We start from the raw sequence: 72,089 nt of genomic DNA on the forward strand, positions 1-72,089 counted from the left end.
ACCATCCCTGTGTTAACTCTATGTAGAAAAATAAAAATTTTCGATTTTCGAAAAACTACGCCGGTGAAAAGTTTTCTTTCTCCAAGAGCTTTAAAACGAACCCCCACAAGTGGAAGATCAGAAAAGAATTGAAAAAGTTTGAGAGTCCGAATATCTGTCCTGAGGCGCATTCTACCTTAACCTGCAACATCCCAAGTCCTGTCAAGTTGAAGGAAATTCCACCGATTTTCAGGATGCCTTAAAGCTGGCATTCCAGATCACAGAGACATTTAATGATTTCACAATGATTTTACAGTGATTTCACAGTTTGACTATTATTGTGTAGACACTACTGCATTTCACTGATTGGATATCCAGTGATACATACTATGTAAAGATGGCTGTTTGCATGCTCAAACTATGTAAAGATGAGTATGATGTTACATGCTTCCATATGCATTATGCAAAGTTAGACTAAATTGTTTTGGGTCTTTCCTGCATTTTACTGACTTGGAAGGATAGCAGGTGACAGGGCTGGCAGTAACAGAGGTAAGGTAAACTAGACTACCTGTCTTACAACCGTGCCTTTTTGTGGACAGGGCATGATTTGCATACAGAAAACTTTCCACGATTTCATTGATACAGTACAACACACACACTTGACACATTTCAATATCATGTTTATTGATAATACAGACAAAGTTTCAAGCTATATGTCTTTCCATATAGACAACCATGTCAGAACTGAGCACTATGAGGCTGGGCACCTGATGGTTAATACATGCACTTATATCTGCAGTGAATCACCACAGTCACATATTTTTTCAAAGGTAACCTTCAGGACACTTTTCAATTTTGTAGCAAGTTCACATCCACCAGGTCAAGTTCAACCTAATGAACATCACCACGTTAAAGCTAACTTTCCAAACATAGCAAGTTCAGATTGTGACTCATAATGAAGATTATCTTGACAGCCTAAAACAAACATGTTGATTTGCCAAGTAGCCAGGCAATGCTCTAAGGTTCCCAATCAAGATGCTAACACAATCCTTTAACCATCACAGTGTGTGGCAAGGTTATCCAACCATCAGGGTACACTTTCAATGGAGGTAAAATGCTGTGTCCAAAGCCATATCAAAAGTCACAGTTCTAGCAAATTTGTGTACATGCGCATCCGAGTGCCAAACAATCGTTATACACACCTACATCACAATGCTACTAATGTTGAGATTGAACGCCGTGCAAGTTATGTTGATTGCATTCGACACAAATTCACATTTACCATGTAAGTTATCCGATACTGCGATACCTCACAAAAATATTACACAACTTTATCACGCATGCATCATGAATTGGGAGATCCTATCTCAAGATGTACAAATTTTTATACAATATCATGAGAACCACACCATGCATACATCCTACAAGCAGTTACCCCACAAAAGGAGCAAAAAATTGACCCTTTATTTGAAATCATCCATCGGTGCCCACATCTGCAAAAGAAAGACTGACAGGTCGCTGTAATCGAACTTGACATAAAACAAAATTTCACAAGACTGGAATATTAAAGATATATATACCACAAATATTACACGCAATGTAAATGCTTTTCTCTTCTTGAATTCAATAAATGCTATAAAATAATGTTATTTGCACATTTTCATAATTCACAATAAAAAAATCATTTCATGAAATTCTTTTATGTTTTTCTTGGCTTTCATACAAAAAGTATTAGCAGACTACCATATCAATGCAGAAAATAATATCAAATACTCATTCAGATTCTTAAATATATTAAATACTCATTCAAATTTTGAATTTCTGATATCAACAGATATTTTCCCCCTGGGCACCTTTAGAGCGGGCCAAAGAGTTTTTGGTTAATACAGAATGAGTAGCATATTTGGTACACGTAATCAAACATCTGAAGGTGATACAGTAAACTGGGGGAGGGGAGGGGTGAACATGTGTCAATGACTGAGAGTCTGTCAGGCAGGCAAACTCTAACACAGTGTAGTTGTAGGCAAACAAAACCCTTTTACCAAGTATAATAATATGATATGATATGCTGAGCATTTGAATAGATAGTTCAGGATGTTGTTAAACACAGGCCTATGTCCCAATTGCAGTTTTCAATCTTCACGGCATGTGCAATCACATTTGTGTTAAGGACTGAATCCATTTTGAAACACATAAACATCCAAGTTGGCTCAAGCAAAATGCTGGCACTGGTGACTTGACTGCAAAAGGACTATACGCACTGACATATTGAGAAATACAAAGATTGTAAAAAGCATGCACCGAAAAATAAGAGGTTAAATAAAACGCAAGCTTTTTTTTTTGCTGCAGAAAAGCTATAAAAAGAAAGAATGGCTTTTCCGACATCAAGTTCTCAATCAAAGCGTCAAAAACTTTGACTTTTCAAATACTTGAATTACAAAATGAACGTAGGCTTACCTAATAAGCATAAAATTGAACATAATAGTTTTCCCTTTGAGACAATACCATATTTTCTTTGGTTTTATGATTATCTGTAATGTTTTATGACCACTCCCATATAATTGTAATGCACTAAATGTATAAAAGTATGTTCAATTTCCGAATAACATGAGCCATAGATTAAGCACTATAATTAATATTTTTGGCGCATTATATGTTTCTCCTTTCAGTTCAGCAACAGCTGTTTCTTTGAATGAAAATTCACAAATCAAATTAGTGTGAAAACTAAACCTACTGCACTTTTTATTGGCTATCTTAAGAGGTATCAGGTGATATGATCACCCTTCAATACCGTAAACCCTTTCACCCCATATCCCAGTGTAGTAGTCCAGCTTTACCCTGAAGGACAATGGAATAGGGCTAAACCACAGAGGTCAAAGGGGCAAAATGTAAACAAAAAAAACAACTTTAATATTATCTTGAAAAAAAATATTTTGTAAACTTGTAGTCATCATACCTGGTCTCAGTGATGCAATGATTATGCTCTATAGTTTGAGACCAAAAAAAATTGTCCAGGAATTTTATGCAAACACGCCACATGGGCTAACACAAATGTAAAACACTGTATGCCATGCTTTTCAATTTTTTTCAGGCAAAAAGTTCACGGGAAATCTTCGATGATACTTTCAAATATCCATATTCTGAAAACATTTCAAGCACCATATATTTTTTCAGAGTATTGTAGCACATTCATGTATATTTTACATCACAGCAGAGACTGACATTTTGAAAGTGAGCTTATACAACTGTCTTTGAAATATTTGTACATCAGATAAATAGAAAAACCAGGTATCTTGGTTGCCTTTTCAGCAATTCAGGTTAAGTACATTTTACCAGAGTTAGGGCTGATAAGTTTTTCCTTTCAATTTTCAACTAGTGCCATCTTACAGGAAAACTGGCCACTCATTGGAATACTGTGAAAAAAAATCTATAACCACAGTTGACAGAAACCTGGTATGTGAAATGATTGCATGAAGTTCAGTTTTCAGTGTGATTTTCTTTAACAATGTATTTTTTCCTATACGGAAACCTGTCTATTCTGTATACATATAGGAATGACACAGGTGTTCTAAATATAGAGAGGTATTCAAGTTCTCAGTGGTACTGGGGAATTACATTAAAGACTGTCGACGAGCCACAGATTGTATCTATAGCAAACGCTGCAAAGTTAGATTTTGCACATTTTGTACAATCAATAGCTTTAATGCACAGTTCATTCAAACAGAATCATTGACAAAAAAACCTGGGATGACTGCACGGGTAAGATTCTTTGGTGGGTGATTGTAAAGGTTCATAGAAGTGGTAATTTATGTTGGTTTATCAGAGCGGTCTTCAAGCTTGATATGGCTGGGTGTGGAGAGAAGCACCCGCATGCTGGATGTGCTGCTATAACTGCCGTTGCTCTCTCGAGTACTGCCGTCGCTGCTCATGGGCGTGCCAGGGAGGTCAACGTCTAGTGTCATGTGAGGGGGGTTATCCATCAGGGAGGAGTTCTCGTCTTGGGGCTTCTCGTCGTAAACTATGCCGGCGCCGGGGTTGGTTGAAACGGAGTCAGTGTCATCACATCCATCTGGAAGGCAAACAGAGACACGGAAAAAGAGTGAGGATTGTGGAGAGTTACAAACGAGCAAACAAGAAGTGAGACATTTATGATGGAATACAAACATTGTACTGCCACATTTGTACTAAAACTCCACCCAGCCATACTACATCAATGCCTCCCACAGAGTGAAGCTGCAATGTACTGAGAAAATACACTGATGACTTTCATGAAAATCTATCTTGCTATCCCCTCCCCCTTTGCTGTATAGTGGTATGGGCAATTATCCTCTCTGGGAGGACCAGTCCATGATACAGGTAGGCAGGGGAGTGCAAAAGGGTGGTGGAGCTGAAAACAATGCTATGCCTTGATTTATCAAGGTGCTGTATCAAAGATGTCATTACCGTTACTTTTTACGAATAATGTATGACAGAACCATCAAGGGAGAATGTAATATTCTCTCACTTAGTATACAGAAAACTGAAAGCATTAACTGGATGAGGTTTCCTAGTTTTGCAACAATGCCACCTTTAAGTTTTTCAATGCATGAACTGAACAGGTCTGGGCATGATGGTGTTTTACGATCAACGACCTCCTTTGTGGGGGCAAAGTTGCTAACTTTGGAGACTTTCTTTTTGTCCACATTGTGCTGTTTGTAAAGTAATTTCGCTTGTTCAACATCATGAAATATGCCTTGAACCATTCTTATGGAGACTGGATATTGAATTCGATAACAATTTCTTGTATTCCGCTTCTCCATAAGTTAAAATAGCTAATGGCCAAATTGGCTGCTTAGCACAGAGCACAGTGAGAGGCAATTATTTGACACTTGTCATGTCATTCATGAATATTATTTCAGGCCATTGTTGATTTGCAATAGTATTTCATATTTCCTTTGACATGACGCATGCCCAAACGTATAGCAACTGTACCCCTAATACTTGAGAAATCTTACATTCACCCTTGATGACTTCACTGTTGTGAGAAATAAGCATGGAAAATAATAATGACAAAAAAATGAAAGGAAAACACAATTTGACACTAAAAATTTGCCGGCACACCACACAGCTATGGTTGATTTCTTTAACCACCACTTGGATGAAAGCTAAGCTGGTTTGGTGCGACACTAACAGTACATGTGGCAACACTACTGTTTTGATTTAAAATTCAGCGCTTCCTATTTTCAGCCTCTGCACCAACACAGTTCTAACACAGTTCTAACAGTTCTAACACAGTTCACTTTGCTAATTCTATCACAGTGAGATGAGGAAATCTGATTGTGTTATTTGGAATTAGCTCTCCTTAAAATTATTTTTCAAAATGTTACTTTCACACATCAAACAAATATTGAATTTGTTGTCTGAGAGGCAGCAATGGACTATGCTTGTAAATAGAATCATCGATGTTGTGTAAAACACACAAGCTGATCACTATGGGAGCTAACTTCACCCTTCGAGCGCCAAAGTCTATTTTTGTCGCATGTATAAAATATACCACAGTCAATTTTTTTCTGATTTTCGCAAAAATTTTGGTAAATCACTATAGCTGATGAAATGTGATATCCATTTGGTCCAAAATTATGAAAAAACCTACAGAAAAGTTCACAAAAATTGGTAAAATATTGCATTAAAATTTGGTGGGAAATATTACAGCAGTCAAGGGGTTGAAATTTGTTTACTTGCTTTTTTTAGCTCATTTGTCTAGCATTACACATCGAAAATTTGATTTCTATCGCAGAAGTTTTCAGAGTTTCTACCGGGGCAGCAAAAAGGGCAAACCATTCACTTTACACTGGAATATCGTCTATCCACTGATTAGGTGTCCCCAGTGGCTGCTGATGAAAGAAGTCTGCTGCAATGCTGGATGTTGTGACGCTTGCAGACAATATGATACAACATAAATATTTGAACTGTTTTTTCTGCAAAAGTTCATGACCCCACTTCTTTCCAGACAATGAGCCACTGTGTAGACGTTCAAATCTCTGATGCATGTGTGAGCCCATTTCTTGTAAAGGGTACACCATTAGATATACCTGGATGTTTGGTTTTAGAGGTTATTTTTTCTCAAGCAGTGTCTCTATAAAGTCAGGGTTATGATCATGTGACCAAATGTCTGGGTCCAGACATACCATATTTGTCAAAGCAACTTAGGAAAGGGTATGCCAAGAAACAACGTTATATGAAACAACATTGTGCCTTGAGGTTGTGCTGAAACTGAAATGAGAGGTCACTGTAATATAACACCAAAGGGTTACATATACACCGACCAATGAAACGAACTGTCACTCTGACATCATACTGCCCAAGAAATGAAACAGGATACCATTGGCTACTTGCTCCACCACACAACATTTTTTTTGTGTGTGTTCCTACCGACTGTGAAAAATTTTCTTTCATAGAAATTCAGTAATCTTTCCGTTTTCTCAATGTCTCTAACACCCCCTCCCCCTCCCCAACAATACTCAAATAGTCTATCATTTATAGTAAAAGGGTGACCTTTATAGTGAGAGGGTGACATGATTCGGAGCATACACATACACTGGCATCTTTGTGCAGATGAACAGCTCTTATTGGTTGTGATTCAAATACTGCCTACGCAGGGTTGTCTGAAGTCATGCTGTATACACCCAATTGAGATACAGATCACGCGAAACAGCTTTTCAACAAGACATCTTTTTCCAGTTTTTTTTCATTTCAACTACAGAGAATGGAACATTTTTGAAACCTTGATCACAGTTGTCCTAAAACTCTAGACATAAAATATAAACACAGAGTCCCATTCACTTCAGAGTCAAATTATACCTGTTTTGCTAAAAATTGGGTCTGGTGACATGAGTTTGGTGTTTTGCCAAGTTAGGTTAAACATTTACTGCAATGTACGAAACTTGTGGTCACATCCGCTCTACGAGAGGAAATATGATCATTTTATTACTACGCAAATTAAATGTAACATTGAATACAACATTCTGTAGAATTTAGATGAAAAACTTCTGCATTTTCGTGGGGCTAAGTCTACCTTATTGTCAGAAAGCAAGTCCCCAACGGGGTCATTGACCAGAAATTCAGATGACTTCCTGTCGATGTATGTGAGACAGCTGCAGAGGTCGATGACTGGGAAAATTCCATTCAGGCCTTTTTAGAAAAGAAACAACCGGACTAAACTCCGAAAAAACAGCCAAAGTACTCATTTTCATACAATTAATTGTTTTTGACTGTTTCTGTACCACTGATTATTCGTATTCTTCAATAGTTTATTGTGGGAAAGATGATGCATGCAGGTTTGCAGGTGAAAACTATAAACATTGACTTTCAGAAGTTGTGCGAGTGTCGGTATGTACATCTGGGAGCAGTGCAGATGAATAAATGACAATATAGAAAACGTGACATGCAATGTGAGAACAAATATGGCCACATACGTTTGGGAGTGCACGTGTACATGTGTATATTCACAAGAGTTCCTCCTATCCCAGTCCCCCCTACAAAGTAGAATGATCCAGTGTTTCTCTAAACATGGAACCGTTCCATTATCAGGGGGAGGGGTTTGGAAGCCCACTTGAAAAGCTAACTACTGAGGCTGTGTCTGATCCTACTGTCTCCGCTGAGGAAATGAAAACTGCGGCTGCCAATGTGAAATTGCGATGATTAGTGATTTAGCAAGAACAGAAGATGGCTTGCAAGTTTTAAAACATGGCAATGAACCTTAACAAGAAGACAGACACTCCAAGAGGTTCGCATTATTTTTGTTTTGAAAATTAAAGAACATACTCAAAGGAAAAGACAAAAGGCACTGTACAAACATAGCGATACAGAGACAAGAGAGATACAGGAGGAGTTGTTTTAAAAAGAGGGATATTAAAAATGACATGTCTTTCCACAAACATACCATGCTATGTGTAGTTCCAAGTCAGGTAAGCTAGCGTATAAGGAATCCGTTTCGTTGGCTGCATATATAAAAAGAATTATAGATAATTTTGCTTTTTATGTCTTTTTCTTTCGTAAGTTGTACTCCCTGACAAATCAGGGCTCATGTTTACAGCTCTGGTGACATGCAAATTGCCTGAATACACAAAAATTTTACCTTTGTACCTACCACCAAGCAGCTAAAAAAAATTGAATGCTTATAAAAACTGACCATTTTACAATTATTACCCAGTAAGTCAAATGTGGTTAACTTATTGTGTATACCATAGACCCTAAAAATCCAAAATAATATGTCAAGGGGTTAGAAATACCCTGTCGCATTTCAACTAACTATGTGTATACGTATGAAAATTAATTCACCAAACTAGATTTTGTTGTTCAAATTTTTAACCCCTCATTAAAAGTTTGGTTAACACTCTCTTTATGTCAAAAATGTGAATGATATCTGCTTCTTTTAAAATAAATTTGATGTCAGAAAAGCAAACTGTAGTTGCTATCTCTGCTAAGTCACAAAAGCGACAAATAAATGGAATGTTTTAGTATGAAAATGACCCAAAATCTGGAAATCTAGGGTTTAACTTAACAGCGGTGTATTAAAGCTGAAAGAGACTGCAGCAGTGTCATTGTTATTTATAAGCTCAGAGTCTGGCTATCAGACTACATATGGATGGCAAAACACTTGTGTCATTTAGTCAAATTTGGTCACAATTCAATCATACTTTGTAATCACAACACTACAAATTGAACTTTACCCACACTGTCATAATGAGTTTTTTTGATACAGTATGATTTTACATTTTTATTTCCGTTGTCTATCAGCATTTATAACACACCACATGCTCATTCCGTGTCGCGATTCGCCAGAATACGTCACGTGACGAGAAAATAGATACGTCTAGTCCCCACCGGATCGACAAAAGTGACGTCAGAGGGTATTTTTTTGAAAAGCTATTTCCCTAGGGAAATAGTTCTGACCAAATTTGCAAAAGTGCCCGGTCACGTGACCGTAGTGTCGTCTGCAGCTTTGCAACAATGGCGGGTGACTAGAACGTGATGTGCGTCCGGGATAGGTGACGACACACTCCTTGAAACAGATTTTCCAACATTTTCCAACATTCTAACAGCGTAGGAGCTTGAACAGCTAATCGACGGAAAAGATTAAACTACAACTAAGGATGTCGCTAGGTATGCTTTATAGAATATTTTTTGAAAGCAAGTGGTACCACGTACAACTGAAACCGCTGTGGAAACATCACCCAGTAAACTTGTCACAATGGATTGTTGCGGTGCAAAATATCAAAACACATTAAAAACTATATAATAATACAACATGAGCATGTGGTGTGTTATAAAACACCTATAGCCTGGTCTTTATTCGGGCAATAGCGCTCGTCTATTACCCCTCGTGGACGTGTGTTACCAGTAACACATCGCTATACCCCTCGGCCTACGGCCTCGGGGAATAGCGATGTGTTTCTGGTAACACACGCCCCCTCGGGGTTATAGACGGGCGCTATAGCCCTCATGACCAGGCAATAGATGTTTAATATTTCACTTAACATGTTTGAGCTTGGAAAGCAAACGATTGCTCTAGACTAAAAATATTTCCTTGATTATTTTCCCTATCACTGGGCCACTGTTTGATCTACTTGACCTATAAGACAAAATCTAGGTCTCAAAACTTAAGTACATTATGCCATGGTTTTGATGATCTACCTTACTATATACTATGTGCTTCTTCACATAGACTGGCGGGATAATTTGTCAACATCATTCTCTGAACTAAGTTAGGCAAACTGGAATAAAGTGATCCTCGATTGATGTTCTGATACTGCACTCTCGGCTGCCCTATACTCTAATGGTGTGTAATTTTTCAACCTTTTTGAACTTTAATACAGGAAACAAATAAATGATGCGCTTCTCTCCCTTTGTTATCCATTTCATTTAAAAATCTACGTTCATCTGTCAAAGCTATCTTATCGTGTACAATCATCATCATAAATGTATCATAAGAATTGTGATAGCTACTGAATATCACTGACACTGCACAATTTGATGATGGTGATTAGCCATGGTTCCGTACATGGCTGAATTTCCACTATAACCTTCACATGCAAATTTGCAAGAAAGAATCTTCAAATATGTCTTGTTAGGAAGTGACAAGTGCACTCTGATTTAACTGAGAGTTGAACAACACTGAAATGACACAGGGCCATCCTACTGAGAAATTTGCTCAAAAAAAAGAATCTTGCTAGTGTTAAAGTTTCTCTCTGTGTTGAAGCTGAATAAGAAACATTTGTCAAGAAAGAAAACACTTTAAATGCAAAATTTTGTTATCAGCCAGCAGTTACTTTTATCTACGGCTCACAGCTTTGCACGACAAGCACAAAGACAAGCTAACACAGCATGGTTAAAAACTCAGCAATAGTTGCAATTTGTCTCTGTTCAGCTAAGACACGTACATAGTGATGAAAGTTTATTTAATTACGGTCTAGCTTAGCTTCAGCAGGGTAGCAATTGCGTTATGGTGTCCTATTTATAATTTATTTACAAACCTGTACATCTGTTTCATTCGGAAGTTTAAATGACCTACAGGTAATAACACAACACACCAAGCAAACTAAGAAGTTGCTGACATTAAAACATCTGGCAGTCAATTACGTGGGTGTTTTTTGTCCCAAAGTTCAAAAATTAGTCAATAATTCTATGAACAAGCACATGTGCCATGCATGTTACCGCTATGAGTAATTGAATGAAACCTGCTTACCCTTACTATTCTCATTACATACAATGTTCCTAAGACAGGGGAGGTAGGGGGGTTACTAAACCACAGTATATAGGGTGCAGCCAACAAGCATGGATGCACTTTGCACAATCAGTGGGTCATACAGTGATAGGAAATTAAGTTTCAGCAAACTGCAGTGTACAGGGTATTTGGTTTCAGCAAAATCGTCCTTACAGAAAAGCAACATGGTTAAGTGAACAGTTTCATGAACATTCACGGTTTGGTGAATGATATGTCAAGAAAAAGATTTTTTCGTTGGTTCTGGGCGTGTTTCTGTGTAAAATTCACTGCAAAGTGCATCATCATGATTGCTCTGTGGAGATCAGTGTCATTGTCTATTTTTCAGGACCTACATCGAAACAACTGATGAGTCTACATGCTGAAGCCCTTACAACCATGCGGATTGTGGCTGAATGACAATATAACCATAGCATGACATGTGTCTACTATACTACACACCACACTGACACCATTTAAAAAAGCCACAGATGATAGAGATGACCTTTGGTGAAGAAAAGTGAATTATCTGTAGAATATTTATCTGAAAGACTATAATGATTTTGATGGAAAGATGCAGCTCATTCCATTCTGTGGAATGAGGGGGTACTCCTACTCACCTCGGCTGTAAACATCTTCTTCGTATGGCATTTCATCATCATCCTCACCCTCATCTGGCCGCAAGACGTCGTCGTAGAGGTGATTGTCAGGTTTTGGGGGCTTGGTCGATTTCTCCGACTGGGGGGACTTGACGCTTCCACTCGCACTCTTGTCAGATGTTGGGGACATTGCAGTTACCTTTGTATCCCCGGTCACCTCTTCGTCCAGTGCGATGTTGGAGTTTCTACAAGACGGACAGTCTGACACCCCTTCTGACATGGGTTCTGGGGTGGTTTCTGAGCGGGGGTTTGACAGGGGTGATATCACCGGTGAGCTGTAAGGTGGCGATGTGGGAGTTGGTAGAGATAGCTTCCTAGGTTTTTCTTTCTTCACAGGACTCTACAGAAAGTATACAACGAGCAAAATGCTTAATTTTCTGAGAAAGAGAGCAATAACGATTCTATAAGGTTCCACACTTAGCAGGAATTTGTGCAGATTGAAGTGTTGATTTATGCTGTCATTTAGCAAAAATGAAAAATGTACAAACGTTTGACTAGCCTTTCAACCGTTCACCCCAAATTTCCTGTTAAAAGATCCACGCTCACCATCTAAAACAGTGAGTTTGGACCAGACCATGGTGGTGAACGGGTACATACAGAAAGACAGACATTGAAGGTCCAACTTAGTACCCTTTGTGAACACTTCAGAAAAATGTATGGACTTTCTCACTCAGGTTACAAAAGTAACACTCTCAAATTATCAAATCTTCCATTCAGCAAAGGACTCATATTTCCTTCTCATTGCTATTTGGACGCATTTTCACATGATATGGTAACTGATGCTGACTATGGAGGCAGAACTCACCGGTACTTCCACTGGTACAGGTAGGATCAGAGCATTGTGAGGAGGGCTCTGTCCCGTGTGCTGGTTCTCCTCCCTGCATTCCTCCGCTTCTTCCAACACTGCTGACCCTCTCAACGAGCTGCTTCCCAGTGAATTGCCACCCTGTGATGGTTTCCTGTGGACCAGCAGACAACGATTAGGAAATGGGGCACAACTGCACTACTTGCACATGGAAAAAACAATTTGGTAGAAATAGACGCACAAAAACACATATCTTGCAAAAATACCTGTATGAATGCCTTGATACCCAAAATAGAAGATTCTTGAGTAGATACACATTAAATTTTACACTTTGAGGAGAGCACCTCTCTGAATCATGCTAGTGAAGACATGATACTAGCAACCAAACTGGATGGATACCCAACTGGGCTGGACACAAATACACAGCAAAAGGACTGGACAGACCCTAAAAGCTGTCAAAGAATGTCACACAACTCATCTTTACTCAAGGCACATCAAGATTTTTCTGCACAACTACGAAAAAATTCACAGATGTTTCAGATTAGCTTGTGCGGGTGTGGATTTCAAATAATAGAAGACATCTCACCTTCGTCCTCTCCTAGTCCGTCCTTCAGTGGTTCCATCACTTCTTTCCCGTAAATTTCCACCTACGGAAAAAAAATCAGGCACATGGAACTTTGTTTCATATTAACATTCCAGCAGTTTACACTTCTATTTATATTTTCAGGAAATGCCTTCCACAAAAATCACTGATGTATCTAAACAGTCAAAAATGGCCCATTGAAAAATGAACCATGGCCTGTAAAATGGGAAACATATTCTTCAAATCCACTGAGCTAAAAAAACAGCGAATCACATCCGTACGAGTACAGTTCAAACCACTGCAAACACCACATAACAAAGATTTTTACGTATCCACATTTTTCTTTCCTCCCTAATCATGTCTACTGGGTTTGTTGAACAGGGGATTTTGAAAGAGTTAATCCTTGGAGTGCCACACTCAACTTTTGTTGCCTTTATAGAATACAACACAGCCAGCAACTTTTTTTAGATATAGACAATTTTTTTCACATTTTTCCCAAAATTTTGGTCAAAAATTGTAGCCTCTGAAATGTTATGCCCATTTTTTTGAAAATTATCAAAAAATTACCGAAAAATTCATAAAAATTACACTGAAATTTTGGTGGGAAAAATTACAGTATTCAAAAACTTAAAATCTATGTGACTGGGTGTTTACCTTCTGCAGCAAGAGGTGGAGGTCGTGGTGGCATAGACTGGGGACCATTCAGAGCTTCTCCCAGTGGAACAGCTTCATATCCTGGTGGGACGTTTTCTTGACTCACCTACCAACAGAACAGAGACATTATAGAGATGCAATTGTATATGGTGAAGGGCCGCGCTTTTTCAGCAATGGAGACATGATGCTTATCCAGAGAGTACCGGAAGAGGTCAGACAGCTTCAACAGATTATGTGCAACCGGCAGATTTCCGCTCATCATAAAATACTTTTGGCACTTGACCGAACTCTGTACTGTACCATTTCATGTTTTTATATTTTATCTGACAATTAATTCTGTTGTTGTTGTTTTTCCGGGTTGTACCTGTCTGTACTTTGGAAACATTTGTTGAGTCACCCTGCAAAAACTAGCCCATTTTGACTATGATCAAGCAAATAATACCAGTTTTTTTACACATTAACAGCTAAACCTTGGGTCAAAATCACAAAGAATATTAGAAAAATTTAGAAAACCTACTTTATTTAAGACTAAAGAACCTTCGAGTTGATTCCCTGAAAAAACTAGCATAATTTGATGATGGACACTGTCAATGCTAATACAAGTTTTTCATTCCTGATGAAGCCAAAAAATTTGGGTCAAAGTTTGAAAGTGCTATTATTAAAGAATTTCAAACTTACTGGACTCATTTTGTCCAAAAAACAGAATCTTGCAATTGATCTGCTTAAATGTGTGGCACTTTCATGTTTGCAAAATGACTGATATATTCAGTCTCTCTCCTTAAACTTAATATTTACACGATCATGTTTTCATCATAACAGGGAAAATTATGTTTAATACGTGAATAGGAAATACGGGGAAATAACTATTTGCCTACTGTGTAGGAAGTGAAAGCTGTGTATGTACAGATTAGATCTGACCAATGCAGGCATGTAGGGGTTAAAGATAAGGTTGAAAAGAATAAATATGTAGCTTTGTGACAGGTGTCATTACTGGAATGGGTAGTATCCGCCTTAAAAATGAAAACTTTTACTAAACTTTTGACCCAACCTTCAGAAATGAAACTTTCAACCATTCTCTTTAATATTACTGATATTTGAAATTCAAAATGGCCGCCAATCCCGTGTTAACTCTATGGGGAAAAATTAAATTTTAAATTTTCAAAAAACTAAGACAGCGGAAAGTTTTCTTTCTCCAAGGGGCTTTAAAATGAACCCCCACAAGCAGTAGACCAAACAAGTGTTTAAAAAATTTGCGAATCCAAACATCTGTCCCTGTGGTACATTCTACATTAAAATACTCTCAGAGATTCAAAAGTGTTCCACTTTTTCAATATGGTCCTTTATAAAACCTATGTGTTGATAACTCTCTCTGAACAACACTGTTTACGGTAAGCAATGTCAAACTGCCACAGAAATATTAGTATCCCACTGAAATGCACCTGCCCAAAGTTCCTCCATCACTGTAAATCACGCTGTACAGAATTTTCATTGTAACGCTTCGGCCAAACTTTTTTAAGCTGATTGTCTGTTCATACCAATCACACCTAATTTGAACCTCACAGCAAAAGGTAGATGTTGCCCAACGCAAAGGGACATTAATTTATTTTTAACCACCATATATCTGATGCATAATGTATGATAGAGTTTAAAAGTTTACTAGGAATTTTAAAAACAAAGGTTAATAGGGAGATAACAACCATCAAATTTTTTTTGAAGTGGCCGTCACTTTTTTCAATTGTACCACCTAACTTCTGTTTTCCAACATTGACCACGATCCTGAAATTTTTATTTTGAACCCTGCTAGAGAGGGTTACCTCCAGTTTAGGATTACACTGCCTTAGACAGCACTCTGACCTGAAAGTCTGTGAAAAAAATTAGCAGTATCTATCCCAACTGATGTCCTAAGTCTACTGATATATTTGTGACTACCCTACCAGAAAGGTATGGTAGCAAAGTGTAGGGATACAGCTGCCATTTAGGACAGGCAAAGCAACTGCCCTGCCGCCGTACTTACCCCATTGTCCTCTGCATCAGGAGTTGGAGCTGTGCTGGTCTTTTTCCTCAAGGCTCGGATTTGCAGCAAGGCTCTGAAAGCTGGAAAAGGGAGAGTACTGAGTTATATAAAGCAACGAGTCTTTAAACCACATTGCATACTATGCTTTACACATACAGCAAATGGGAACAGGGAAAAACTTCCTTTTCTATCAATGTGACACAGTGTAATGGCCTGAAAACAAGTGATGTCGTAGAATTATTTGATGCTTCGCATGAAAGATACTTTACAATGTTACCATTTTTACATAGTTTATGACATAATGATTTTTCATCATATGTGCATTTTTATTCCTTTTCAGTTTAATAGCAAAGAAATAACTGTGTTTGTGTATCTACTATTCTGTGGAAAGCATGATGAAATAGGCTATTATCTTTTATGCAGACTCACTCTTGTAACCATACCTTTGTATTTAAATTTCTTCCTGAATTGTAGGAAATGATGAGTCATCAACATTTAAAACTTGGAACACTGTTAGTTTTGATGTTGCACATTTATATAGAGCTCATAGGAATCCCAGACTATCAGCTCCAGTCATAAGGTTTTTTTTGTTTGTTACATAAGAGGTAGCTTTTAATTAACTTGATTTTTTTGAGATGGAAATTTGCATATGATAGCAGGTTTAATTTATATCAACCACCATTGACAAAAGACACAAGAGAAATAGTTTCTTTTGTCCGTAGTTTTGAGACTCCCAAAACCCTACTACTCTCAGACTAGTGTGTGTATTGATTATCTTTTCCTGGGTATTGTCAACCATTGAATTCCGTATGACTGGTGCTATAGTTACATTGACCCAATGTCACTGAGTACAAGTATGCACATGATCTGAAAAGACAGGTTCCGATCTTTAGGTATTGTAACTACATGCATATTGTGAATGTTTTGTAAAGCTCTGCATCAACAACATCACAAGGTAAAGAAAGAGCCTTACGGTATCATCAGAACACAACACACAGATATAGATGAAAAGACAGACAGCCCAGTTTGTGCCATTACTCTTGATAATATCTTGCCTTGTAATGTTGAATATGGCAAAAATTTGTTCATTTACAATTATTAAGGGTTACACTAGCATCTACTAAACAATCAGGAAAAACATCAAATGATCAAACAACCAGACCATTGTACATGAAAATAAAGAACTTTGCACCTTTTGTGATGTAAGGTGTAGTCAGAGAAAAACAATGAGAGAAACAGTCAGTTAAAGAATAGCTTTCAGCTGCTGAATCTAGAAAATGCATTGAACTGACACCACTCATGACAAAAATTCACTCAGGTCAGACGGTTAGAAAGTTGTGTTCACAAGTCTGACGTGAACAGACCATCGAGACAAACCAATGATAGTTGTACTTGTCCCATAATTTGAGACATACTTACGGGCTCTGCATATTGGACAGCAGCTTGACTGGTATCTCAGGGAATCGGCTGAGAAAATCAAAACAGGAAAAAGCGAAAGTGAAATTCACCATTTTCAAACATACAGATATGTTACCATCAACCACAAAATAATAATGGCAAAATAAACAATAAATGCTCCTTCCATGATATTGTCAACTCTAGCTGCCCTCAATTCTGCCTCACAACCTACCCCGGTACATATTTAACTGATTTGTTACTTTTATTTGTCAAGTACATACTTACCAAGGCTACTAGTTTCTTTATTATTTATACAGATTTGTTTATTTACTTATTCATGTGGGTTTTTTCTATTTGCCAAAATTGGACATTTCATAGAAACGAAAAGTTTTGTGGAAATTTTGTTTTGTGGTTTCCCTACACTTTCTGCATTGAATCCCTAAACTGTAATTTAATGCCAAGTATTTAGCATATCAACACAACCTATATGAGTATAATCTACATTGTTATTGTTGAAATTGTATCCAAGTCCGGACTAGAATTCATTTGTGAACAATAAACAATGATCATTACACACATACAAGCTGTGTTGACAAAAAGAAAACTCGAAATTTCAGCATGACAAACGGATTAGGGTCAGACACGGTAGTTAATATACAGGAGCACAATACTGAAAACTTGCCACAAGTTACAGCTTATGTCCCTTTAAAGGTCTGTGAAATGGTCCCGTTCGTGTGACTGAATATCTTCCAGGGGGTCAATACTATTACACTCGAAACAGAATTGCAACCTAAAAGTACGCGCAAGTGTTAATTTTTTTGATATTTCTATGCGCGGCTTTCATGGGTCATTTTACAACACTCAGGTCACGCCCATAGCGGGGATAATGGTTGGCCGTCTGTGACGTCACTGGTGTGTTCATTTACATCGAATAGCGGTCCAACGCCGCCTTATCTCTGCCCGGTATCCGCTAACAAAATACTGTTCGCGCTGCCCATTTGCCACGTTCGCATCGAAATCCGAAGTGGCGAAAAAAAAATCGATCCTAATTCGCCACAGCGGCGACACTGATTTTTGTTTAAAAAATATGGTAAAATAAAGAAAACGCGTGGGTTTTTTAGTCTTTTGTTTAATCTGCGCTTCTCTCTCGGCGATTCCCAAAAACTGTGTCTACTTCCGTGTATATCATTGCGTTCTTTCCGTCGTACCTATTTGCAATCGAGCCAAGTCTCGCGAGAGATTTGACGTCATTTACTCTAGTGGTGTACAGCATGCATAAATAGCTCTCGCGAGAAGTGAAACTTACACACACGCAATCGAGCCCTCGCGATAAATTTGACGTCATTTTGTCTAGTGTACAGCGGGCATAGGAACGCTCGGTCGCGAGAATTAAAACTTTTGCTATACATAGCAGACATACGCATTTTAATCGAGGCAACAAGGTTCGGTGTTGCAGTTGATTTACATTGGGGTCTAGATGTTCTGTGTTGTGCATTTTAATCACGGTCTTCAACATTCCATGTTGCGGTCGATTTGCATCGCGGTCCTCGTTGTCCGGCATTCCCCCGGCCGTTGTTCTTCAATTTAATTGCCGTCCCAACGACGCGTTCCGTGTTGCTGTCGATTTGTATCATGGAGGACTCTACCTCAACGATTTGTATCGCGATCTCAACGTTCCGTGTTGTTGTTCGTTTTAATGGTAGTCTCAACATTCAGTGTTGCTGTTCATGCTGTTGATTTGCATTGCGGTCCCAACCTTCTGTGTAGCGAGTAGCGAGGCAGGCTCAGCCGAGGGACCGTGGCCGATCGTACGAACCAGCAGAGACAAGCACATTATGGTTCAAACACTCAACACTTGACGGGAACTTGAAAAAGTTTACAGTTGAGCCGTTCATGTTCTTGCCGCTGTGACAGCCACCAAAAGAACAACGTTCTCCCATAGTGAAGGAGGACACCGTGTCCTGATCATGTAAGCGGAAACTCTAGAAGTTACCCCCCGTAAGGAGCTTACGGAGGTGTGAATTACTTTTCTTCCCGTTATGAGATACGGCGTCGGGCAAACTTCGGAAAGCCGAAAAAAGTCGACTGGAGAGGCTCGGGGGACACGCCCACATTGCATTTTTCTTTTGCCATATTTCATAATCACGCGCGCTAAACGAAAAAAGAAATGAATGTAACTGTTTTATAGACCATCACTGTATTTCTGTGATTTTGCAACATGGGCATTTCACCAGACCTTTAAGGTGGAATGCACCTTGGGACAGATATTCGGACTATCAAATTATTACGATTCTTTTCTGATCTACCTCTTGTGGGGACTCATCTTAAAGCTCTTGGAGTAAGAACACTTTTCACCCCCCTCCTTTATAGTTAACTCAGGAAACGCAGCCATTTTGGAATTTCAAATATTGGTAAATGTTATGTACTTTGTTCCTCTAGTACTGAAGTTTGCACAGTGACCCAATTTTCATTCTTTGTTTAGTCAGAGAATAGTTGAAAGTTTCAGAGTGGGGTAAGAGAATTGTTGAAAGTTTCATAGCAGAAAGTTTGAGCAAAAGCATCTTTCACTTTCGAGGGGCATAAATTTTACGACAAGATAAAAGATGTTCTCAAAGCTTTCAGCATGCTGACTCACTCTAATTTTATTATTTCCATTTCTTGCAAAGCTTACCACCAGATTTTCATGCAGAGGGGATACAGAAAGTACCATGAAAGAATTGTACTTAAAATGCTCACGGCGAAACAGGAGAAAAGCAAAATTAGATGAGAATAAATGATTCAAAGCATTGAAAATGGAGATTTTGTACTGTTAGGGCAGTAAAAAGAGAAATCACAAATAGTTCTTACCACAGCCACTACACAGGCACAGATGCCTGCAGGGCAGTATCAACGTGTCTCTCAAATCACACATACAGATAACACATTCTGATCCATTGTCTTCCAGGAAATCATCTTCAAGCAGCTGTGAATAGACGGCGCAATGTGGAAAATTTACAGTCCTTGTCTACATGCTTGAGTAGCTGCCAAACCCAACGACTTTGGAAATAAACACCAGAATTTACCACACACTACATGCCTATGGTTCATAGGTATTGCCTCTAATGAGTCAGGATGGTGTGGTCTAGATGGAAAATATTACATCCACTGTCCCAGAACACACAGGTTTTGAGAGAAACGCAAGCACCTCAAACAATTTGTCTTCTGTACATATTATTATTACATGTACGTACAGTATATACTCATTTTTCAACAATAAAATTTGACCTGACACATACAAAAGCTGAGCTGACAATTTGAACATTAAAACATCTCCATATGACTTTAGAAGTAAAACAAGAAACTCTATTGTAACAATAGAACAAAAATAAATGGCAAATGTATTGTGAAATTATAACAAAATCAATGGAAAAATGCATTAAGAGTTACAGCTAATCATTAATGGAGATTCAAAAAATGGCCACTAGTGACAGAAATTTGTGAACAAAATACCAGATTGACCCTATTCTGACAATGCCAAACAGTCTAAAAGCATAAGTCCGGGCCATTCAAGCGATCTTTTTTCTCTGGTGCTGCAAAGAATCGTTTACATTTGAGTACACAGACAGAAGTGCCTGCTGGCTGAGAACAACCTTGGATTGACAGGTAAACACAACAGAACTGTGCTTCTAAAAGGAGTGAAAAGCCTGTTGCAACAATGAAAGGGATTTTTTGTCTGTGTGCGCAGACTGTGTTTAATACCTTGTTGCTTTCCAGGGCAGTTTTGTTCTCAATGCCGTAGATCTCCTGTAGCAGGTAGCACACTCCATCGACCATTTGCTTCTGCTTCAGGGGCTTCAACATGTAACTGCCCTCCGAGGTCTTCTCAAAGGTGGCAAACAGTATGTGAGAATGGCCTGCGAATTCTGTGAACAGAGATGGTGAAAAGACCTAGTGACGTGTTGCATAATGAATATACCTTCAGGATTTAACAACCACTCAAGAAGACAGGACTGCTGGGCTTGACATTTCTACGTTTCATTTAGATATCAAGATCACTTTTTATCAAGACTGGTAGGAGGACGAAAACAAGCTTTTTTCTGGGCAAAAGCATAATGGAAAACTGCACATATACATATTAGCGATAACTAAACTAAAATGCACATAAATAATTTTAAAATCAATCCTATTACTCTGTGGTTATACAGTCTGCCAAGACTGAATTGAAAGCATGCTAAATTTTTCATAGATTTGCACATATCTTAAGCAAATCCCACAAGTTTGATTTGATATTTATTCTGTCCAATGCTTATCAAATATCTGAATATGCAGATGGATCAAAATTACACAAGTTATCAGCAGCTGTTTTGAACTTTAATTTACCACAATCTTTTATGCAAAAATAAAAGGTGGAAAAAAGTTTTATACTCACCATCCCCTGGTTCTTCTACATTACACTGTATGACCATGGGAACACTGTCTCTGGTGGGGTCATAGTTCAGCTGAAAAAAACGAACATGGTAACTAATGGTAACTAAAGGTAACTAATGCAAACTGCAGGAGTACATTTTCTTTACTATTTTACCATGAGAGAAGTTGTTGAATTTGAAGTTGAGACGTTGTTAAAATTTGATTTTTAGTCCCAGCAAGAAGTTATGGGTTTGATTCTCATACAAGGTGACTGAGGTCCCTCACAAAAATGATGCAGTGATGCATGTTTTTCCACCGTGTGGAGCTTACAAGATATAACAATCCACATGAAAGCAATAAAATGGGAATGTTTGAATACAGTTGTAATTATGAAATGTAGCAAGATGATAAATTCCCTGAGTCAACAGACTGACATTTCCCAGCATGTGAAGCATACTGTCACAGTTTTCACATTTTGACTTTAGCGAGCGCTAAAAAAGGAGGCTGACACAGCCAGCTTACGTGTGATTTCAAGCATGCTCCAATGATACAGAAACAAGTTTCTATTTTTGGCCTTAACCACTGCTTTACATGTAATTTTCTTCCAAACAATCTCATATATGATTGCATTCTGTATGCTGACCTTCCACAGAGAAAAAACACTTGGAACCTTGGAGAAACCTTATCTCCCACTAAATTCATGTGTGTTCACAATGGAAAGGGGCATGCTGTTTGTTATCTTTCCGTTTTCTGGAGTATCACTGTGTTACAACATTGCTTTCACGGCAACTCTGAGTAAGGGTAAATATATGTACCCCAAAATGGTACAACTGCACAGAAGTGTGGTCACGCACGCCAGTGCTGTTAGGCAGCACAAAGTTCAGAGAAGCCTGATAGCTGGAATGATTCTCTCAAAATAAAGTTCAACTTCATGAACTGAACTTTACAAACTGCTAAGCCAATCAAAAAAAAAAACTTGAAAACTCTGCAGTACTACTCATGTCGCATTTACATGTGCATGCCCTTCTATACGCATTTCAATCCTTTTTCCTTTGTTCAGTGAAACTGATTGTGACTTTTACAGTTGGAGACAAAGATAGTCTCTGCACAGACAGCAAAAAAAAACCTTGATTAGTTCAGGTCAAAGTCCTCACAAGGTGAAGGACAGCCTGAAGGTCAAATGATGATGGCAGGAGATGACAATGCACTAGCCAGTTAATATACACACAAAGATAAATCAGTGCCACGGTAACCCCTACCTTCAACCTAAAAATAATCATTGATGACACAGTCCCCACTTGTTAATAGGTACTTTGATTACAGGTCCTCACAGAAGATAGAGTCCTCTTCTTTAGGTATGTGATAAAATACTTTTGAATAAATTCGCTTGATACATGTCTGAGTTGTAGTTCAGGACATGAAAAAATCGTAATAAATGGCCACATGGTGGCCATATTGGATCGTATCACAAAACAAATCAATGTGCATATGTATGACATAGGTCAATGTCCTTGTACCAACTTTGAATAAAATCGGTTGAGATATGCCTGAGTTATGGCTCTGTACATGAAAAAATCGTAACAAAATATTGGATTGTATCACAAAACAAATTGATGTGCATAGCTATGACATTGATCAATGTCCTTGTACCAACTTTGAATAAAATCTGTTGAAACATGCCTGAGTAATGGCTCTGTACATGAAAAATCATAATAAAATGGCCGCCTGGTGGCCATTTTGGATCGTATCACAAAACAAATTGACGTGCATATGTATGACATAGGTCAATGTCCTTGTACCAACTTTGAATAAAATCGGTTGAGATATGCCTGAGTTATGGCTCTGTACATGAAAAAATCGTAACAAAATGGCCGCACTGCGGCCATATTGGATCGTATCACCAAAAAAATTGAAGTGCATATCTATGACATTGGTCAATGTCCTTGTATCAACTTTGAATAAAATCAGTTGAAACATGCCTGAGTTATTGCTCTGTACATGAAAAAATCGTAATAAAATGGCCGCCTGGCAGCCATATTGGATCGTATCACGAAACAAATCGACGTGCATCTGTATGACATATGAAGTAATCCTTGTACCAAGTTTGAATGAAATCGCTCCAGGCATCTCTGAGATATCTGCGTGAACGGACGGACGCACGCACACACGCACGCACGCACGGACATGACCAAACCTATAAGTCCCCCCGGACGGTGTCCGTGGGGACTAAAAATACGCATGCAGACTCACAAACACAATTACAAAAATATTATTCCATTCACATGTAAAACTGGGAAAACATCAAAATCACCTAATAAAATTCAATACAAAATAACTGTATTACCTTGACATATTTATCACATTCAGATTCATCATACGATAATCTATGATTATGAAAAGTACCTGTTCATTTGCAGAAGATATATGAACAGCTGTCTGGCAGCTGCATTTTGTATCATGTTGTTCAGTTATATTTAGTGCAGTGATATATCAAGGTTTACAAATTCAACCAAGTATGATTCTCCGTTACTATTTAAGTTGATAGTGCAGAATTGCTGAACAGTAAAACTGCTGAAAAACTAGTTTAATATTTATTAGCAGAGAAACTGATACCTTTACAGTGCCTTAACTCTTAAATACAATTTTTTAAATTTCTGTATACCCAGTGTGTAGAATAAAATTCATTGGTAAAAACAAGTGGAGTGTGATCAAAGTACATCGGGAGAAGTGTCACGTATCACCCATACCCGAACCACGGCATTTATCAAAAGGGCAGATACCCGCAAACAGTTCTGTTCCGTGTTTTGAATTCTGTGTATCTGTGTTGACTGCCAAGTGGTAACAGGCAGTGACTGACTTGTGACTCTGCCCACATACCAAACAAGTCATAAATACTTAGCCCCTTGGGAAATACTTCAACCCTTGGGACAGCCTGCCATTTAGTACTTTGCTTTTTTTCCCCCACTACACCATGTAACATAATTGTTTTCTCAAATTTTGGAAAGTTACATTTTGGAAAAAAAGAGATTAATTTCAGACATGTTACCATATGTAAATATTATTCTCAGACTGAATGTAAAATATTCACAAGGAATACTTCTCTCATGTTTTTGAACTAGAAATAAACTGTCTGGGCTGGCTATTAACACAGTTAGTGTATATTGTTCTCACAGCAAGAAAAATTTTTGTCCTCTTCAAAAACAGTCCATGGATACCACGGATTGATTGTATCCATGGCATAGCACAATAACAAATTTGGAATGGTTGTAATTCACCAGGGACACTTTGTTGGGAAGCATGTTATGATCATACTGTTGTAGTTTCAATTATGTATAAACTCTACTGGTGGACCATCTGGCGATATGATAGTACACCAAAGCAAGCAAGTCTGTCTAGGGCCCTTTCTTTCTCTACTAACATACCATATGGCGATAAACAGAGCAATGCAAGCCTCAGGCTACTGTGAAACACTCACGGTAATGCTTTTTTTGCATTTTCTGAATGTCATTGCAATAGGCAGGTTTTTAGTTCAGCAATAGAGACACCCTAACCACAGTAAATGTAGGGTAAAGTTGAAATTAACAGCCTCTAAAATTTACAAATTAACAGACTTAGCTAAATCTACCTGAAAGGATGCTGGCTAAAAATACATGCTTTACAGTATATTCTTCAAAGGAGAAACTGCATTTACACACTTAACATCAACTCTATCTAAGCATTCACACATATTTTTTTTTTTATGCTGAAATCATAGTTTTGTGTATACCAAAGTCTGCTGTCACATACAACTAAATAAACCTATGTGACTTACAAAACTTTATATTGGGAAAAATGTTTACAACAAGGTGTGTTGATGGGACCTGAACGTGTACTCCATACAATTTTTTTTATCCTAACCAAATATGACTAATTCATGAGGGTGTTTCTAAACACTTGATTTTGTTTCAAAACATTCAGTTGTCTTTCTCTGATCATGTTTCTAATTCAAGCTCATGAGCGCATTGAAATTTTCATAGTGAAAGACACAAAGCACTGTACGACATCATAAAATTTAAGTATGTCTGCAACACAACATTGTTCCTACGACCTTTTGTTAGACATGACTGTTCAGTGACAAGGCTTTCATTGACACAAACTGTCACATACTAGGACCTTTCCATTGTCAATATTTCATGATCAACATGATCAGTTACCAGAACTTCTTTGACAGATCTCATTTCTAATATACTTCTGGCTTAAGGAATCATACAAAACCGAGCTCTCTAACATTTCATGATTGCTATGATCCTTGGAAACATGTTTTGTTGGGGTTTTTTGAATTGCAAGTTATCACTAAGTGTTTCTTTTTCTAGACTAAATGCTCATCTGGAAGGCTGGATCGATGCTTCAAAACAACACACCTGACCTCACTTCAACCAACTTTACTTTTACAACGAACATTGTTTTCATGACGGAGTACATTCTTGAACAAGTTGTTTATTTCTCATCTGTCAAAATCAAGGTTTACACCCCCCCTAATGAAGGGCTAGCCAAAGTTTGGCAAACACTGAAACAAGACTGTTTCTAACTGATTGGAAAGACCGCGCATTATCAGCTTAGACAGCCATTCAAGTATCACAATGTAGAAATGTACAGTGGTATTTCAGGTCAGTAATTCTCCACTCACAATAATATATACAACATACATATATCGTATGTTTTGCTTTGGTGATCAAATTATTCAAGTTTTACATTGTTCAACCTGACCCACCCCACTTTTCTGTTGACAATCCGCAGTGACACTATCACATGACAGCTTGTACCTCTAAAAGGAGGTCATCCAAAAGGTCAAGATACACGCAAAGCATTGAGATATACAGCCTGATTGTGGACCCCGAGAAAAGGTCATCAGGCAGCAAAAACTTAACCGGTTTGATAAACCCAACACATTTTCAGATATCCTATGTTAATCCGCATTTTCTCATCTTTTGAAAATAAGTTAAGTTTGCAATATATAGCAGATACCAGACCACAGATATTTCAAATGACATTTATCCTCAGATTTTTGGTATGACACCAGGTAGGCACAACGTCATCATTCAAATTGCTGTTTTGCATACATAGCAACAAGATATATACAGGTATGATTTACATTTCAAAAACATATTCAGTGTTTCTTATGATGTGAAAACTTGCCAGAACATATCATGCCCTACAGCAGAAAAGTGCTAGGGCATGTCATTTCTCATATGGACTCTCTTGGCTGATCGCTAGTTGTTGTGAATAATGATTCAATAAACTGCCACATTTAGTCCATCTATTTGAGCACTGGCCAAAGCAAGAACAAACATTTCCGAATTTATATCAGTGAATTTCTATGCACACAGAAAGCTAATGAATTCTCACCTCGTTTTCACTGAATTTCGAAGGATCAACAATGAAGTTTGGCTGGACAAACTGCTGGTTGGCACCTCTCTTGTAGTGGAATGTCTCAGATGTCTGTGTGGGGTCTTTTGATGTGAACCTGAAACCGCAAAAAGGTCAACGAATATGAGAAGAAATTTCCTTTCAATAAATAATGTATTTCAACAAAAAAATTGGTGTGTTCTCTATGATATACTACTGACTGAAGAAAATCCTCTCTGACATCAGAAAATGTACACATACTGGCTGGTGGGAAGAAATTTACAGTAATTCGTTCATTGAGTCTGACACTAGACTGTGAGTTAAAAGGCACTCAACAAAAAAAGTCTCTTTCCATAAATCCAAATCTCACATTTGATATTTGATTTCCAATCTTACTTTTACTTTAGTTTCAAGAATAGGACAGGAACATGGTGTGATACTTTGAACTGTTCAAGGCCCAAATAGCACTTATCTTTGTATTTTGCATGAAAAATATCCAATTTCACCTCCTGACATCTTAAACATTGTGAGCTACACAAGGATTGCCTATTTCACCCTGTACTCTAATATTTATAGGTGCAATATAGGTTTTGTATGTTCCCTTGATTTGATTTGAAATTCAAATTCAATTTTCTGACACCTTTTTCAAAACTACTACCCTACTCTTGCATATTACCTTTTGAACTATTTATTTTTTGACAGCAGTATGTGTTCATGAATTCAGAGATGCTATTTTATCACTGAAGCACTACTTTGAAATAATTTTACTGAGAATGCAAATTAATTTTCGCAGTCGCCAAATAAAGTGCATGTTGGCAGCCATACTGGGAAATGTATCCTGAATGACTGTGTAAACTAAAATTTACAGATACCCGTACATGTACACATACAAGATTAAAACTTACAGACAGATAAACACATCCTTTGGTAGGCCCAAAAATGTGACAAAGCCTATGAAAGCCAAGATCATGTGCAGAAAGTCAAACTGGATAGCTAATATGCCTGGATTAGTTACGCACATTTAGGTGTTATTGGAATTGAGGGATTTGATCTAATGGAGACTGTGTGCCTCTCCACTAATCCAGTTGGGAGGGGGAAGTATGGAATGAGATATTATATATGACAGCTCATCCTCATCCACTCAGTTTACAGGATATCATCAAATACAACATCATGTCATTGAAATTTTCAGTTGGCAGTCTAATGTCAGACACATTGCTATCAAAAGAAGCAAACTAGAAGTATAGCCCATCAAATGCACTGCTGATGGCCTCAAATGATTTAATGTTTTTCTCACAAAGACTTGACACGTTTGTCATAAGAACTTGCCACTGAGAGAAACACATCCTGTAGAAAGCTCTAATACAGGCCCAAATATTTCAAGTACTGAAAAGATGGGTGTCACACTTACATGACTTTGCCATTGTTGATATCCTCTGACGCAAAGTAATAAATTGTTATGCCCACTTTCGCTTCCGTATCAAATGTGAACTCTATAGTGTACTGGTGGTTGACTTGTTCTTCTCCGTCATCATCTACTGTGCATCTGAAAGAATGAATAGCCGGTCATTAGCCAAATGTCAGGTTGGCCATCAGCCAGATTCATCTCTCAAGGCAAAATTTCCCCAGGGAAAAATATGCAGAAACAACTATTGCCTTCATGGTACATACAAGGCAATATCTTCAATTGACGGGGACATAAGGAGTTCTGTGTACAACGTTAACAGCTGTTCAAAATTCTTACTTGCACTCACAAGGACAAAGATGAAGACAAACTATGTCAGATGAGATTAAATTTATAATACATTCTGTTAGTATTACATGTTGCTTGCAACAATTCCTAATGCTTCCTAATTTCTTTTTTTTTCTCCTGCTAATATGTCAGTGCTTAGACTCCATGAAATGTGAATTTTCTCATTGTTAGCTACACTACCTAAATGAAACTTAATTCATTTTCTGCAATACAGCAAAATTTGCCAATTATCAATAATTAAAGGACCAGTAATGCTAACTTTAGATGATTTTTTCCATTATTTTGTTTTTAATGTCAACCATAATTTCTTGTTCTATTCCCCAAAGCATGTTGATGTACACAGTATTAAGCTTGTCAACTCAGCCTTTACATATGTAAACTGTGTTATCATTGTTGACAAGTGAATTCTAGTCCAGATGAGAAGTCAAATGTAAACAATAACAATGCATTTGACACACATAGACGCTATGTTGACAAATGAAATAGTGGGTGTTTCAAAATTCTTTTGGGAGTAGAATAAAAACTTGCTATTGACATAAAAAATTGAAATAGTGAAAAAAATCATCAAAAGTTAGTATTACTGGCCCTTGAAGGTGACATATAGTGGTTTTGAATGAGTGAAAGTTTACACATTAAAATAACCTCACATTATAATATCAATACCATGAAATTAACCCAAACATTCACTGTAGTGAAGTCGTCGACCAAATACTTACAAAACCTATTCACTCAAACATTTCATTTCATTTCATGAGACAATATTGCACACCAGTTTAAATTTTACTGGTGCATTACATATTAGATATTGGTTATTTAAATCAAGTTGAATAATGCCACAACATATTAAATATGCTTTACCTATTTTCTTTCACTAGCTTGAGTGAGTCTTTCCTGATATTTACAAGACTCTTGAGTGTCTTTGTGGGTTCATTACTCTGCGGTGCTGGGTATGGAAACTGTTGAAAGACATAAATGAAAATATGGTGAGCGATAATAAAATACTGCTTTTTGCTGACCTCCTTTGTAAAGTGTGATTCTACACAGTTGTACGCCATGAGAGAACATGGTATGATTGACTCTCTCATACCTCTGAAATATTTATTATAGTTTTACATCATGTTGCTTCTGAAATTCTTTGTAAGTTTTGATGAAATAATCGGGCAAAGAAACCATTTTTTTGTTGGGGTCATTCTTGATTCTCAAATCTATCTGCCAACAAATTGTGTTCATTTGATGTACTGCACGCATACTCTGTTTTTAATGGTAGTTCAAATGCCATAAAGTGTACAGTAGTTTGACAGAACTCATTTTCCTAACACCAACAGTAGGCTATTAGGTGTGTGCATCTGTACAACAAATGGTTTGGCATATCCAACCACTTCCAACTAACAGTTTAACAAAATATCAGCCCATCGAAAGTGTCATGAATCAAAATATGCATATTTCTAGAACCTTTTATGAATACCTGCCATGTAAATATTCAGTTTGGCTTTGGTGACTGTGCACTTTTGAAATAAAATTTACATAGAGTGTGGAAACATTTCTGAAACACTGGTCAGCATTACTTCCTCGTTCTTATCGTACCTACATAATTATCACCTACACCTAAAATAGCAAACATGAAACTGTCCTACATATAAAGAGAATTATAGAACATTTGATTCGACCACCCATAACACTTCTGAGAGTAGAACTGTGTTTCCCTTAGTTTTTTGAAATTTGAAGTACATCTGACTTATTTTGACAAAGAACCAAACACACTTTGTTGATCTAAACATGGTGCGGCCACATACAAACATATGTGCTCAAACACAGACAATTTTCTTTTTAATTTCACTCAGGCATCATTTGTGACCGAAGATAATCATATCTGCTACATTTTAGTTTCAAATACAATGTTTGCCAGGAAAAAAGTGCAATTAATGGACACAAATGAAATATAATCTCTGAGTGTGAAGTTTTGCTTTTTAAGTTTTCACATTCAGGAATACAGCAGGAAATGTAACAATGAAAATAATGACAAAATTACTATGACTTAGGGAAATGGCTGTGGCATTTGGTATTTTCATTATCTTTGCTTCGCAAAACAAATTAACCTTCTCTTCCTTCTAAGTTCTACTTAGAGGACCGGTATGTTGAAATAAAAAGGTATTAGCCCGCAAACATAATGTGATGTGTAAAATTTGTCGTTGAACACTCTGGACTTCATAATTTAGAGAGGCCATAAAACTTCACTTCACAGACGAAACAAAAATACAAAAACATCAAAAAGATCAGCCAAAAGCTTTACAATATGTACCACACGATTTCCCAACCAAATGATACCAATAATTCATATATGTGAGGCATAATATTTTATGTATGCTAACACATAGGGCAAGGAGGCTCCAATGACCGACCTATGAGTCAACATACTCTCATGCATTGAGCACTATTGATTTGCCTTCCAACAATCACTGTCAAAATAGGCATCCTTTCCTGAGTCGAAAATAAAATTCATCTGAAATGACTGATAGCTACTTCACTGGGTATTATTGGTATTGTGGTACAACTTACCGGAGCTGGTCTACTGCCTAAAAAATTCAGATCTGAATTTTCTCCAAATAGATATGATTCTGGTTGTGCTGTTTCAAATCGCTGGCCACCCATCATAAAGTGACTGCCGAAGTAGCAACCTGAAGGAGTACAGAATAAAAATGAAGGGTACTCTAGGGTAAAAACGGTTAATAAAAGATGTGGAAATGCAATGTTGGTCTGTTCATCTCATGGTGAGAGAAGTGACAATACTTTTGACATATGAAACCCTACAAAACAGGCTGCCCATTTATGATTCCTGCTTTCAGTTGCAAGATATGTGGGTAAGAATTTGACATACCTGTTAATGCTTTCGGTTTTCAAGTAGAAATGCATAGTTCAACTTACACGGTGGTGTAGATCCTGTGAACCACAGGTTTTACAGGCAAGATTGCAGATAATGGACACACACTTCAGGTGATGCTTTCTCTGTATATCTTTTTTTTCTCACCAATCGAGGTGACAGGAAGGGCTGACTTCATTAAAAAGTAACTAGCACTAGGGATGCCTCTTTACAAACATCATTACACTTCAAGTAAAATCATTGCACTAACTTTTGATATTTCCCATTAATTTAAAATATTGATATGAGCTAAATAAAGGATCCAGTGAAGCATCCATCTTTGCTATCTTACTATTAATTGTCTTGAGAACCCTACAGGAGATTGCACACACCACTACCAACTGTGTAACCCGTATGAGGCTATTTTTCCCTTGCTTTTATTTATGTCTTTTCTTAAAGATTGAACGCTTTTACAGCGACTACGAGTTGCACTTGCAGCATACTATTTTCAAGGATTCCGTTACAAGCAAGTGTCGGAAGTGGAAGACTAATTCAGTTTCAGCATGGAGTTTAGCTCCATGGTTTCAGATACAGAAATTATACCATTGATTATGCAAAGAAAACGGCTTCATCCATACATTTGTGTATCCGCCTACAAGCCATTTAGTGATTTCAAGTTTAGTTATTTCAGTTAGATGTAGAAATTTAGTGACTTCCATGCTTTCACTTGAAAATAAGAAAGCTAAAGAAACTTTACCATATGCGTTGGCAACGGAAACACATATGTAATCAAACTAAATCACCCTTGTGTGGATCAACAACTGAAATACAGCTGAATTTTCGAAAAAATAATAATTGAGCCCGATAACGGACTGAAATGTTCAAGGATGGGTAAAGAAACGGATTTCATTACGTGACTGTGAACTACAAAAGGATGAACTCCAGACATTACAGTCTTCTTGTGTTTTACGTCTATCTTACCAGATTTCGGCGGGTATCTGTACGCCGAATTTGCTGCTATGTCAAGTTCCTCAACACCGGCATTCTGAGCACCAGTGAGATTACCCATTTCAAAGCGAAAATTGATCACAAAAAGGTGTACAGGTGACAATTGGTATATCTATAAGGTTTTGATGACCAATATGTGAGATAACACGGAAAAATCGTTGTTTCCAAGATGGCGGACTGTGACATCATTATTTCCCGTCATGCAATGTTGTATTTACAAACAAATTACTTATATTCAGATATTATCTCGAATGAATCATTCTGTTTGGGTTGATTTAAGCAATAAGCACAAAATTCGTTTCAAGCATCTTTATCTGTGATAGAGAAATATGGTTTATTGCCTAAACACTCTTCTTAGGTTGTATATCGAAAACATTAAACATCTACTGATTTCTGACAAATGTGTTTATTTACAAGCTCTGTGAAGAGGATGATGTCACATCGTTCGACTTCGATCCCCGAGACGTGGGAGGGGCACGACAGGAAATACTCTATGTCTCCCATATTTTCACGATATTTTGAGAACGAGTGTTTCTAAAACCATTTGAAGTGTATTAGTATTTAACTGCAATCCTTTAGTGAATACAACATAGGGCATATCTGATTTTTATGTTGGCAAATGTACATGAAACTTGGGATAACATATAGAGTAAGTGGGGGTGAATTCATTGCATAGAATAGCCTAACGTCACGACCGTCTGCGATGATTTATTTGCATATATTTACAACAGTAGGCCAGCCCTTTTTTCTGAAGCAGACCAATCATATTTAAGAATTAGAAAAATACTGGCGTCATCTGTCAATCAACTGGACCACCGACGACATCAACAACACCCGCGTGATCTGTGTTGTCGGCCAAAGATTTACATAGTTTTTCGAGCTACTTCTCCCACAGTTTTCTTGTGGAAATGGATGGCCTTAGAGAGCAAGTTATGATAAACCAGTTTGTGTTAGCTGCAGGTTGCGCAGCAGACACAGCAAAACAACTGTTACAGAAAGCACATTGGCAATTTGAGGTAAGAAATCTGTAAAACAACACCGAGAGGAAAATGGCGTGTGTTATGTATTTGTTTTGTTGCATCATGATACATTTGCATGGGCTAGTAACTAGTTCGTTTTGAATCCCTGAAGGACCAACGTCGAACCTTAACAGAAATTTTTCATTTTTCTTACAGACGGCGTTAAGTATATTTTTTCAAGGAGACGTCCTTCCTGGCTGTCCCCACCATTCACATCAAAATGGCCACGCGGTAAGTTCCCTACCGTACGATAATTTCAATGTTGTGTTCCAAAATGGGAATCATTAATATTCATAACATGGCCATCCCTGCTGTTTTTATCCTTCTGACCTGCTCATTTCTGCGTTCGTTTTCCAGCTTTGTACACCCGCCAACACACCAGCAACCCCACCAAATTTTCCAGATGCTCTAACAGCGTTTTCAAAGATGTCAACGACGGATAAAGTCATTGGCGGATCGCCGAAAATGTCATCGTCGCCAGTTGAAGTGGAAGCGCAAAGATAAACAAACATGGCGTCCAGTCACGAAGGAGAGAGCTAGTGTATATTGCAAGACGCATCCATTATATCCTGTAATATCGCACAAACCATAATAAGGATAATATCATTGCGTTATAAACAGACAAGACTGGATCTGGTGAAGTTGCGTTTTAGCGATTTGTGCCAAGAACGGACCACAATAAGATGGATTTTGATACGTTTTGTGACGAAACACTTGACACGGTAATTAGTACACGGTCGATATTTAAAAACCGCTAACAAAAAACCGTGCTGCGACGGGATGGATTATATGCGGCGGATCATAGACATTGGAGTCTTGTAATTGTTGTAATGACAGTAGGACTCGGAGTTTGCCTTTGATTTGTTTTCATACCAACAAAATATATTAATTATTGCGTAATCATGAAGTCATTTACACGTAGCGCTCACAACAAGGAGAAAACCCGTCTACATGTAATTAATTTTTGTGTTCTCAGGTTCTTTTTTGTACTTGTACGTTGTGTCGATTCGAGTATGTGAACAGAACTTTAGTTTAGGGCAGTCATTGCGAACAGTGAACCTACCTCATTGGTGTGGTAGCACATAGCATGAAAATTCAACCGAAGACGTTTTCACTGTATTGTTGTTGTTCTCATACTGTGTGTTGCCTGACCAAACCCCCTGAAGCAATTTCAACAGAGCTGTCCCTGAGCTGATTGAAAGCTGTGATGTTGTGTGACCCATGTCCACTGTTCACAAGGTGCCCTAGTCGTAGTGTGATACAAACAAAAAACGTATTCCTCTCATGTAGATTTACTATGTTCGGTAATACTTTGTATGATCGTTGTTTACTCTTTATATCTTTACTGCCGAGTTTTCTCAAGTGCTATGAGCAAAAGCTGCAAGTTAAAAAAAAACAATTATCAGTTTAAAAAAGAGGCAGATTTCCTGATACTATTATACTGAGTGAAAAATAACATTTTTTTGTACGTCATATTGTAACCTGAGAAATAATAGTTTTGTAGTAGAACATTTAGGACAGTTCTTCCCATGTGCACATTTTAGATATTTCATATGTAAATGTTATACACAGTAGTATATTGGTTTATCTCTTCATCATAGTTGTACGCAGTGATTATGAGTGAGGGTTACTACTAAATATTCACACGTCACTCCTTGTGTAAATCTACTATAAAAAAAGTCCATGACTTTGCATGGAAAATGTATAATATATTTGCTGGATAGTCAGGTTGTAGTGTAAATTTGTGTCTTTTATATTTTTTGGGTTGGAGAGCTTTATCTGACTGGCTTGTTTCACTTTGCGAAGTACAAGAGTACGAGAGACATTTAACAGACATAAAAATAGTAGTTTATTTTGTATTTGTTTGACAGAGATCGAAGTCATCCCTTACTACTTCATGAAATTATTCACATGACAAGAAATCTCATAATAAAACAAAGTAGAGTGAAATTACACATCACTGACTGAAGAATGTTATGTGTGGGCGACAGTGATATTATTAAATGGGGAAATAAGGGTGGTTAGGCTGTACATATGTGAGGTTAGCTGGAATTTACCAATCATTACTGGTAACTGTGGACTTTTCTGGGGAAGAGATTATCTTGTGTTGTGGTATGTAACTGAACTAAATGACAAGGGAATGTGGGGGAAGAAAGATAGGGCAAGTGGTTATCCAGTTGTCCCTGACGTGTGAATTAATGATCAGGAAACGAAAGTGTCCATTGTGTACTTTTATTTTTGCTTTTCATTGACAAAACATCTGCAACACCATAGTTTTGCAAAGTGTGGAAATTTTAAGTAGCCTGATTTAGGTAGTTGTGAGTTCAGTTATGAATTTTAGTTCTCTTCCAGAAGTTTGCCAATGCTACGCATGTAAGTTAGTGAAATTTTCCACTGCTACATATTTAGGATAGCTTGCATATGCTCATCTGTGATGGTTAACTTCACAAGTGAGATAACGTTTTCGAATTAGTTTGAAATTGATATGTGTGCTATTCGCAGCTATTATTCACAAAAGAGAAGGCAAGCAGTAATGATGACAAACCTGTCTCACACAGGATATGGAAAGCAAGGTAGAGGCCATATAAACAGGGTAGTATTGTTTTGATCATTCAATACTTATCAAAACTCTCGCTTTACTGGTGATGAGCATATTGTAATTCCTGTACCTTTGAACGTGTATGCACTGCCTGTTTGTTGCTAGCTAAACATTAGTGCCCTCTGTAAGAGTACGGTGGGTTCAACTGTACCCACATTAATCTTCATCAAGCGTGACCTATATGTAAGTACAGATTGGAAACAAACAATTTCAACCTCATAACCGTCTGTGAAAGTGGATCTGTCTCTTTTCTGGCTTAGGACCACTTTTACTGCTGTGAGAGACACTTTGAACTCTACAAATAGCAACATAACAGGACAGCTATCGCCTTTTTATGTGACAGAACTGGACCACAGCTGAAATAAATGGTCGATGATTAACAGCTTGCGATTGGAGAGGCAAGCGCGGACGATACTGTGAACTTTGTGTAACCTTTTCCAGCACCGTACTTTGGCCAAACCCCATTGTTTTTGTTGCTGCTTTCAGACCTATGTACATGAAAATAGGGGTGAAAGGGTGTGGTGGCTGTGATATTTCTAGGCAATCTTTCTGGTATCCATTGCAGACTCTGAGTATGGCAAACCTATCTGGCGTGTTCCAACATTCTTTCATGAACGTTATACCACAGAAGTATGTAGTCTGTACTAGTAGCTACCCATTGACACTCATATATATAGCTGTGTCAGAAATGTATCCGTTTTGAGAAATGTATGTGATCATCTACCAAGCCGATTAATATCTTCTTGCTGTGATGTATTGTTGAAAATATTTTGACCTCGTACACACGTGGCAGAGTCGCATATTCCGTAGAGGGGGAGGGGTAAAATGTACAGTTAATGACAAGATAGTATGATTGTTCGTTTAATTCTAGCTGGCGATGTTCATATGTACTTCCAGTGACAATTATGATCACAGCCCATACTGTAAATAGTTTCTCATCCTGCTGGTCGTTGGATTTGAAGGCTTGTTTCCTGTTTTCCTCACGTTATGTCTTGAGACAATGGAATGAAGTGATTCAGTCAAACGTCAGCATATGATCTGAAAGCAGCGTTTCTGGCAGTACACCATTATAACAGTTGACTTGTCCCGTCGTCCCAATAGGCCCCTTCGCTACCGCCTATGCGCTTTTGTTATGGTTAATCCTATATTGTTGTTGTCGATGTGGTTGGGCCGATTTGAGGGGAACGGGGAGATGACTGAAAAGGGATTTATTCAATTCATCACTTTGTACTTGGAAGTTGGAGACCGGCAACGTCCGGGTCACACGGCCTGGCTAGGTAGTATAGGAGGAGGGTCCCTGCCAGAATAAACGCCCCTTGGCTGACGAAGTTTGGAGACCCGGGGACAATCTAGGTACACACTCATCGTTTGTGAAATGGAGGGCGTGTTTCGTTAAGTATTTCTTGAAAATCAAAGTTGCTTATTTTGACAAACTTTTCCACAGCATAACGCCCATATGTCTCAGGAAAACAAGCACAAACAAACTACACCCCTTTACTGGGCTGGAGAGATTGAGCCCCTGGCAAGGTCACACAAACCGCAGGCAGGAAGAAGGAACGCTTTGAACAGGAACTGTTCTGGGTCTATCAAAAGATAAAATGCAACGAAGCTTTTCAAGGTCACATTTGAAGGTCATTCCCTGTATAAATTCCTAGACGGATCTTGGGTCCCTCTATGTGCATCAGTTTACACTGTACACAGTCGTTAAACTGGTGTTTTTGTTTGAAAGCATAAATTTCTCTCGTGTCACTGTTTAGCGAATCTCTCCCCTTCGAGCCAAAGGGGCTCATAATGACGATGAGTAAACCGATTTCAGTGATTTGTGATCGAAATTGTTTTTAATTCAGAATGGTAGCATTACATAACGTGTGATTTGGTTGTAAATGGGGCGATGTGCGTACCGAATGAATGATCTGCACTCACGATCATGCATTCAACCCCTTGGGAAATTGCAATGAATATTGGTACGTGCTATTTTGTTCAATAACAGGCCCCAGAACGAGACAACCCGTACTATTTTCAAACATTTCACCACGGTGACAGAAACCACACTCAGAAGGGAGGATGCAAAACCCTCATCTTCATTGATACCACACTGATACACGCATATCATTATCTTATCAACCGTGATCATCTACCACAAATTAATTATCGCCTGGAGATAACGTCATGAAAGTATGATATATTGGTCGATTTCTGGGAAAACACAAGTGACTTTGCTGTATCAAAGGCTGGTCTCGACATGACAATGAATTGCTAAAGAAATTTAAAATATTTTTGACTGCATAAACAATCCGTAACGTGCCTGTTCATATTACGGGTGTTGTTATTATTCATTATGCCGGCTTGTTGTCAGTAATCTGAATAAATGGGTTATAGTTGAGGCAAGTCAAAGGGATTCACTGGATTTTACGGGAGGGGGTAGTGAGAAGTGAAGCGCTCTGAAAATACGTCGGCCTCCGCCAGGTAACTGTAAACATCCATCCGGCAACTAACTAGCACCCATCGGAATTCCCTTCAATTACTCAGCTGTTGCATTTGACGTCAACACCAACCACCGACTGGACTGTATCTCAGAAATCTAGGAAGGCGCGCAAGTCAGATTTTTAATCACAATTTATGCCTGAAAAAAATGACCAACTTATTTACGCCAATTCACTTCGGTTCATTAATTCCGACCCCAACCCATTAGTAACACCCTTAAATTATACGTTTTCTTTTTCTCTTCAGCTCTCTGTTAAGCTCAAAACATATTTTATCTTTTTTCGGTTCTTCAAACAAAATCCGACGCAAACTCGGTAAGCTTATGTTTTTTAGTTCGAGGCTTCATCGGTCATCGACTTAAATTTGAAACGGTGATATTTTTCTGGAGAGCCTTCAGCTGTTGCTTCAAAGAAGCCAGTGATTTTATGACGTTCCCTCCCCCCTTTTATTAGTTACGTTCGGTCCCCCAAGAGCGTTGTCTAAGCACGAGTTTCAAAACGTGAAAAAGGCATCGTGTGATGATGATGATGATGTAACCAATCGTAACAAGCAGGGATTGGTCCGCACAAAGCGATATCACTGCTGCATTCATGATCGGGAACAGATATTCGGACTTTCAACTTTTGCTATAATTTTTTGATCTATCGCATGTGGGGGACTCCTTTTGAAGCTCGTGAAATAAAGTTTTCCCAGTCCTCTGTGAAAGATTGAAAATTTTATCCCCCCCCCAACTTAACACAGGGACGGCCGCCATTTTTAATTTCAAATGTCAGAATAAAATGGGGTAATTTGTTTCTGTAGCACCAAATTTTGCACAGTGACCCTTTAATGTTTATTCTTGATTTCGAAAGGGAATAAATTGCTTATAACTTTATCCTAACGGAAAGTTTAAGCAAAAGTTCACGACTTTCCCCTTGGGAGTGCATACTATACAACTAGTACATCATGAACTTGAGAGTTGCTTATAATACTGACATCGCGTGACTGATTGAAGTAGACCTGGGGATTAGTATGATTAGATGTTCCCAAACTGTGTTGAGGGGAAGGGTAGATAAAACCGCAGGTTTTTTTTGAGGGGGAGACAAATATAACAAGTGCGTGAGAATGGTCGAATTCGGCGTCGATCTCTTGGGAGGGCCACATGTGTTCGTGTTGAGTTGACAATGTCACTGTAGAATGGGAAATCATGCACTAGTTTGCCCCTTTCAGTGTCACCGTATAAAACATAACCAAAGCACCGAGGGGAGGGGATCAGTGGATTTCGTTTATTCATTCCTATCAACTCTCTTTCCAAATCCCAAGGATGTCGAAAGTTTGTGTACGGTGGCCGCGCTCAACCGTTTGAAAGCATGCATAAAACATAAGTATACATCGGATGATGTTTCGTCTTGTTTTGTTTTATTTTTTTCATAACGCCGAGAATTTTTGTGAGAATAACGGATCCGGAAATACATTAACATCACAATCAGCTTTACGTTTCTCATCTAAATTGTATTTAAGAAGCATCGAGAAACAGTGACCTTGACCATGGAGCTACTTTGGTAGCTCCATGCCTTGACCATAACCGGAGCGAACGGTACAAGTGGGAGAAGATTAAGCGTTTTGCACCAAGGAGAAAGGACACATGATATGGCAGTGTTAGACAGATTTATCCAGGATGAAATGACTCATCTATCCCGGCCCTTAAATAGCAAACATGAGTAAATAATATGGATCAGGTCGAAAGGACGTGTCTCTTTGTGCAATCATCTTCCGGTACCTTCATGGTGCAGTATAGTAGTCGACATGTAGTAGTTGTATATAGTTTGACATTTTCGCTCATAGTTATCATACCACATACCCCATTACATCAGTATACCCGAAAACGGGCAAACGTGCCAAACAATGAAACGTAAAGGAAGCACGTGTACGCAGGTTTGTGCCATATAGCACAACAAGATGGAAACATTCAAGCTGAAGCTGTCTATTGTGACCTGCCTGTATAGAGTGTTGGAGGGAACTCATGAAGCAATTCATATTCTGCCACCCCCCCCCCCCCCACCCCGCCAGTAAGCAACAAGATGGAAGCACTCAACACAAGCTGGGGTTGTCTATTATAACCTGCCTGTAGAGTGTTGGAGGGAACTTTATAAATAGCAAACACTCATGAAGTAATTCATATGCTGTAACCTCCCTCCCCTGCCAGTGAACAATTGCTAATTGGTATGACCCTTACTTCTGGATCAGGACCTCTATTAGTATAGTAGCATGACCAGTAGATCTCTTTTTCCCTCTTATCTTTGTCGTAAACAAAGTTGCGGTCGTCAAATCAGACTTGTCCAATGTCCAAGAGAGATATCCAGATAATCACTAGATCGCTCACAGTATACGCAAAATGTGATGCAATGTCCATGAGGGTGATATTGCTGTTGCAACGTGATAGAGAGATTGCAGGTAACACAGTTGATTGCACCTTTGCATGTGTTTGTTCAAATCGATTCAGCAAGGTGTCGACACACACAAGCCACATGTACAAGAATGCAATTTTCAACTCCTATCTTTTAATGTTTTAAAAAATCTCTGTCTAACCTTTGTCACTCATTTTAATAAATGCACGGTATCTGTGTTGTAGGTGTGAGTCCCAGCTTCTTTTGGTGTGATTAATATGCGCCCATAGTTCTTGATGGATTTTCCGGGTATTTTTCCAGAAGTGAGGGGAAAAGTTTTGTCGAGTTTGGCGTTTTTACGGCGGAAAGTTTGATAACCTCAAAGGGCGGTTATGTACGAGTAATACTCAAGATTTTCATCCCCTCCATAATACCTCCCCTTTCTTCATAATAATCATAAGTTATTGCAAAATAAGAAACGGTACTAGCCGATATATTGACTAATAGAGCCACATCTCAGCCGGCGGGAACCAGCGAAGTTTGCACTTACCAGATCCGTATCCGCCCAAAGTTGGCCGGAAGCCAAGGACATAGTTTTGTCATCAGATTTCAGAAAATTTATGGAGTGTGCGACATATAGTGGTGCTACTGTTGCGTTTCTGTTTTGGTTTTGTTTTCGTTTACTGAAGACCCGCTCTTGGTGTCAAGTTTTAATAGTTCGTGCCAGCGCCACGCATGACTCCCAATAAGTTGGAGAAAATCCACGGCTATTGTTACATTGAGTGATCTCTGTTGTGATTAGGGAAGTTGTTGTTGTGTATACGTTTGGTAAAATGGAGCGGAAAGTGCATTGAAGGGTAAACACGACCATGACTCTTGCCTGAATGTCAACAAAGTCACATGGGCGATGACGTCATTCTATGTTTGGTACCAACGTTTGATTTGAGTCTACTGCATGCGCTGTGCAGATACCACAAGAATATCATGGCAAGTTTGCTAAATGAGATACAGATCTTCTATATCCATGACATCTTTGTTGCTCTCTCCTCGAACTATCTAAACTTTTATAAAAACAACTGCATGCGTATATCATGTCTATAGTATATGGGAGCATGATTTCATAGCCTTTGACAACAAATCTACAAATATTTTCTGACAAGACTCTCCCTCTGAAAAGTAATTTCAATCAAATGACGTCTTCTATCAGGTACCTCTCAATTAAGTGCCATACAAACAGTTAGAGACATTTTTGTGCCCTCAGTAGTGAGACTTCTTCACCATTTTGCAACCAGATCCGTTGTTGAGACAGCTGCTTTATTGGTTACCGTATCGCTTTTACCTGTAGTGTCGTTCTTCCAAGTGTTGTGTTTGTTGTTTGGCAATTTTGCTTTTAATCGACGTGATCAATCGGTGTTGTGTTTTAGTTATCACTGTGTACACAAATGCGCATGCCCTCTTTTATGTGGGATTAACAAAAGATAGTAATAAATAAATATATTTCAAATAACACACGTACGGTAGCGATTATTTGTGTACAATTAGCTGAAATAACTATAGCACGGCCAACCAAGGCTACAATTATTGCAGATGGTGTACAATATACGCCCACGAACCTCTTGAACCGATCTGAAGAATTACATCGTTCACTTACTGTACGTTGACACTTTTTACCTAAAGTGTGCTGTTTTAGGAGATATCTTTCATAGAAGATGTGACAGTAACAAGTTACTATTTCATTCATTGGCACACTCGAAACGAAAGCTAGGCAATCGCTGGATATTTGAAGGATACCAGGTGTGGCGATTCCTTCGAGAGCGACTCTTGTTTGTTTCTACGTCAACGGGGGTCGATTTAAGTTTAACATTTGCTCGGACAGTGAACTCAACAGGGATCGACCAACAAACAATAGCGGTATAGTTACGGAATCAAACACATATTCAACACAGAAAAAATACATTTAGAAATATTGCAATCTTGCTGCTTTTTGCAATAAAATATTGCATAAATTTGAGAAAGGGGAAAAGTGTTGACTTTGTTTTGAAAAGCATGCACTCTTTGTAAGCTCCGGGAAATATATCAACCTTGGAACACGAAGGACAAGTTTCCATACACTGACCACCCTCGAGATACCTATCCATCCCTGAAAGTTGCCTCGCGTCGTTGAGCGCGCGTGTGAACGAACGAGTGTCATAATTCATATATTTCAACACGTCGAAAAAGATGAATTATTAACATATTAAAACTGCTGTGGTGACTCATATTGTTTTGGTGTCGTACAAAGGAATGCATAATGCATTATCATAGAAGTAGCCAAGTTACTTGTTCGTGTCTCGGATCACCCCCCCCCCCCCCGGTCATGGGTAATTCCTAATGCCCGTTGCTTTTTTTCCAAATATCTACATTCGGTAAAGTTTTAACAAGTGTGGTTATTCATGTATAGGTCATAGGTTTTGGCCTACTGAGGCATGTACACCTCTAGGCCAATACTTCACATAAACACACTCATATAAGGCTGAAGCCGTATATTGTTATTACGTCAGACTCGCAAACAGTATCTGTACCATATGATTTGCATTTCAACAAGATGACCTGATGTTGTATCACATCATTCACACAATCGACATTTCAGGCAGTGTCTTTATGAAAATATTCATGGCATTCTGTCTTTGATTTCAAAACGTCCCACGGTGACTCCCCGAAGTGAATAATTTCCACAAATATTGTTGCACTGTTGACGGAAAAGACACCATTGCAGAGAAAACATTTCTTTACCTCTCATAAAAGACATCATTGGTCTACATTACTAAAGATAGAAAAACAATAGACCTACATAGCTTCAGACTTTAATTCACAAAGATCAACTTTTCATTTAAAGCAAAACATTACAGAACATAAGCAATCGCAACTGTGATGAAAATACCCCGTGATGTAAGAAGCAGCGTGTATTCCGCAATAATTTAAAATGGAGATTTGCGGATTTTCAAGCTAACACTCGGTACATACAGTGTATCAAGCTTTGTTGTCACCTCAAGGATCGACACTAGCCTGACCTGACCTGAACTCTACTATTCTAGTGAGTTACTAACACACAGGATATCCATATATAGATACATAAAAGAAGGAAAGCATTTATCCATCCGGATCTTAATTTACATTGACCGTACTATGTGCTTGTAACGCGATAAAGCAGTTATACATATTTCATTTGTGAGATACTGAAGTTGTTCTACAAATAAATGGAAAATAATTAAAATACGTATGTAGCATTGTTGTGAATGTTAGGCGTTCTCCTTAGGGTAGAACACGCCTCGAAAGTGAAAGACATAAACTTTTGCTTAAAACTTTTCTTAAGGAATCTTTCAACCATTCTCTTTCAAAATATTGAATAAAGATCGGGGGTCACCGTGCAAACTTTGGTACTTGAGAAACAAATAACCCAAGATTTACCGATATTTAAAATTCAAAATGGCTGCCATCCCTGTGTTAACTGTATGGAGCAAAATAAAATTATCGAATTTCGAAAACACTAAGCCGGTGAAAAGATTTCCTACACCAAGAGCTTTAAAATGAACCCCCACGAGTGGTAGACCAGAAAAGAATTGTAAAAGTTTGAAAGTCCCAGTATCTGTCCCCGAAGCGCGTTCTATAAAAGCAAAGTAGACAGGCTACCTTCGGCCGGTAGCGGTAACTGGAGCTGTATTGAATCTTGAGTTTGCCGTACTTTTCACACGCACGCAAACCGGCCAAACGCCCCCGCACTTTTGCTAACTTGGTGAGTTGCCAGAAGCAACAAAGTACAGAGTTGTAAATAAATAAATAAATTAAGCCATTCAATCTAATCACATAACGGTTGTACTGAAGTGTGTTGTTATTTTGCCAACTGAGCATCGCCAATAATGTGCGCACTTACACGTAACAGAACTCACATATGCTCCAAAGGCCCTTCCCTTCAGCTTTCATTTTTATCTCACTAGTTTCATTATTTTCCCCGGCTTTGATCTAAAATCACTTGAATTGCATGTAATTACTGAAAAATGTTAATACAAGTATTGATACGACTAGAACAGGATGCATACAAGTTTTGAACAAAATAACCGGTGCTCCATTAATATGCTTGTCTATATGAATAACATAATTATCGATATAGTGTATGTACCCATCTAAATTCTCACGAATATAGCATTATCGATTCGCACCAATAAGTAACACCTATAGGCCTACGTATTTGCTAACTTTTGCTACTGGTTGATTTTGGGACATGGTTCGTGCTGACAAGGGGCGCAAGTTTTGTTTCATATTGTCCGTTCAATCCCTATTGAAAGAGTCCAAAACTGATAGATCTTGTCCAACATGGGGTTGGACGAAAGTTGCATTTCAAATATGCCATTAAAAGGTGCTCTTATTAAGATGCAACGACGAATGCTAATTAATATGACGGACGATACCGTTACATTCTGTTTATCATTCATCGCCTGTTCAGTTGCTAACGAGGGAACTAACGGCATGATCGCAGTTTGGAACCACACCCTCTAGAAGGTACAGTAATTTGGATGTTTTCAGTGTATTCAGTAACTTTTCGATGTTTTTCTGTCTACACACATGCCCCCGCCTTCTCTCTCTCTCTCTCTCCTCTCTCTCTCTCTCTCTCTCTCTCTCTCCTCTCTCTCTCTCTCTCTCTCTCTCTCTCTCTCTCTCTCTCTCTCTCTCTCTCTCTCTCTCTCTCTCTCCTTTTCATATCAAAGGAAAAGAGGGCCCCGGGCCCTCTGCAATTATAATCTTTCAAACCACAAGGCAAAAGGGGCTTAATGGTGTCGTTCGGCTCACGGCTTCTATACTATTCGCTACTGCAGAAGGGTTGGACGAATTTTGTCACGGATTGCCCACTGATAGCCTATGAGCCTTTGATATAAACGATTTACCGTGACGATATCATTCTACCCTTGACCTACTGCCTTTTTCAATTTTCTTGATTTAAAAATAAAACCAAGATATACGGCGTTTAGTAATTTACAAAAGATATGCTATACTGTCAATCAAAAATGACATCTGGAATTTGAAAAATTCCACTAGGGCAGATTGCTGCAGAATGACGTCACAAATACCAGATGTTCTTACTTGATGTGAAACATTAAAACATTGTACCCATGCATCCGATGCACTTCGTATAAATTTGTTCCAAGAACACTTTCCTAATATCCATCTAATGTCTATCTATCTATCTATCTATCTATCTATCTATCTATCTATCTATCTATCTATCTATCTATCTATCTATCTATCTATCTATCTATCTATCTATCTATCTATCTATCTATCTATCTATCTATCTATCTGTCTATCTATCCTCATCCATCTATCTATCTGGTATATGTTCTGTTCTGTCTGTCTGTCATCTATCGACTATCCGCCCCCATCCATCCATCCATCCATCTATCTGGTATATGTTTGTCTGTCTGTCTGTCTATCTATCGATCTATCCGCCCATCCATCCATCCATCCATCTATCTAGTATACGTCTGTCTGTCTATCTATCTATCTATCGATCTATCCGCCCATCCATCCATCCATCCATCCATCCATCCATCCATCCATCCATCCATCCATCCATCTATCTATCTATCTATCTATCTATCTATCTATCTATCTATCTATCTATCTATCTATCTATCTATCTATCTATCTATCTGCCCACCCACCCATCCATCCATCCGTCCATCCAGCCATCCATCCGTCCATCCATCCATCCATCCATCTATCTATCAATCTATCTGTCTCTCTACTCTTCTTTCTTTCTGTCTGGCCACTTACCCACTTGCTTACCTACATATTTCCTCATTTAATTAATTAATAGACTGATTGATTAATTGATTGATTGATTGATTGATTGATTGATTGATTGATTGATTGATTGATTGATTGATTGATTGATTTATCGATTATAATTTGTGTTTACTGTTGGTCGGTTATCGGTTTCCGAAACAACTTCCGACAGTTAGAACTTTAATTTATTAAGAGCTCCTTTGGTACGTTCTCCCCGCTGTTTCCAACCAACATGGCATCACCAGACTTATTCTTAGTACAAGATGCAAGGTGAACTAGCATTCAAAGCGAACTGTATTAACGAACACTGTTTCGGTATTAGGGAGTCGTCATTATTTACAGCCGGGGGGGGCGTTTGGAGGAATCTGAGGGGGTTACTCAAAAAATTGAAAGCTACAGGAGTTGTTGCTCAAAATGTGGAGAGGAAGAAGAGGAGTGCTCAAGTTTTTGGTAATATACTTAAGCATTTAGTGCAGCTATGAAATGAAACAAAAATGGTAGAAAAGAATGAAAAACACGATAGATTATAAAATGGCACAATTTTATAAAAACATAGAATAATTTGTTATGTATTCATACCAAGTATTTTGACTATTATTACTGAATGAGTCATTTTTCAGTATTTCCTGATAAAAAAATTGGTAAATTTGCCTGATCAAGCATGAAAAATATCTACTTTCCATTTCAACAGGTATTGATTATTTTGGAGCCGTAGAATGTGTAAAGACAGCTAATTCTACAAAGTATACAAAACACTGGACTGCCACAATAAAACCTGCCACAACAAAAACCTTTTTGATTGCAAGGAATTTGTCATGGTCCAAAAAAACCTGAACGACAGAGATTCCTTGTATCTTTCAACCAAATGTAAATTTAATCTCTACTTAAATCTTTTGTTTTCTTTGTCTTGTTTATTTTCTCTGTCCTCTTCATGTAAGTTTTGGCAATCTCTTGATAAACGCAATGATACAGAACAAAGTTTTGATTCCCTCTATGAATAAGATGCAAAAAATTCATACAAATAATTTTCTGATTATATTTTAATCTTATAAATGTTAACCCTTTGAGTGCCGTAATTTTTTCCAACCAAAATTTTAGTACAACATTTTACCAGTTTCTACGAATTTTTCTGTAATTTTTTGGATAATTTTGGATCAAATAGACATCATACCTCTTTTGCTAAAGTTTTTTATCAAAATTTTGGCGAAAATCTGCAAAAATTACCAGAGTATATTTAGCAATAAAGGTGACAAAAATTGACTTTGGCGCTCAAAGTATTATAACAAATATAAAGAGATAATGGAGGAATGCTCTCAGGATATTCATATTATCCTTCATGTTCTTTGATCTGCAATCTCTTGCAAACTGAGAAATGGTTTTACCAGATACAAAATGTATATTGTCATTGTTTGTAATAAAAATCAAGGTGTTCAATGTCATTTTCAAACACTTTTACCGAGGGCAAAATAAATTGAAACACCTCTCAGATTGCTGCATTGCACACATCGATTTCTCAACATTTTCAATGCGAGAGGGGTGACACCCCTCTGACATTCTCCCCTCAGCCTCTCGCGTGTTCTCCCCTTTTACTGTCTAGTTTTACCCTGTCAGATATCCTGATGAGAACCCATTCACGATACCCATCCAAATCTAACAACACTATTTGGTTGGATATTGGTTATAACGTGAGCTTTTGTATATATATCTTGGTGTGACTTTGAATTTCATCTTGTTGGTTTTACCTTGTTCAACTGTCATGAGATAACTGATGATAATCTAGCAGTGTAAACCAGGATTTGGAAGGTCTTCGCTGTTGCTGTATTTTTGTAAAATTTACAAATACATGTATTGCTATTTAACTTTTCTAATGAGGGTCAGTCAAAATTTCTATGCTAGAGGGGGGATTACTCCAATTCATCATGGTTTGCAGGGCGTTACTGGAATTTCGGAGTTTCCAATAAAATTCCTCCGATCCCCAGGCCTAAATAATAACGCTTCCCTTCAATGAATCCCTATCAATGCGGAATATCCATGCTCGCATCCAGCATTGTATACTGCAGACACACGGTGAAGTTACAGAGTGACCATTCATCCAGAATTAAATTCATATACAACGGCGTATGTTGGATAAGCATGCAGTTCGCATTTCTCACAAACTAAAGGGTATAGTGAAAAAGCAGAACTGTATGGTGTTCGATAAGGCCAAGAAAAAAATAAAAAGTTTGCTTCTGCTCATGAGGAAATAAAATGAAAAAAAAATAAACGCAAAAATACGCGACGATAATGCATAACACACTGTGCTGTATCATAACAGAACTTTAAGCAAAATAACTGATACTAGCATTCCATTCAGAACTGTACACATATGTCACTGTTATATTAAGCTGTCAAAACTCTTGCATTGCTGCACGAAAAGTCAAACCACATGCAGAGCTGTTGCTATACAAAAATACTAAAGCAACACTGCTGTGCATTTATCTCTGCGTTCACTCCTGTTGTGTTCATGTTTTGGTGCGTTCTTGTTGGCTGAAGAATAAGAAAAATTGAGAGAAAAAAAGCGTCACCGCATCATTTTTGCAATATGTCTAGGATGAGAAACAAACTTTTTATTTTTCTTGGCCTAAACCATGTATGTACCAATAATGAACACTATTTGCACTTTTAGAACGGAACAGCTGGTTGTATACTTGTTTCGTGTGGCTACAATACTGAGACGCCTATCTTGCAGCGCGCCAAAACACTTCGAATCCCTGGTGTAAGAAATGCAAGGTCCTTTCCACCACAGTACAAATATCAGGTATTTTTCTATGAAGGATTTCTGCACTGTGGGGACTGTAGCAATCGATTTCATCCAGTTCTGATATTCAATGAATTGTTCGGAAAACCGTTCTGCATTGCGTGAGGATAAATCCAATGTAATTGATTGATTGAAACATATAGGCCTACCATAGTACACTCTGACCACTATTTTAGATGACAGTCTACCAGTGCATTAAATAATACAATACATACACCACTTGTGTTGACGTGTCCAATGACAAGCGTTTGCGCATGCCTAGGTAATATAAGTGGGAAATCGTGGCCAGTGAAAGTTGTGACCAGAACAAACAAATAAATAATAACAAATTACAGCTACAGTACAAACCACCCAAGTATGTATGTACATATATATATATATATATATATATATATATATATATATATATATATATATATATATATATATATATATATATATTGTTTTTATATATATAAGCATAACACGAGCGCTATGATTTATCCGTAAGACTCAGGGATATACCTTTGGTCAGCATTAGGACATGATATTTTGTTTACGTCCCAGATTGACATGATGTTATGGCGGAAGGGGGTTGGGGTTGACAGAGCATGCGTTCCCCTCTATATTTCAACACCTTCTTGCCACTTCCAGTCATCCAAATATATTTGCTTGCAAAGGTAACAGGGCTCCAAAATATTTTCAAACGATGTTTGCTGCTGATCTATCTCTCTTGCATGACTCCTATTTCTACCACGCTTACTTTAAATGTCGCCTGCGCATCGCGATAATAGTGTCATTATTAAAAGCCCGAAATACCGCACCTATATGTCGCGGCACTTCGTCATTTTAATTTAGGATTAATTTACTTTAATTGAGGATTTGTGTCCGGATCTTTTTTTTTCACAAAACTGTCGGCGAATCAACTATCACTGAAAGTGCCAACGAGTCTGACCCCATTTGTTTGCAAACAGCATTGCCTCGAGGTTAGTGCCCAGTGATGACGCATCCTGCCGGCAAGAATTTGCATGAAAATGAAAATGAATTCTATGACACGAAATATCAAATAGTAGCAGGTATCGTGATCCGCATTTTATTGCAGCTATCATAATATGCCTTTTCTGATATCACGTCATTCCCAACTCTAAGTTTTCCAATACCCTTCCGATGCAGGGCTTTTCGCTTTTCTGTATTAAAATATTCTCTTCATGTCTCTAAATTTCGTGTAGGGTCGGCCTGACTTGTAATGTCGCCCAACTGATCCCGGGTAGATATCAGATGCCAACTTCAGCTTTTCGCTTTGTCATGTTGAAAAAAAAACTTCGCCGTTTTGAAGAATTACGTGCAGGATTGCAGTTCATCGAGCATCGACTCTCCTGTCATAGAAATTCGTTCTAAATTGAATCTATTCTGCATCAGTAATCTCCTCACACCCTGGTCGGTGCAGACGACTCATTTTCATGTGTATGACCTTCGCGATGCTTGAATGACATTGGCAACGTGCCAAGAACGGAACAGGACGTGCTTTGGCGCGGAAAAAGATGGTTAAAAAAATGCTGATGTGCAGCCTTTGATAGAAGCATCCGCAAACACGATAACTATCTAACACGGCAGGGTGTGATTGACGTCTCGTCAGATTTGTTTGTAATAATAAAGAAAAGCGGGCGGATTTTGTTGTTATTAAACACACGACTTATAAATAGAAATATGGGTGTGTGATTATAACACACACGACCTATTTTAAGGAAAGGCGAAAGTGAGGATGTACGGAGATCGCCCAACTGATGTTGGTGCGTCGGTCAGGCCTGCATGTCGGACGTGTACGTAACTTTGTATATTCATGCAAGCAGTCGGCGAGTTTCAACACTTTCGGTATATTGTCTTACTGGGGTTACATGTAGATCCAGAATGAGGCAGATCGCTCTCTAATGGCTAGCTCTGAATATAAGCTTATTTGAGAACAATACCCTCTGCCAGAGAACTGTGCAATACACTAGTCTTGTAACCGAACAAGACGCTAGAAACCCATATGTGACTGGCAAATACAGGCCGATTTAAGCCAGTATTTATAGGTACCCTGCCATCAACATTAATTATGAAATGTAAAAAATATTGATTTAAAAATGCAAGACCATACGGTAGTTTAAAGATCTTGTTTCTTGAGTATGATCACATGAATGTCAAATATGGTGGGCCAGTACGCGGAACGGGAAGCGTTACGCTCTTGCTTCGAAGCTTTCTTTAAGGTAGTATACTCCTCGAAAATGGAAGACTCAAGCTTTTGCTCAAACTTTCTTCAATGAAACTTTCAACCATACTCTCAACAAATCAAAAATGAAAATCAGGGGTCACGGTGAAAAGTTTGGTACTAGAGACACAAATTACCGGACGTTTACCAATATTTGAATTTCAAAATGTCCGCCATCCCTGTGTTAACTCTATGTGGGAAAATAAAATTTACGATTTTCAAAAAAACTAAGACCGTAAAAACTTTTCTAAATCCAAAAGCTTTAAAATGGGCCCTGCATGTGGTAGAGCAGAAAAGAATTGTAAGAATTTGAGAGTCAAAATTTCTGTCTCCGAGGCGGGGAATCTAAAATGATATTAAAACGTTTGAATTTACATGCCACTTTGGGCACTTATGACAGTTTTATTCACTCTTTCAGTCACTAATTGGTCTGATTCAAAGAAAACTCTTGGAAAACTGAGGATATTTTGACATTGGTTTATATCACATTCGCAGCTATTGGGGCTTTAAATTTTGCTCGTAGTATGCTCAAGTGAACTTTTAATTGTTCATCTTCACAGAAAAATTAAGTTGGGATTACAGAGTTTTTGATTAAGGAAACATGTCACCAAAATACCGGTATTTCATATATTCAAGATGGTCGCCAAGTTTTATGTGATGCTCAAATTATTTTTACTTTGGCTCAGACAGGGAGGCGAAAGTCTGATTTCGTCGACAGGTATCAAAATTTAATTGCATAATAAATATATGGTTTTGATTTTAGAGTTTTGAAAATCTATCCCCACCGTGCATCCTACCGTGTCGGTGTGGCGCCCCTATCTAAGCCAACATAAAATATTACAATAAATAAATTTAAGCAGTTGAAATTGTAAGACTTAAACTTTTGCTAACTTTCCGTAATGAAACTTAAAGTTACTTCTTTTCCGAATAAGGATTCTGAATAAAAGGGGTCACGGTGCAAACTTTGATACTGCAGAAACAATATAACTAACATTTATTTAACTAATATTACTGACATTTGAAATTCAAAATGGCCGCCATCCCCGAGAAAAATCAAATTTTTGATTTTCACAAAAATAAGCCGGTGAAAACATGGTTTTACTTCATAGCTTCAAAATGAGAGGCCCTACAAGCTGTAGACTAAAAACGTGCTGTAAATGTTTGAGAGTCCGAATATCTGTCCTCGAGGCCCATTCTACCTGACATGCCATTCTGACATTAGTCAGTGGCATCACATCCACCGTGTCACTGCTACTTTGAAACAATAAATTGCAGTTTGTTTGTAACTAAAAAGGTCAATTGGAGAAACCATTCGTTTGTTGTTTTCGTTGAGTATGCAAACATATATCACAAACTTTTACAAAACTGTCGTACACGGGCTTGGTATATTCGATGCATCCATCCTAAAATTTATGTAGACCCTCAAATTTATCCAGACATCATATTTCTCAATGACTGGACTCGAAAATGCAACTAAAACTGACATTTTCAAAACGATGTCGAAAGATTACACTGTTTGGATTTTAGAAAGTAACCCGGAACCAAGAATTTCAGAAATTACATGTGTATGCTAATACAAAACCCGCGTTTTCAATCGCTGAACCGTGTCAATGGGAAGAAAAATATGTAGGGCCGGAAACTTTAAGAGCGAATATTTTTGATTTTAGATTCTTGTGATTTCGAAGAAGTGTTAAGGATGTACGTCTACTATATAATATATCAATTGGAACATCATCTTGTGCATCTTCTCTAGCCCACCTCACACCTAGACTGTGCCGTGCCGACCTGTGGCCAAGAATTGTGGATCGGACGACGACATGATGACGCGATCCGCAATCCTCAGCATATACAACTTTAAATTCTGCTGTCATCTTTCAGTGGTCTTGCCTTTCTGTGTCATGGACGGTTGATGAGCTGATACGTGTACCACATATCGGCGTGTATGTCTGCATCTTCTGTGGAAGGCCAGAGAAAAACAAATATTGTTCCCCTGTTTTTCTTGGCAAAGCTACAGAGGCGGCGAGCGAATGTATTTTAACGAACTCGCAAAACCTGTTCCCTATTTGTTAGGTGCTAATTTTGACCTTGATTATGCGCCATAAACGTCGATAAAACAAATTCTGAGCATTTCCAAATGCTCCTAGGAGAAAAAAAATTGTTAACATATGCACAACAACGATGTCCTATATTTGGCGAGACTGTAAAAAAAAGAGGTGGACCATTTGATATCCTGGGGGTTTTGAAGTGAGAGAGGGAGATTACAAGAACCTGCTTTTTCAAAAATAAAATCCAGCTATAGAAAGCGGGGGGAAAAGTTTGTATGTAGCCATGTATGGAGTAAAAAAACAATAATCCCACAGTTACCTTCTCTGATTCGGGCGCTCCATTTTCACAACATCTGATTTCAGAATATTTTTTTTTCAGCATACTTTTATGCTTTCTAGTCTAGGAATATTTTCAGTGAGAAGGAAGAAAAAAAATTCTCCGAGAGGACAATACAATAAAGTTGCTGTAATTGTTAAAGTTGAAAAAAAAATTCGGGATAGAGCGAAAGAAAAAAGGTAACGCTGTCGTGCCAATCTTCCAAGCCCCCTCCCAGGATATCAGATTGTCAACCCCTGATCAGATTGCATGGGCCCCATGACCAGATGATGACGATCACGGTGGCATATGCATGTCGCCCTCATAATAAAGAGTGGCAAATAGATCAATTTCCTTCGTCTACACTAAACGCAGTATCAGCACAACGAAGACCTGCATCCCGGCCCGGTTTTCATCTAATCAAAGAGTGTGTGTTCTCCTGGCACAGAGAGTTCACAATTGTTTCTGTTGAAGTTGCACGTAGCGGAAAAAGCGTGATTTTGTTTTGTCTCACACGAATTAGTATCCAAGGAATGGTGGTTCGTGAGTCGATTACGCCCAACCAATCACCCTTTTTTGCACGGATAATCGAAGGTTTTTACTTATCTTCGATCTCGGCATCACGGTAAGGTAAGACCGTCATTTCTCTTTAAGATAAACCTTTATAGTTGTTGAATTCCACGACATCGCAGCGAAGACGCTCTGTTATTACCAAACATGGCAAGGTTTCCTACGTTGCATGCAAGTGCTTGTCGGCTGGCACCTGCTGGCAGTCGTTTGAAACAATGGAAGCCATATTGAAAATTGCCCGTGAAGATTACGTAATCGGTTCAACGCCATTTCGGTGTGGATATGGTGATCGATATGCAAATCACATGCATTCCCGGGCCCGGTGCAGTGAAAGTTACTCGCAGTGTGCCAGCTCTAATCAAAAGCTATCTCGACCAGTCTTCCTAGCTCTCTTACAATCAAACAGTCAGACCATGGAGGTAGTAAAGACTCCATGGTCAACACTGTGGAAAAAGCTATTTCAGTTCAAAACTGAGCGAAAAGGCTAGGTAATCGATGATTTGTGCTGCCGTTATAGATTTTAAACGGGTAACTCTCGGTAAATGTGTGCGTGTGCGTTTGTATCTTTCGGAACGCTCCAAGTACGTAGGCTCTATTTGGTGTTTTTTCGCGCTGAACAATCAACGCTACGTAAAAAGTAAACAACGTATAAATAACAACTCATTTCTAATTTGCATAAACGTCAATCACGCAGATTCAAACTGAACATTATACCGGCGATAATAGCGGCGAATATTTTATCCTTTCCTGGTTCCAGACGTAATTTCAAATTTCATTTCGTCAGAAATTAAGTATGTTGTGCTCAAAACACTTATGCACATATCCCTCAATTTCAAATACAAAAAAGTAATCGGTAGATTTCTAAATTAACGGTTTTTATCGACGACGTCCAGAGCATACCGAGTACGTTTGAATATCACACCATTATGACCATTCTCGTAGGTTCTCGCGCTTTCATACGGGAGTTGTGGCTTTAAATTACGAGTCCCGACATGCAATTATTTTGTCTGTCAAAAATGTGAAAGGTAAGCTTATTATCGGAACGTGTGTAATTAAGATCTGTGACGATTGAAGCAATACCTGAGCAGCCTCCTTCAGAATCAACCTCACATACACCAGAGTTTGTTGGTAGTCTGAGTCAACAGTATTTCAACATTCTTCACTAATGAAGGACAAACGATTTGTTCGAAACATGTCTGTTTTGCTAATTCAAAGTGGAAGGAGAGAACTTTTCTGTACTTCATTCTCCATGGAGTTGATCAAGAAACCGTAAGCTTTGAACTATAATTTGATAATTTGCCCCCAGTTCTATGGTCTGTCCGCTCCCCGCAAGAGTTCAAGTTCCCCACTGCCTCCCTATGGGTCCATAGCTGTGGTGTTTTCAGACGGGTTTCCGCATTTTACGGGCTGGTTTTGACTCTTACGACCCGGGGTTAAAAGTCGTGAAAGCCAAAACCAGCCTGTAAAAGGCAGGAATCCCGTCTGAAAACACCACAGCTATGGACCCATAGCTACCCACTTCCCTCTCCCCACCACTGAAAGTTGCCCATTGTATTGCCCCAATGCACTAGACTAGTAGATGTACATATTCCAACATGTTGGCCAACTTTTCATTAATGCAACTAGTGTGTGTTCCTTTTCTGCATGGATGAAATGTACACCTGCTTTTAGTGTCAAGCTTTAAGCTTACAGCACTGTTACACTTTCTTATCATTTCAACCTTTGGACATTGCTCCTCGCGAAGTCAGACACTTACACAATCTTCCCCGGAGTTTGCATTCCCCTCCCTCTACCTAATTCCGGTATACACTGTCAGAAATTTTCTCCCTGCCTAATACTGTAAAAACTCAGAGCTGAAATATTTTCCCCGCCCACTGTGAAAATTCACTTTTTCTCCCCGCTGGAAATCTGCGCAAGAACATCTTGTTGCACGAACAGCTTCGTTGGCTGCACCTGACTATAGTCCGGAGAAAAAATGCGAAAACAACTTGCAGCCATGCTGTTGTTTTTGTGAATGTATGATGGTTGGCAAAATAAAGAGTAGACGGTTTGTCAAATATAAATACCATGCAAAATTCTGGAAAACAGTCGTCGAATTTTTATGACGCAAAAATGCATGTTGGTGAGAATGCATGCTTTCTGATCGGCAAGGTCAGAAAGGTCATCGTCAGTGAGAGGTCAACATTATGCTGGCGGGTCATCGTTTGAAATCGGTGGGGTTATCTGTCGGTCACGATCAACACAGTAACGCTTCTGTTACTCTAATATTCTAATTCTGCTAACATTTTTGCACAGTTCCACAGCACCTAGACATAACAACACTCACCAAATATGAAATATTATATCTATTCTCTCAAACACTTTCTTGTCAAGGCGCACCGTGACGTGAATGACAAGGCTATTGTCTAGCCCAGGACAAAGACTGCAGTTATTGTAACGCTAGGGATTCGAACGTTAATTTTAAGATTGTATCCCCATGTGAAATTGAATACCATGACCACACAGTCTGAGTCTAAACTTTTCGTTATTCGGCAGAAAAAAATCCAATCAAGTTTACCGAGTCGCTCGACCCAGGATGTTAACTACATGTAAACAACGGACATTTGATTGTATTCTATTCTTGTCAACAGCGCCCAATGGCTGCTTGTTGATAAGAAAAAACGCTTGATAAAAATACAAATCAACATAAAGTACGACAGAAAAAAACAAGTGCAAGATACAAAATAAAAAATACACTAAAATCACATAGACAAGGATAAAAAGCTACATTTCGAGTCGCTTGACTCGAAACTTGAGAACCCTAGAAATGTCAGTAGAACTGCAGCTGTACAGATTGAAAAGACAACACGATTGGAACTGATTTGGGGAGGATGGGATAGTTTAGTAATGTCGGTTTAATCAACAAATTTAAGCTCACCTACTTTGAATTCCTGTTTTTGCAATTCCCTTCTTTTTATGGGCATTTGTAATACTGCAAGTTTCAGCAATATGACACCTAACACGTGGTAAATTCTAACAATTAAAAGATCCTGTTCTCCCAAATTAGTCCCAATCGCATTAGACGGGAAATTGGTACAACATATGGCACGTGAATTAAACCTCTTTTCCTTGCACTCAAACAAATAATATTGAGACTATGTGAAAAGTGAGACACAGTCTGTTCAATGAAGATATGGTAATTCAAAAAGACATCACTTCGTCAACGGGTACGAGTGATGTGTCATCAGTGATTTTTGCAAGATCTTAACGTTTAATATAGTAACACAGGCCTGAACCTTGTTGAAGATAATTCACCATGAGCAAAGTTTAGAGGGGCGTGTCGCAGTAAGTATCGCAAAATCCCTGAGCATGCACTTCCTAGAGTGTTGCTTGGCATGTGGCATAGCAGAGAGTGGCCACCACAATTGAACGACTGTGTTCTTACATTGAAAAACAACATTTTGAAGATGACAGGAAAATAATTGTTCTTTACTCGTTGATTTTCATAGGTTTTTTGGCTTCGATTTAGTTCTTTTTAAGTGTTTACTATCAAGAATCTGACTCTATATCATTACCGTGACCGACATTAAAGGGCAGTGGTCGTCGCGCTGCGCATGCTCCTGAGGGGGTCCCCCTGTTGAAAACATATGCAAGAATGCCGCACAAGGTTACGGCTCGACAAGAAAAAAATGATTACTATTTGAAATCCTTTGAATACGAGAAAATGAACCGCGCCTAATAATTTTACCTATCGAATCGAAATGAGAACTTTGAAATCTCATACCAGACTCATTAGATGTGAAGTCGTTATAAAGCTCGGGTATTACTACCATATTTGAGGTCAAATTTTCTGAGTTCTCTACGTCGACAAAGTCACATGTTATTGTGAGTCATTTGGTGTCACAGATACAGTGGTCTAACCGACATCGACAGTGCGCTGTGTCTACCTTTTCCCCTTTTATTTCTGTTTTCCCCACCACATTATTGATCCCGGCATAATCTTTCTTCAAATTTACGCAGTTTACACGCTTCCCTTTCAATGTTTCTTGTCGAGAAAATTATTTTCAAACAATCAGACTTACTGACATCGACAGATTGCGTATTTCACTGACAATTGCTCCGTTCCCGGATCTTAGGACTGGACCGTTTGATATCCTAGGGTTGTCCGGAAGATTTTCGGAAAGAAAATGATTCCCAGCAAATGTGACAAAAAGTGGGGAGTGGAAAAAAATGTACAATGGATCAAATAAAAAAATAATGCTACCTAATCAATCTTCCAGACCCCCAGCATATCAAATGGTCCATCCCTTTTAATTTTTGATTTCGAGGTGATTTGCATTCCAACTTCAATATCTTACGGCTGTTCACTTACATCTGTTTCATTCCGCGCTCTCTCAAACGGCTGATTCGGACAAGATTCTCCCACCGACATCAGGTGAAACACTTTTTAAGTTACCGTAACTATAGACGGACATAAAGTTGGCGTCATCCTCAGAATGAGAATCGGATTAAGCTTCGCGTGAACTGCAATATAACACGTTTACAAATTACGTGAAAACAGCTGTCTTCACGTAAATACGCGACGCCGGCTCCGTATACGTCGAGAACGTGTGACACCCATGATATTTGATATGCCATTCCAGCCAGCTCAGTGCAGTGCGCGATGCTACCGGTTGCCGCTTCTCACGTACAATTGGCGGCGCGCACCACACCGGGGAATCGCGCAACCGCGCAGCCTAGATGAAACACTGAAAAATTGGAACTCATTGGGAAAGAATGTGTGTGGTATTGTGAATGTGTCGTCGTAGGCAGACAGTAAATGCAGGGAATTATAAAATGTTATCATAGTCATAGGCCACAGAATCTTTTAATCGATTTAATTTTAATCGATTCATGAAAAGGGCAAAAGTTAAAGTGCATCTCTGACGTTTGCTAGCGTTGTAAACGTATAATTATCCCGCGGTAATTATCCCATCGGACACAGTGGGGAATAATAGGAACTGACGCCGATGAAGCCGACGCTGTAGCGTCATAGTCAGAATCGTTTCGCCTGACCCCTGAGAATTAAAAATTGGGATGTACAATAGCATGATGCTACCAATGTCATGCTCTTGTTCGGTGATCGAAATGACTGATTTAGCTTTGAAGTCACGCAACGTATTGCCTGTCATAGTAAGGAAGGGCCCCCCATTATGGACCAATTTGCCTCGACAGTTGAAATCAAATACGTACAACATTTCTGAAGTCTTTAGCTCCATAATCAGTAACTTTTTGATGTATTTCCAGTGTGTTGTTCTGCCAATAAAAATACAATATCTTCCTTTATTCCTGTATACTTCGATATATATATATATATATATATATATATATATAATATATATATATATATATATATATATATATGTACGTATGTATATATATATATATATATAATGTGTGTGTGTCTGTGTCTGTGTCTGTGTCTGTGTCTGTGTGCCTGTGTCTGTGTCTGTGTGTCTGTGTAAGCGTATGTATGCATGTATGTATGTATCCACTATTATTGTCAATTCCTTACTGTTAGTATGTAGTTAGAATGTCAGCGACTACATCGCACATTGTAAACAACGGTACTACGCATTATCCGCAAGACGAATATTACTCCGTATTTAACATACTTCAAAGAGAAGGAGAGAGTGTGTTTGATTTAAAACGAACAAAAATAATGAAAATATTATCAAAAATTACGGTTCTTGTCCTATAAATGATGCCATGACTTTCGATGTCCCGTCTTTCGCACGCTTGCCATGTGTTGAACAAATAGTGTACATCACGAAATCAAAATCCAGGGACTTTGAAATTGAAATCATGGTATTTGCCGTCGCCACCAGTCAAATTAAGTAGACAGAGATGTCTACTGAAGGTATCGCACAAGCGCGCTTGTCGGTCTATCTATCATAATTTCCCTGTGAGCAATAAAGCTAAAAAATACGAGTCTACCAGTGAAATGATTAATACGATGACGAGGACTATGATGATGATAATAGTCTTCGTTATTGTCAGTCGTCTAGATTGTTTCCCTCCTCCTGTGACTGTGTTCTAGGTGATGTTACATCGCCAGAGGCAAATCTTGTCAAGCTGCTGCATATTGTTTTGTGACACAAAAAGACATCCGTAATATGAGTTAATGAGAGAGAGAGAGAGAGAGAGAGAGAGAGAGAGAGAGAGAGAGAGAGAGAGAGATTTTCTGTAAACAAGTGATGTAAACCGGTGAATTTTATATTTTAACTCTCAAGACATAATTCACATTAAGTCTAACAAGAGTTTATGTATTTGTTTCAGATCGGAATATAGAAGGTACAACGTGTTAAACTCTTGCCAGAAAAAACTATCAAAGCACGTGACGACTGGGAAAGAATGACCGAGTTCGTGAATGGGTCCAGAATTCTGAAATGCAGACATCCATTTTTTTCGGCCATAGGGTTTTGTATAGTACTGGCGATTTTGATTCTTTACAACCAGCCGATGGTCCTCAGCATTCTTGGCCATGACTACCAGCAACCTCCCGATCTGAACTGGCTTCGGGAACATATAAGGACGACCTCCGAAGGATCTCGACGTGATGCAAGTGTTGGCGAGTCGGGCGATTTGACCCGCCGTGAGTGTATGGAATTGCTGAACCTGTACCAACAGCAACGGAGGGGCGGACGGAGTTGGTCATTTTGCGCGGACGACTTCGCAATTCTCCGCAAGTGCATGAGGTCGCCTGAGCTCGGCGCCACACCGCTGCCAAACTTCTTTCTGAGGAATGCCACGACGACTATTGTCGATCCGCTCTATTCGGAGGCCTCGGTAGCCTTCGTGCATCTGCCGAAAAGCGGAGGTACGTCAGTGGAGGAGTTCCTGTTTCCCATCGTCGGCCAACAGGGATTTCTCTTCGGTACCCAGATTGGTATCTCACACTGCAGCGAATTTACTAAAGCTGCGCACATCCTTTCAAAGTCAAAGAACCAACTGTTTCTGTACTCCAAACGAAGTTACGGGCTTCACGAATTTGCGCCAAAGGACAAGCCCTTCATGTATGTGACCTGGTTGAGAGAACCAGTCGATCGAATCGTTTCAGCGTATTACTACATCAAGAAAACACGTCCCACGTTCCACACCATGTACATGAAGTACGTAGCAAAGAGCAGGAACTTGACAGAGTGTTTACAAAGAATCGGAACGATCACTTCCCGGAGTTCGACAACTACTTCGTCAGACTTCTGCAGTTCGGTACATTCCCGGATGTGGATGCAGCGTTCGAGGACTGTTGCGGGAGTGCTGGCGAACTGTCGGCGGTGCCAGCAGTTGGCGAGAAGCACTACCTCATTGCCAGGGAGAATCTCCGCAACAACCTGGCCTTCGTCGGCCTCCTGGAAGAGTTCAAGCTCTCCCAAGACATGCTTGGATACGTCCTCGGCAAACCGGCTCTCAGGACGGACGTACAGGTCAATACCAACCCCCACAAAACAGTATTGACTGACTTCGAGCGCAGGGAGATTGAGCGCATGAATTACTGGGACATAAAATTGTACCAAGATGCAAAGGAAATCTTTGAACAACAAAAGGAAAGATATCAGGAAATACTGAAGGAATTTGGAATTTAAATCACTTTCCTGGAGATATGACAATAAGAAGCTTTACATTTGCATTTTTGCCAATTATGTTATAATTCAACGATTTCTTTTTACTGCTAGCTGCAACATTAGTTGGTTATTTAAAAAAGGTAAAACGCGCGACGGGGGACAGATATTCCGACTCTCAAAACTTTTACAATTCTTTTCTGATATACCACTTGTTGGGGTTCATTTTAAAGGTATTGGTGTAAGAAAACTTTTCACTGGCTTAGTTTTTTTGAAATTTGAATTTTTTCACCCCATAGAGTCAACTCAGGGATGGCGGCCATTTTGAATTTCAAATGCAGGTAAATCTTGGGTTATTATTTCTCTAGTACTAAATTTGCACTGTGACCCCCAATTTTTAGCGACGAAGTTACGTAACTGAGGAAGCTTATAGAGTTGGGAGAAGCAAAGTTGACGTCACTTCCATCAACAACTTCCGTAAAACTATTTTGTCACACCACGTGATCAGTGTTATCTAACGACTACAGCGTACCATTCACGCTGCGCACTCACTATCAGCGAAATAGTATCCTGTTGGATTGACATTATAATTGAACTTAGAGCGTACGTGTGAGTGTATTGGCTTACATGAAAATGCGATAGACAATGATGCATTTACGTTAGAACGTCCATGCTCGATCAAATTGTTTTTGTTCTGCCGGTGTAAATTACGAGATTGGTGGATGTGGATGGACATCTTGCGTGCGTTTGGTCTTTGTCTGACATGCCTGTCGTTTCGATCTCCTTTTTACTGTGCAGGGGAGAATGAATTACGTTCCTCATGGTTTCAAATATGTATAAAAAAAATACGAAGTTTTGAGTGGATTTACGATTTCGTTTGCAAAATTACGAGCGAAAATTTCAGCTTCCCATTTCATCGCGCGCGCGACCGTGCAAGAAACCTCAGTCTCCTACTACCTCCATGATCACATGTTGTACTAGCCTTGCGTACGATGCTGTGTGTTCCGCTACAGCTAATCGCCCCGCTCACCACAGCCCTGCAAAGACCCGTACGTAGGGTCGGTGACTTCAAATCCATTTTGGGACTTGACGTAAAAAGCCAAATTACTGCCGAAATTCAGCATTCTTGGGCCCAAGTCGTATCCCAGCCTACCTCAGCTACTCGATCGCTTCCAAAAATGCCAGTCTTTTATTCACTTCTCGTAAATAACCGTCGATGTCGGCAACTCTCTCGCTAGCCCTGCGTACGATGCTGTGTGCTAGACTGGCATTTTTGGAAGCGATCGAGTAGCTGAGGTAGGCTGGGATACGACTTGGGCCCAAGAACGCTGAATTTCGGCAGTAATTTGGCTTTTTACGTCAAGTCCCAAAATGGATTTGAAGTCACCGACCCTACGTACGGGTCTTTGCAGGGCTGTGGTGAGCGGGGCGATTAGCTGTCACAGCATCGTACGCAGGGCTAATGTTGTACCACACGAACATGAAAGGCCTCTGAAACACTCAGTGTGTAAGCGTGTGGAAATTTTCGTAGTGTTTTTTCTCATTTAATTTGGCAAATTATCAGCAAAAAACTCAATAATTCAAGGTAACCCTTTCTTCTCAATCGCTTCCTGGAGTTTCAAAGTCATACCAACGAAAATGAGTGAAAAATTTCGGTGCAAAAATCGATTATTTAAATCGTGCATCGGCAAGAGTAGAAACTGAGAGTATCCGTACAGAAATAGCCCATGATTCGAGCTTGGTTTTCGTGTTTTTCGTTTGAATTTTGGCCAAATAGTCGCTTTTTAGCGGGTTTTGAAATTTTTAAAGCATATAAAAACATTAAAATGACTTTTCATTAACAAACGAAATAAAAATATTAGAAATTCAGTTATTTATCTACAAAATAAAAATATTTTTGGCAAGTGAATCATGCAGCTAAAAAGTGATCAATGTTTTGGACGAGTAGTGTGAGCGATTTTCGTGGGGATTCCCCGACCGTTGGTTCATTGCTGTGGCGCTCGAATACGCACTACGCAGTCAGTTTCTGTGAAACGGGATGAAATTTTCTTTCAGGCGAGGCGTTTCAAGTACTCTTGAGAAAAGTTACTTATTTATCAGTTGTTGTTTTACTGTTTCATGACACATGTTTTTGATTCAATCACCTGTTGACCTGAAAAAACAACGATATTTAGTACTCTTTTTCAACAGACTTTTTATAGTAAGTAGCCGCGGTAACAGCTGTCAAAATACTATCGTTTTCAAAGTACATTTTGAGTGAACTTTGTCGATGAACATTCTGAACCATCGTGTAATGTTATGCTTGTCATAGTATCTGCAATTGGAGAATTACTTCACATAGAATAATTTGTAAATGTAAATCAGTGCTGTTGAAGATTATTTAATTGTAAGGGTGTTGCCAAATCTTTTGTGTATACAAGTATGTCCGTTCTGAGATGAGCTGTATTGGCATCCAGGGCTCCCGCTATTCACCAATTCGCCAAATGCGAAAGAAGTTAAAAATGGCTACAAAAATTCCTGTTTGGCTAATGTAGTGGCTATTGAATTCTTACACCTCCTCAACAGAAAACTACACCTAACAATAAAATGTTGTGAGATGTTGAAACAGTTTACCCTCCTTCCTACGAAGTTGCAATGTATTGAAACACTTTACTCTCCTTTCTACAAAGTTACAAATTCCCTGGTACGTAAAACAAACACTGTTTTTGCTGTTCGATACTACAATACATCATGAACGTAACGTCCATGAATACACTGAGGCCTGTTTTGCCTCTGTAGTCCTTGGTCGTCCTTGAGTCTATCAAAAGTTTTACCTACTTTGCTGTATCAAAATTTGGCCTGCAACTACTCAGTTTGATAGTAAAAAACATTATTTCAAAGGAAACTTTCACAAATGGAGTCATAATACAAAGGAAAAGGAGAAAAACTGAGCTTATCTGAAAGGTCAAGTCTAGGTCATCTCATCATGTGATGTCATGCATGAAGACCCCCCTAATTACGCAATTATGGTTCACAAGAAACTACCTAGCGTGGTCAATAGGTGAAAGGTAATTTTGCTGCCTTCCAATTTAAATGGCATTTTGCTGCCTTCCAATTTAAGTGGCATTCAGCTTGATTGACTCCCATTCGGCCTACTTTCAAACTGCTATAACTTATACAAGAAATTATGTGATTCTGAATGATTTAATATTTTTGTAGATTCCACCAGTTTAATGATCTTGATGATATCAAAATATCAAATGAAAATATATCTGGGCTAAAACTTTTGAGACTGAATTTGTAAATTTACCAAGAATTTTCGGAAGCTAGAGGGGAAACAGACATAACAGTGTGATGGGCGGACCAGAAAGTCTATGGAAATCAAGCAGGTTGTTCTTACATGAACATTGCTGTTTGGTGTGTTGATTTGTAACACGTACACTATGCTAACATGTTTCAACACCCAAGGAAACATTTGCAACTTTATAGTCAATGCGACATACTAATAAAATTATTTTAATTTTGTATCGGAATATCACAAAACAATGTTGTGATCATCGCAGTCCAGCTGTTATGAGTAAGCATGTGTACTTGGCTGGACCGATCAAGTTTCTGCAAAAAATCATTTCACTGTCATTGACAAGCTAAAGTGACGTCTTTAATAAATGTGTCCAGTCAATATCCAAAGAAAATCAAGGCCATCAATGACACGAAGAAAGTTTGTCAGTCCCCACGGACGAAGTCTGGGGGACTTACAGATTGGGTCATGTCCGTCTGTCCGTGTGTGCGTGCGTACGTCCGTCCGTCCGTTCACGCAGACATCAGACTGAGACATGCCCTGGTCAATTTCTTTCAAACTTTGCACAAGGATAGTACCCTACCCCATACAGATGCACGTCGATTTCTTCACAATGCGATCAAATTGGCCGTGTTAGACTTGGAGGACTTTTTAGTTTACACCTCCATAGACTCCCATGTAAAAGGCAGTTCTCCAGAGACTCCCATGTATAAGTCAGTTCTCCATAGACGCCCATGTATAAGGCCAAGAAAAATAAAATTTAGTTTCTCATCGTATTCTGGTGCAAAAAGGATGCAGTGACACAGTTTTTTAGTCCCCACTGGATGAAGTCCAGGGGGCTTATAGATTGGGTCATGGTGTCCGGGTCATTGTGTCCGTTCGTCCATCCGTTCGTCCATCCTTTCACACAGATATCTCAGACATTTTGACAAAATGTCACGTGACATTGTAACCTTTGACCTCAAATATACGTATTTGTCCATAACTCAGTAACCACAAGTGCTACACCCTTCATTATGGTATGATGGGATGACGCGACATATTATACCTCATTAATTATGCACATATCTAATTTTGAGCGAGCCAATAGAGCTAGAGGTCTGATATTTGGTATATAGGGATAACTTAGCAATACAATTTTTTTTTGACAACATGTCACGTGACCTCAATGACCTTTGACCTCAAATATACATAATTGTCCATCAGTTCGTTACCACTCTAAATTTGGAGGGTCGTTTGCGCAATCGCAGATTGGATGACCTCGGTGAACTTTGATATGCGCATGCGTATTCAATCCCAGAATGCATCAAACAGATTACAGTGGGAATCTATGTACGTACGTGTTGCCTACGTTATCTGACGCGGAAATGGACGATGACCGGCCACAGTGCAGCCCACAGGTTATCGTAACGTTGCTTGGATAGTCGTTCGAGGCGGGCGGCCGCAGGTCGCCGTTTACTTGGAAAAAAAAGAAAGGTCAGACACCGATTTCAGACAAGCAGCCAGAAAGAAACAAAAGAAACAATCTGGCGTCAAATAAATGATCCTCGACTATCACAAATACCTTCAAATGTTTATTGCTCCAGTATGGCCGGCCTAGAAACGTTACATGTGCCGAAATTTGGCAATATTCACTTCCTGGGGATTCCGCACACTTGCCCTGTATCCGCCATACTGAATTCGTTGGACTTCGCATTGAATTGTGGGTAAGGTAGTTCGAATTCAGTATGGCGGATACAGGGCAAGTGTGCGGAATCCCCAGGAAGTGAATATTGCCAAATTTCGGCACATGTAACGTTTCTAGGCCGGCCGTACTGGAGTAATAAATATTTGAAGGTATTTGTGATAGTCGAGGATCATTTATTTGACGCCAGATTGTTTCTTTTGTTTCTTTCTGGCTGCTTGTCTGAAATCGGTGTCTGACCTTTCTTTTTTTTCCAAGTAAACGGCGACCTGCGGCCGCCCGCCTCGAACGACTATCCAAGCAACGTTACGATAACCTGTGGTGCAGCCAGGTAACGAATTACAGTCAACTCGCACCTTTCCCAACCCGCCCAGAACCAACTTGCCCAATTCCAACTCGCTCGATACCAAGTCGCCCGATGCCAACTCGCCCGATGCCAAGTTGCTCGTTGTTTGAGATGTAAGCTTAGTTGTAGATTCCATGTACGCAAACCTGATGGCCCGAGGCCAGCTAGCTCTGCCCTAGCCCTGCGTACAGGTCTGTGTGTTCCCGGCGTTATACGGCCTCCACCACAGCCCTGCAACGGTCTATGGAGATAACTGGCGACTCTGCGGTCCGGATCCGGACCGCAACGAAAAAACGGTCTTTTTGGCCGAAATTCTGCTCTATCGGGGCAAAATCCTTTCCCTGCCTACCTTTACCTCCTAACCGACCCCAGAAATGATGCGATTAACTTCTCCTAACGTCCAAAACCGCTCGTTTTCTGAAACATAACGTACTCGAAAAGTTGTTTACCCATAGAGATCGCCATTTTGAATCTCGCCAGTTACCTCTATGGACCGTTGCAGGGCTGTGGTGGAGGCCGTATAACGTCGGGAACACACAGACCTCTACGCAGGGCTAGCTCTGGCCATGTGGTGGGAGGCCATATAACGCCGGTAACACACAGCCCTGCCATGCAGAGCTAGTAACTCGTAAAAGACGGCCCCACTGTTCCTAAAGACATGAGCCAGTAACTGCAGTAACTTTCCCTATACGTAAAGAAACCGAACGAAATTTATTCTTTCAAGAGATTTGCAAAACATGAAATTCGCAAATAAAAACTTTTCCGCGCTGGCACATATTTCAAACCCTAGCCGCACCTATGGTTCTCAATGTTAGAAATATTTGTTGTAGGCTGTTTTAAGAAATAAAACTTTTTTTTTACGTACCAAGTACTCATAAAAATTGCAAAATAGTATCGGGCGAGTTGGCATCGGGCGAGTCGGTATCGGGCGAGTTGGAATCGGACGAGTTGAAATCGGGTAAATAGGTTGTTTAAACACCAATTTCAAGCTGATTTAGACCTCAATGTTCGCTTTGCCGTACATTTTCGTCCGTGTTCATAACTGAGCGCCCATTCATTGGTAAATTCCCGGGGACAATTCATTGGTATTATCACTGTATGTACTATAATGATGAAGTTTCGGAATGCGAATTAAGTTGAACTTGAAGGCGACGTGCAAAGTAACTGATTTCACTCCGTGCCCAATGTGTCTAGGTCGGTTCTGAATGTGTGACATACACGTGTTTGACTAACACAGTAACAGCAGTGTATCTGTATTAAAACCTGTATCTCGAGCATGCTGAAGCTTAACATATTTACGATGTGGTTTAACTTTATAAGAGACAGTGGAAAGTACTAAGTCAATGTCAACCCTACCCACGTACTACCTAATGTGGGCTATTTGGAAATAATCTTATGAAGTTTGATAAATGCCTCAACCCCGGGAAAGACAACTTGGAAACATTCAGTCAATAAACATAGCTCTTTATCAAAAATCTGCACTTCCAAAGTCTTTGAACCATCCACAGTTCGGCGATCATCAATTTCGCTGGCTTGACCAGGCTAAACGAATACAATTTGGAAGGGTAACCGATTTTCAAAATGTCCCCCAACGTCCCCCATCAACGTAGCTCAATGAAACTGCCATCCTTTGTTCATCTATATTTATCGATTGAATAACTTGAATGACATTGCTCACAAACACATAAGTAGCTACAAAATCACTATCAGTTTTAAGTTGAAGGTAGAATAAGTCTGTGCCTTTGTAAAAAATACTATAAAAATAGTAGAAAGTGAAGAACCAGCTGAAAGTTCGTTGAGGAGACCTTGACCGCATATCATTTGCATCTCATTGTCGGCTACATGGACTGTGAGCCGAAAACGGGACATTTTTGAACTGCAGGTGCTTGACCTGTCACTGCCGATACTGAAAACATTGAGGTCACGATCGCACTACGTCAAACAGAAAGCTCGAAAAGTTGGCAATACGACTTATCATGCTCTCTTGCTGCCATGATGTTGTAGTGAGGTTAGTCACGAGGTTAACCACGACCGAATTTTTCCTAACTTGGCCTTGCATAGCGTTAAAACAAAGGCCGAAATTAGCCGATGTCAAAATCAAAACACGAAGACTTCGAAGTCAGTGACGTAATCGAGTTGAGATCTGGGCATGCGCAGTCGTTCGAAAACGACCCTCCAAATTTAGAGTGGTAACGAACTGTCCATAACTCAGTAACCACAAGTGCCACACCCTTCATATCTGGTATGATGGGAGACCTTATGACGCCACATACTGTACCTCATTAATTATGTGCATATCTAATTCTGAGCAAGCCAATAGAGCTGGATGTCAGATTTTTCGTATACAGGGATAACCATAGGATAGAAATTTTTTGACAAAATGTCATGTGAACTTGATTTTTTACCTAAATATACGTTTATGTCATAAATCAGTCCCACAAGTGCTATGTCCTTTATATTTAGTAGGATGGGAGACCTTATGACAACACACGCTTTACCTCATTTATTATACACATATCTAATTCTGGGCAAGCGAATAGAGGTAGAGGTCTGATTTTTGGCATATAGGGATTAATTAGCAATACATTTTTTTTTCAAAATGTCACGTGACATCGATGACCTTTGACCTTGATTATACATGTATATGCATAGCTCAGTAACCACAAGTTCTATACCCTCCAATTTTGATAGGATATTAGACCTTAAGATGTCACATCTTGTACCTCATTTATTATGCACATATGTATTCTTGGCTGGCCAATACAGCTACAGGTCTGATCTTTTTTCCCAATTTAGAACAATAACTTAGACATGCCTCATGTGTTTCAAATTGGGAACAACGACATAGACCTATGTGCCCATAGATCTCAACATATCAATCCAGTGATACTTCTTAATGACCACATTTCCCTGCCCCATCAAGACTAATACTCCTATTACTATGTCATTGTCAATGACTTGTTTAGAATTATATTTTCGTTTTAAACTACAGTTCTTTGATGCCGTGTGGTCGTCTGGCAATCCATCATCACGGCAGATGTAGTGCACACTGTCCAATCATGCGTGCATGTTTTCCTGTTATAAATTCAATAGGGTCAGAATTTTGTAGCAAGGAACATACAAAATCTTGCAGATAAATCAATTTGGATAATCTATGTACATCTATGCAAATTCCAAGTCTGGTGGACATGTGAAAATTATGTTTTTTGCCTTCATGTACAAGATGGCATGTTTACCAAGCTGGACGCTCACTGCTAAAAAACCAATAGGTTTTATTACAGTTTCACATTTCAACCCTTTCTTTGCATCTTTCTCAGCAACATTCCCCAAACCTCTCTCCTTGCATCCCTACCGCTAAATGCACTGAGGAGCACAGTGTCATCATTGACGCTATTTTTATTCTTGATTTTGAAAGAGAATAGTTTAAAGTTTCGTTTAGGAAATTTTGAGCGAAATAAAATTTTCGAATTTCAAAAATCTAAGCCAGTGAAAAGTTTTCTTACACCAAGAGCTTTAGAATGAACCCCCACAAGTGATATATCAGAAAAGAATTGTAAAAATTTGAGAGTCCAAATTTGTGTCCCTGAGGCGCGTCGTACCTTATAGTAATGAAAAGCTGACTCGCCCAGTGGCAGTGTTAAGAGTACAACCGTACGGCAAAGTACGACGTGTGAACGTACTTTGTTTTGGAAAAGCAAGAACATTTTGCATTTGGCAATCGAGCGAAGTCTGACTCTTTAAGAACATGTTTTACAATAAGGTACTATTTCTCATGTAGTTTATTTGTATGATCATTTCTGCAAAGCAAAGGGGGAAAGCGACGGAAAGTATGGAGCAGCTGATGACATTGGTGGCATAAGATCTACCTCAAACTTCGTCCAAGTTTTAATGGCCAGTTAAGTGCGTCAAAGTTTCATTATCTGAGGCTTGGCGTACATTGCAGTGTGTTTATTTCGTTTGTGACATATCGCTCTTGTCCTACTCACGAAATCGTGTCGTGCTCAACTTGTTATAACAGTCTGTGTATTTTAATGTCCGATATTATGTTAGAAAAACTGAATTTTACTCTGGACTATAATTCTCATGTCAACAATAACATCGAAAATTGTAAAAATTGTACACAAGACGTTGTGATGGTAATGGGATGCTAATATGTGTTATATGTGTTTTTATGTGTTTTAACGTACTTTAGGACGAACTGTACATGTTTTCTGGAGCAAACAAGATATTATCAAAAGTTTTACTGCTGTTTTCTTCCCAGTCGAATGAATTCAAAGAACATAACCTGTCGTGATGTCATTGCATTGCGTGTGGAAAAGTTCATGGTCGGTGGTGTGGTCGCGAAAACCTAATTTTCGCATGCGCACGAACGAGGCAAGCACTAATGAGAGTTTACATGCCGGAAAACACACATATATCCGGACACAGTAGAAGAGGTTTTATAATGTGATTCAACACACGCTTTTTATCGATAAAAACTACCGACGACAAACCATTGCTACTAGTGCTAATGTAAAGGGTTTTCGGAAGCCCAATTGCAATACGCTCTTTCAAATGGGGATTTGAAGTCACAACATTCTTATTTCTCTCTTTGTATATCTTTCTTAAATCACTTTTTTCTGGAGTGCATATTTGTGGATTCTTCCATGCAGCCCGTTTAGATCTCAGTCGAGCGTATAGAGCCTGGATAAGCTTAAGCTAGAAGACACACAAAGTATATTTAGCGAGATGCAGGAC

The 72,089-nt window shown here is 38.9% G+C and overlaps 3 protein-coding genes across 7 annotated transcripts; 2 read left to right on the forward strand and 1 right to left on the reverse strand.

Annotated features, from left to right (window-relative positions):
• Positions 1-642: 642 nt before the first annotated feature.
• Positions 643-32,382, reverse strand: LOC139151398 (probable E3 ubiquitin-protein ligase MGRN1). Of its 4 annotated transcripts, XM_070724174.1 has the most exons (17): positions 32,196-32,382; positions 30,914-31,032; positions 29,216-29,313; positions 28,016-28,150; positions 26,605-26,722; positions 21,242-21,311; positions 20,572-20,735; positions 19,681-19,795; positions 16,855-16,902; positions 15,436-15,515; positions 13,422-13,527; positions 12,771-12,831; positions 12,185-12,338; positions 11,341-11,719; positions 10,494-10,527; positions 7,901-7,958; positions 643-4,048 (listed from the first exon to the last, which is right to left on the reverse strand). In XM_070724174.1, the coding sequence occupies exons 1-16, from the start codon at positions 32,281-32,283 to the stop codon at positions 7,931-7,933; spliced, it is 1,797 nt and encodes a 598-aa protein (XP_070580275.1). In that variant the 5' UTR covers positions 32,284-32,382; the 3' UTR covers positions 643-4,048; positions 7,901-7,930. The 4 variants fall into 4 exon arrangements, with proteins under 4 accessions (XP_070580275.1, XP_070580276.1, XP_070580278.1 ...); XM_070724175.1 differs by lacking the exon at positions 10,494-10,527; XM_070724177.1 differs by lacking the exon at positions 7,901-7,958.
• Positions 32,383-32,411: 29 nt separating this feature from the next.
• On the forward strand, positions 32,412-35,196 carry LOC139151399 (UBA-like domain-containing protein 2-A). The gene is made up of 3 exons (XM_070724178.1): positions 32,412-33,238; positions 33,398-33,472; positions 33,599-35,196. Exons 1-3 carry the CDS (start codon positions 33,131-33,133, stop codon positions 33,743-33,745), a joined length of 330 nt encoding a protein of 109 aa, XP_070580279.1. The 5' UTR covers positions 32,412-33,130; the 3' UTR covers positions 33,746-35,196.
• Positions 35,197-54,239: 19,043 nt separating this feature from the next.
• LOC139151392 (uncharacterized) lies at positions 54,240-64,424 on the forward strand. 2 transcript variants are annotated; one of them, XM_070724165.1, is made up of 2 exons: positions 54,240-54,525; positions 60,763-64,424. In XM_070724165.1, the coding sequence occupies exon 2, from the start codon at positions 60,838-60,840 to the stop codon at positions 61,939-61,941; it is 1,104 nt and encodes a 367-aa protein (XP_070580266.1). In that variant the 5' UTR covers positions 54,240-54,525; positions 60,763-60,837; the 3' UTR covers positions 61,942-64,424. The 2 variants fall into 2 exon arrangements, with proteins under 2 accessions (XP_070580266.1, XP_070580267.1); XM_070724166.1 differs by having other exon boundaries at positions 54,240-54,520.
• Positions 64,425-72,089: the final 7,665 nt, after the last annotated feature.

The sequence above is a fragment of the Ptychodera flava genome, chromosome 15, assembly GCF_041260155.1.
Source record: "Ptychodera flava strain L36383 chromosome 15, AS_Pfla_20210202, whole genome shotgun sequence".
Taxonomy (NCBI): Eukaryota; Metazoa; Hemichordata; class Enteropneusta; family Ptychoderidae; genus Ptychodera; species Ptychodera flava.

What these genes read in the sequence shown, in the direction of transcription:
- LOC139151398 (XM_070724173.1), bottom strand. Translation starts at nt 32,283, where the DNA reads ATGGGTAATCTCACTGGTGCTCAGAATGCCGGTGTTGAGGAACTTGAC. An exon ending in TAGGCAGTAGACCAGCTCCG is followed by an intron (nt 29,314 to 30,913) that starts GTAAGTTGTACC and finishes GTCTTTCAACAG; the next exon opens with TTTCCATACCCAGCACCGCA. An exon ending in AAGCTAGTGAAAGAAAATAG is followed by an intron (nt 28,151 to 29,215) that starts GTAAAGCATATT and finishes TCATTCTTTCAG; the next exon opens with ATGCACAGTAGATGATGACG.
- LOC139151399 (XM_070724178.1), top strand. Translation starts at nt 33,131, where the DNA reads ATGGATGGCCTTAGAGAGCAAGTTATGATAAACCAGTTTGTGTTAGCT. An exon ending in AAGCACATTGGCAATTTGAG is followed by an intron (nt 33,239 to 33,397) that starts GTAAGAAATCTG and finishes TTTTTCTTACAG; the next exon opens with ACGGCGTTAAGTATATTTTT. An exon ending in CACATCAAAATGGCCACGCG is followed by an intron (nt 33,473 to 33,598) that starts GTAAGTTCCCTA and finishes TTCGTTTTCCAG; the next exon opens with CTTTGTACACCCGCCAACAC.
- LOC139151392 (XM_070724165.1), top strand. Translation starts at nt 60,838, where the DNA reads ATGACCGAGTTCGTGAATGGGTCCAGAATTCTGAAATGCAGACATCCA.